This window comes from Rattus norvegicus, chromosome 4 (assembly GCF_036323735.1).
Source record: "Rattus norvegicus strain BN/NHsdMcwi chromosome 4, GRCr8, whole genome shotgun sequence".
Lineage (NCBI taxonomy): Eukaryota > Metazoa > Chordata > Mammalia > Rodentia > Muridae > Rattus > Rattus norvegicus.
In genome coordinates this window covers 36,771,736-36,843,824 of record NC_086022.1, presented here as the reverse complement: position 1 = coordinate 36,843,824, position 72,089 = coordinate 36,771,736, and the positions used below count along the sequence as shown (strand labels likewise).

At 42.1% G+C, this 72,089-nt stretch overlaps 1 long non-coding RNA gene across 1 annotated transcript; it reads right to left on the bottom strand.

The window, feature by feature from the left end:
• Nucleotides 1–17,250: 17,250 nt before the first annotated feature.
• On the bottom strand, nucleotides 17,251–69,070 carry LOC134486668 (uncharacterized). The gene is made up of 3 exons (XR_010066011.1): nucleotides 67,345–69,070; nucleotides 27,430–27,515; nucleotides 17,251–17,741 (listed from the first exon to the last, which is right to left on the bottom strand). It is a non-coding gene; the product is annotated as an uncharacterized LOC134486668 (long non-coding RNA).
• Nucleotides 69,071–72,089: the final 3,019 nt, after the last annotated feature.

Here is a 72,089-nt window from a genome sequence, read left to right as displayed (position 1 = left end):
ATTTTAGTATGTTCACTTTATCCTCCATTCTCCTTTCTCTGTATCCTTATAGACAGGCATGGAGGAAGCAACTTACGAGATGGACCAAAGCATATTCATAGACAAATACTTTACCTTTGTGACCTGTTTGAGAGCAAACTGCTCATGTGATGCCCTTTTGAACCCAGATACTCATATATGTATTTCTGAAAAGCATATTCTCTCACATAACTGCAGGAAAAATATTAGTTAGGAAGCTACCAGATATACTAAATATAAACTCCATTTGCCAATTATTAAAAAATAAAACTCTCTTTTAGCCAAAGATATTTCTAGGGCTGGATGAAATGTAGTTTAGTGGTAGAGTAATTACATTGCTTGTATGTACCCCTGGATTCATTCCCCAGCAACACACAGAAAAAGAGACAGAGAGGCCAGGGGGAAAGAGAGGGAGGGAGAGAGAGAGGAAAGGAGACAGAGAGAGGAAAGGAGGAAGAAAGAGAGGAAGGGGAGAGAAGGAAGAGGGATAGAAGACAGAAAAATAAAGAAATATGCAGATCCCATTGCATTAGACTATCTTTAGTCTCCTTTGGTGGGACTAGTTCTCTCTGTGTTTTGTAGGATTGACAGTTGTGACCACTGACAAATTATTTTGTAAACTGTCAGTTTGTGGATTCAGTTTGTCCAGTGTTTCCTCATGATTACCTTGGAAAGAATAGTGTAGCAATGGACGTGTCTGTCAGTGCCTTATCGTCAGGCATGCGATGTTAGTCCATTCCATTATTGTTTCATTTGTAATGACCGATGCTGAACGATGACTAGATATCAGGTTCAAGTCTCTAACACAGCCTGGAAAGCACAGAAAATGAATACATAATGACGTCAAAAGAAAGAAAACATTCAGAGAGCGCAAGTATACTTCAAGATAGGAGAGACTTTCCAACTGATGGCTTCTGGGATTTAAGAGTTACTAGACATAAAACAATAAAATTTATGCTACCAGAAGACAGAAGATAAGAAATCCTCTTAAAAATTAAAATAGCGGTTGGGGATTTGGCTCAGTGGTAGAGCGCTTACCTAGGAAGCGCAAGGTCCTGGGTTCGGTCCCCAGCCCCGGAGAAAAAAAATTTTTAAATAGCTCTAGGCTCTAGAGCAGGGCATTTACCAGTACTGTTGTTTACTTCAGTGCGCATATTGTCAAACAGCCGTCTATTTACGCTTAGTCCCCTGGATTAGTACTGTTCTAAACTTTGGTTAGAACAGCCTTGTTCTGTAGTGGGCAGCAGTTAAAGCAGGGGCTCATAATTGGTCAAAGTGCTGAGCGTCCAACTCTAGAGAGAACTTCTGTACTGACCCAGTGAGACTAGGTCAGCATTTTGTAACAAGAGGCAGAAAGAACATAAGGGCCGGAAGATGTAGAGTGCTGTGAAATGTGACCTTCTAGATGTCATGTGACTACGGTACTCTCACCGCAGCCGTGGGTGCACAGAACCTGCACCCCATCAGTCCGTATCCCAGCAAATAGCACTAAGAGGACTCAGCAGGTTGGGAGAAAATTCAAAAAGAAGGCATGACAACGGGAAAGAGACTTGGGGCGGTGTGGTGTCAGACGAGGGGAGGGAGAATCTGCAAATAGACATGATCGAGACATGTTGAACACGCACTGAAATTGTCGAAGTAATAAAATCTACTCTGCAGAGGAAAATTGCAACTGTGATGATAAAAGAAAAAGATACAAACGTAAAGATGACCAACAAACTCTCGTAAAACATAGAGTAATAAGAGAAGAGGGTAAGGGATAAAGGACAGGGGATGAGTGTTAGGTCACACTGCATACTGCAGAAGATATTAAATGAGCCAGCACCAAGATTCATACGAGTTCCTCATAGCCATAAAGGAAAAGGAAGTTCCAAGGTAGTTCCCGACTTCAGTTGCCTTGCCGGGAACGCCAGTCCTTCACCTTCCCTGTCTTTCTCTCTATTCACCAAATGGCTTCTATTTATTCAATAGCGGGGTCATTATCCTAGACAGCTGGTAAAACTGCAGCCATTGCTTCTTACCCAGCCCATAAAACAAAGTGAGGCGAGAGGGAGTTCTTCAGAGCTGTGGCCCTTTATTTTTAAGCAGCTTTTGGATGATCTTGCTTCCACACACAGCACTGTCCCTTCGAAGGGGCAGCAGTAGGACTAGATAAAAACATCAGGATGTTTTCACTAAGGAAGGCCGACTTTGTATTCAGTCAGACCTCTGGTAAATACTGCCGCATGGCTTAATAGGCAACATAATTACCAGAGCAGAAAGGAAATACAAACCACTAAATTAAAAATGGCCTAATAAACATCTACCAAGATGCATTTCATATACAATTATAACTCTGAAATTATGACAACTAGGTCTAAAATCCACAGCTCAGTTCCAAACAAATCATCATGTTTAACAAATACACACACACACACACACAAAATGCTTTAAAAAATGAAGACTGTTAGTGTAAACAAAAATGTAATAAATTTCAGGATTAGGTTTCTAAGTGACAGTTTTTCTGTTAACTCTTGTTATAAAAACAGCTTTTGAGGGATGAAATATTGGCAACAATTACCTAAGTATGAATGTATTAGTGTCTACTACAGCTGCAATAAATTATCACAAACAGTAGCTTACAGCATTATCTATGCCTCATATTGTATACGTGTGTTGTAGACACACATGACTGCATACGCGTGTTGGGGTCGGTTTATTTCAGTCCCCACTATTCCTTTAATTGTGAAAGCTATTTCTTGTTCTCGGCATGTTCTGGTTTTGTTTTCTACAGTGTCTTTCTGTGTAGCCACGTCTGGTTTGCACATGGGACACCCTGCCTCAGCTTCCCAACTGCTGGGTTAATTAACCCTGCAGAGAGTGCCAGAGCAGTGACATTAAAATTCTTTACTCTCAGTCTGCAGGAAAGCACCGTGGCCTGCTGGCCTCCAGAGCCAGTGGTTTTCTTCCAGCCCCAGAAAACCCCAGCTCTGGTCTCACTTGTCCCAGCTGCTCCTCTCCTGCTTCCCATTCTTCCTGTTCCTTGGGGTTGCTTTCTGGCAGGAACCACACACAAATATTTGTTCCTCTCCTTTGTCACTGCCCGGATGTCACCCTTGGCTAATATTTACATTTCTGGAAGGTTGCACTTAGCACTGTTTAATACTGGGCTTTGTTTATAAGGTGTGAAGAGTTGTAAACTGAGTTTTCACCTTTCTCTCTGCATCCTGGAAAACCTCTGAATAATTCTATGTCCTTTCACCTTTCCCCATGCATTGAGAAACCTGAGCATTTAAAATAAGTTAAATGACCCAATTCCTAATTTCTAGTTTCTGGCCAATAAGTCAGAAGCTAGTTGGTAGGACTGATTTATTTTTCAACGAACTGTGTGCAGATATATTGGAAGTTACAGACACAACGTGATTCCTAAGAACCCGAAATGGAGGAACTTTCTTTTCCTCCCCCTCTTTCCTTCTCCTCTCCTAGCTCCTCTTCCTCTTCCTCCTCCTCTCCCAGCTCCTCTTCCTCTTCCTCTTCCTCTCCTTCCTCCTCCACCTATTACTCCTCCTCCCCACCCTCCTCCTCCTCTTCCTACTCCTCCTACTCATTACTGGTACCGAATGTTGGGCTTTGGACATAGTAGGAAGCTGTTCCATAACATTCTGAGACTCTCAACCTAAAATGAGTGTGTCAAGTCAGATGCATAAATACCCACAATATACAGGGATCAAAAGTAATAATAAATTAAGGAAACACCGAAAAGACTGGGATTCTTGATTGCTGCTGAAACTATCGGTTTTTTAAATGAGACTCATATGAAAACAAATTTTAACACAAATCCTTGGCAGACTGGGAAGCAGATTAGTGAACTGAATGTAACCCCATTTGGGTTTTCAGAGCTGCAAAGTTAGCTCTTTCAACAAGGAACCTGTAGATTTTCTTGACAGGGGAGAAGTCTTCTTCAGGGACAGAAGTCAGTGCCAAAGAGGTAGGCTCTCAAAGGAAGGGTAAAACTAGTACTTTGTAGCCTAGAATTTATGGTTTGAACGGGGTTGAGAAATTGATCTAGAACTATTAAAAATGACACTGGTTTGGAATGGTGGCATGTCTGTAATTCTAACACTCAAGAGACAGAAGCAGGATTGTGGCCATTTCCAACCAACTTGACTGCATTGGGAGACCCTGTCTCAAAGCTAAAGGGCAAGTTGTGATTGTTATTATCCCAAAGCCATACTGCCACTTGTTCGTAGAAAAGGAGAACTTCATTTCAATTTCAGCTGCTTGGGCTTTGCTTTGTTTATTTTGTTTTGAGACACAGGTAATCCTGTTCTGCTCAGGCTGGGTTGAAACCGGTGGCCCAGCCAGGCATAACAGCAAACACACATTCCCAGCACTTGGAGGCAGAAGGATCAGGAGCTTCTTGTCTATGGGAAATCCTATTTGAAAAAGCAAAACCCAAAACAAATGAACCACTGGCCTTAAGCCATATTCCAAGCAGCCTGAACTACAGGCACACAATACCACCACAAGTTCCATCATCAGTGTATCTATAAATCTTCATGTCGGAGTGGTTACCACACAGTGATGCACATGCACATATGCAAACACACACACACACACACAAACACACACACACATACACACACACACACAAACACATGCACAGATACACACACACAAACACACACACACATACACATGTACAGATACACACACACAAACACACACATACACAGACACACAGACACATACACAGACACACAGACACATACACAGACATACACACAGATACATGCACAAACACACACACACACAAACACACACATACACAGATACACAGACACACAGACACATACACATACAAACACACATACACAGACACACACAGAGATACATGCACAAACACACACACAGACACACACACAAACACACACACAGACACATACACATACAAACACACATACACAGACACACACAGAGATACATGCACAAACACACACACAGACACACACACAAACACACACACAGACACATACACACAGACACATACACAGATACACACAAACACACACACAGACACACACACAAACACACACACAGACACATACACACAGACACACACACAGATGCACACAGACACACACACACACACACATACACACACACATACACACACACACACACACACACACCTGCTGTTTGGTAAGCTTTCCCCTAAGATGCAGTTCACAAGATTCTTCAAGGTGAGCCATAAAATGTCAAACAGGAGATAATACCAAGTCCTCTCAGAAAGACACAGTCTTTCTCCTAAATGTTTCTGGAGATACTCCTACCTTTCATTTCACAAAATAAAGATCTATAACCAACAGGCTACTTTCTCATGCTGTGCCACATAGTAAATTATCCCAGTTAACTTCATGTTTAGTAGAAGGCATGCATATCCACCATGTTTTGCTAGATAAGATATTTATTTGGCAAATTCTACTGTATTCATTGACTTTCATTATCCAATTTTGCCACTTTTACTGCCTAATATATAATAATAAACTTTTGCTATAGCATCCTAGTAAATGCTTTTTAAAGATAACTGGTCTATGAGCATAAAGCTGCTTTTTCCATGCCATGAGAGAATGTCTAACAGAAACAGCCTGAGGGAGGGAGAGTTATTCTGGTTCAGGGCTCAGGGGATACAGCTCGTCACGGTGGAGTGGGATGGCAGTGGAAGTCACTTGCAGCTGTGACAAAGAAGCCTGAGACAGGTGGTTACATAGAGGCAACGGCCAGGAAATAGCTAGGCTAAAGAGAGGCGTGTTAAGGCAAACACTCAAGGCCCACTTCCGTGATCCGTCTCCTGCACTAGGCTCCATCTCCAAAAGATTCCCCAGCTTCATAAAACTGCACCACCAGTGGAGGCCCAGGGTTCAAATATCAGAGTCTGTGCGGAAACATTTCAGATTCAGACTAAAATAATAAGATAATTTTTGATACACTATTAAAATGTCACATTCATTATGAAACAGATTTAAAATAACATTAGCAAAAGTGTCCTGTAGATAAAAACATGGAAAACCTGATGATTTTCGTGCACTTCTACATATTTACTTATTAATTCATCAAGAATTTAGTAGAACCCTGTTCTGTGTTAGAAGTGGGGAAAACGAAGGCTAATGACATACAGCAGCTGACTGCCTAGGGTCTACTCTATTCTAAGGAGGAAATATAGACCCAAAGATACACCATTACAATACTTTATAGGAAGTATGTGATCAGAATATTGTATACACCATTACAATACTTTATAGGAAGTCTGTGATCATAATATTGTGAAGACATGGGAAGAGGCCTCCCTCCCAATCTTGATGACAATATATAGAGGAGCTAAGCTTGGGGCAAGCTCATTCTGGTACAACACACATGGGCTGGCTAGGCAAAGTGTGAGTCTTAGTGTGGTTGGAGGGCAGGCATGATCTTTATACTGCCTGTGAGTTATCTAGGAAGAGCTAGAGACAGGAGTCAAGGGGAGGGGCACAGCATGAAAGTATGAGGTATTGCTTTCCAATGTCCCTAGAGGCTGTGTAGTAAGGACACACCCCTGGGTGACAGACAGACACCCGAGGAGGCAGAGGAAAGTTGGCTTATGAACAACCTCCATTAGCAGAAGCTAGAGACTCTCAAAGGCAGGCAGGAATGTTTAGTCATAGAGCACAGCCAGAGCCCCTATAATCGTTTAAAATTAGCTGAGAGGTGTCCCACAAAATCTGCCTGGGTAGCTCCCCTTAAAGCACTGCAGAATTTGGCTCTTCAGGGCTTGAAGCACTTCGTGGGAACAGAAAGGCTGCCCTTGTGTCACAGGAGACAGGCTTTCCAGCACCACTGGTAAGTGGTGATTTTTGGTTTGGGAAGTCATACGCTTCCTCTCAGGTCTCAGCTCTGCCACTGTGAGAAAGAAAGCATCTTCAGTGCTGGTGCTAAGTACAAAGTCATTTTGGTTGTGAAACTGAGACAAGTTATTTAACTCTCCTGTGAGGAGAGACATTCTAGTAGACTCTTTAAACAATGGGCCCCACATAATGAACATTTGTACAGGAACCCCATGCCGGGAATGGGTATTGATAGCAGGCTAAGCTTCCACAGTGTAGAAACAGTGGTTTTTCAGGAAAACTCCATTTTCTAAGCAGCTTTTGACTCCATTTTGAGAAACAGAAAGATGACAGCAGGCCCTGGAAGGTCCTGAGACTGAACCACTTCACACAGGCTAATAAACAGCTAGTTCCTGGGAATAAAAAGAGAGACACCGTTTAAGGCCAGTGGGGAGACTTGAAAAAAAAAATAGAACTATAAAAGCAAGTTAAAATCATATTAGGGAAAAGATGCTTACTGAACATAGACCAAGAAAACACTTACCCTATGAAGTGTTGGGTACTAGCACTGGGATGGCATGTGATGAACCAACCTCTCTTCATCTTAGTCTTAAATGTCACCTTATAGTAAAGACAAAATAGGCTCATTCGTGTTTATGACTGAATTTCTGTTTCTCCAGGATTGGGCTATGCCCCACCTGTAACTTTAACTACAAATAGTTCTGTACGGCCTGTTCCAGGAAATGACAACCATGCCTTTGTTTCAAACGTTACAGCTGTCATGCAATTTTACCTTTGCTTCAAACAGCTATAACGACTACCTGTTGTTATGACTACCTATGGCCACCTTCAATGATATCTTTGTTTCTGGAGGTCATGAAGACTAGGTTGTTGTGCTTTTGTTGTGTTTCTATAACTGTGCCTGTTTTGCCCACCGAATCCCCCAGTTGGGAACCCCCTACCCCTGAGCTATAGAAACCTTGTCTTCCACATGTCCAATGCTGACCCCCTCAAACCCTGACTAAGGGGGAGGCAGCCTGTGTATATAAATTTAAGAGCTTCCTTTAATTAATTTCTAGCTTTAATTAATTTGACCATGTTGATCTGGCTCGGTGGTCTTTTTCCTCCTACCTTTGGAATTAACATGTGGGATACAAATCAGCCTATCATTACCTAATACCTGGTGTGTATGTAAAGGACCAATGACTCCAGACCATTCTTGGAGCTTTGCCTGGATTAGGTCTACTCAGCTGCTTGCCTGTTCATCCTCCTGTCTGGGTCTGAGCCTGACCAACCACTTCCTGCACAGACTTTCTCTGCCCATCTTTAAAACCTCTTGAACTCTCCTTTTTAACTTGTATCCATCCTGTAATCCACATATAGTTAATATGTACAGTGTGCTATGTGATGTGCGACATGAGAACTAATATTATTTATTTCAACAATAATGAAAATATCTGCATTTGCTGTGACTGGTCTGCTGAGGCAGGTGAGTTATATGATGAATCGCTGTCATTGAAACTACTAGACCTTGTGACTTTGTTAGAAGTCAATAAATTCTGACACCTGGAAAGATCCATGATATTCTCTGTGTTTCTGTAATAGCTCATGCCAGAGAGAAAGGGGTGAAGCCTTAGTGATAGCCAGAGGAGATCTGTTCCCCAGGAGGAATGCTGACAACATACAGGATAGACTGAGAGACAAGAAAATAATATGTCAATATTAGGACAATACTTTGACCTGGACAGCCAATTACAAATACCCTTGGCTCTTTTTAAAAACCCAAATCTATAGCTAAGGAATGATGAATGACTGAGAAACACCTAAAGAAATGTTCAACATCTTTAGTCATAAGGGAAATGCAAATCAAAACAACCCTGAGATTCTACCTCACACCAGTCAGAATGGCTAAGATCAAAAACTCAGGAAACAGCAGATGCTGGCGAGGATGTGGACAAAGAGGAACACTCTTCCATTGTTGGTGGGATTGCAGACTGGTACAACCATTCTGGAAATCAGTCTGGAGGTTCCTCACAAAATTGAATATTCCATTATCTGAGGACCCAACTATACCTCTCTTGGGCATATACCCAAAAGATGCTCCAACATATAACAAAGACACATGCTTCACTATGTTCATAGCAGCCTTATTTATAATAGCCAGAAGCTGGAAAGAACCCAGATGCACTTTAACAGAGGAATGGATGCAGAAATGTGGTAGATCTACACAATGGAATATTACTCAGCTATCAAAAACAATGACTTTATGAAATTCATAGGCAAATGGATGGAACTGGAAAATATCCTGAGTGAGGTAACCCAATCACAGAAAAACACACATGGTATTCACTCATTGATAAGTGGATATTAACCCAAATGCTCAAATTACCCAAGATGCACAGAATACATGAAACTCGAAAAGGATGACAAAAATGTAGTTGCTTCACTCCTCCTTTAAAAGGGGAACAAGAATACCATTGGGAGGGAATAGGGAGGTAAAGTTTAGAACAGAGACTGAAGGAACACCCATTCAGAGCCTACCCCACATGTGGCCCACACATATACAGCCACCAAACTAGATAAGATGGATAAAGCAAAGAGGCACAGGCTGACAGGAACTGGATGTAGATCTCTCCTGAGAGACACAGCCAGAATACAGCAAATACATCGGCGAATGCCAGCAGCAAACCACTGAACTGAGAACGGGACCCCTGTTGAAGGAATCAGAGAAAGGACTGAAAGAGCTGAAGGGTCTTGAGACCCCATATGAACAATAATGCCAACCAACCAGAGCTTCCAAGGAGTAAGCCACTACCCAAAGACTATACATGGACTGACCCTGGGCTCCAACTGCATACATAGCAATGAATAGCCTAGTAAGAGCACCAGTGGAAGGGGAAGCCCTTGGTCCTGCCAAGGCTGGACCCCCAGTGAACATGATTGTTGGGGGGAGGGCGGTAATGGGGGGAGGATGGGAAGGGGAAGCCCATATAGAAGGGGAGGAGGAAGGGTTAGGGAGATGTTGGCCTGGAAACTGGGAAAGGGAATAACGTTTGAAATGTAAATAAGAAATATCCAATTTAATAAAGATAAAAAAAAATCTGAGGCCAGACCCTGAAGATAGATGAAGAGCGGTCACCAGATCGCTATATTTTATCCTCTTCCTAGTGTGTAACACTAGATAAATCTCCTTTCTTTGTGTTCACTAGTACTTGCCCTCTTGATTGATGAATTGAAGACTGATAGCTGAACCTACTTTATCAGGACTTCAGGAGCACAGGTTTTTATCTTCCACATGCCCCAAACAAAGCAAAATCTCTAGTAACAGTGACACTGGCAGTAGAATCAGAAGTGGTAAACTGTAACCTTGAGCATGGGTTTTGTTTTTTCTGATGAGAGAATAATTTAGAATAGGTGAGTGCCAGCCTTATAGTGGAAGATGAGACTCCAAAAGGGGGCTGGTTAGGCCTATTGAACAACTAAATCAAACAATTATTGGGTCTTTGGGAACAAATGCAGTGGACACAAAGAGACCTGAAAGGAGAGGAGGTGATCTGAGAGAGCCAGAGCCAGAGCCAGAGCCAGAGCCAGAGCCAGAGCCAGAGCCAGAGCCAGAGCCAGAGCCAGAGCCAGAGCCAGAGCCAGAGCTAGGATTTCAGAGTTGGGCCAGTTCTAAAGGTTAAGATCTTGGATCCATTCTGTGGATTATCAGGCTGAAGAGAGATTCAGGAATTAGGAAACAATATTGCTCTGGGGCTATCTACATAGCCCTTCAAATGTCTCAGCATTTAGAAGGGAAAGGACCTTACTCACCAATGGCTGTCATCAGCGAGTGACAAGCATTGAAGAGGAATAAAAGGCAGAACAACAGAAATTTGTAAGTATTCTCAAATGGAGACAGGAGCAGGAGGCCCATTCTGGGCCTGCAGATGCCTGTCTGGAAATCACAAGTGATTCAGCCTCTGTAACCAGGGAAACCCATTCATCCACATCTTTGCAGGCAAGGCAGGTCAGGGTCTGTTGCTAGAGATAGGGCAGGGTCAGCTGTTATTGCTAACTTTTCCTTTCGGATGTGTATCATGCTTTCCAGTGACACAGCCCTATCAACAGAATATTCAACCCCTCTCTGCCTTCTCATTGGTTTCTTTTTATCTACTCAAGTTGTAGTTTCAGTTAAAAGTAAATTGCTCTAACCGCTTTCTCTTTCAGTAGTAAGGCACGCACAATGCTTGTCCAAATGTGTCTTCAGAGTAAAACTAGGTGTCTATTTAAAGTGCCAACTCCCTGCAAGAGCCTCTTCTCCCAGCTCTGTCTGGACACCTGTGACTAAAGCCCAGGACCAAGATTATTTGAGTGGAGGACTCAGCAAAGAGGCCATAATAGCCAGCTTAATGAAAGAAAGGAATTGCACTATGTGCAGTTATTTAAATTTATGCTTAGCATCATTTTAAAATATCCTCCATGGTCTCATTCAATATAACCATCCCCCCTATTTTCCCAGACACCAAAGCTTCATATTTGGCACCAAATATGAGCTGACATCTAAAACAACAGGTACAAACAGCACAGATGTTTAGATTAGAGATGTCAGCACCCAAGGCTGTACTAGGCCCTCAGTTCCTAAGCCTTAGAGACAAACTGAAGCAGAAGTACTTCTCAGCAGCTGAACCCAGAAGGGAATAATCCCTGTCAGCTTTAAAGTAGAATATTCAAGAAGGAAACAGTATTTGCTGTCTTCCTTCTGTGTATCCTGGGCATGAGTCTGACCCAAAGGCTGATATTAGTCCTCTCCAGTAGACAGTAATACATATGATATAATAGTATGAATATGAGATATTTCTCAATCAATTTTGGTCATCGAGGGCTTGGCAATGGCTGTTGTCTATAATGTTAGTCCCAGGTTCCACAGCATAGAAGGAAAATGGTCATTTGATCCCATTCACCCCTGCACATCACCTCCTCCAAAAGACTAGATGAGTCTCTGGTCTCATTCTTATACTTTCTTATTTCCCACTCAAATTGACTTGCTCAGGAGCAGCCAAGCCCAAGGGTAAGTTGAGTCTGCAAGAGCAATATATACCCAGAATCAAGACTTGACATTAGTGAAGAAAGATGGAGTCGTTGTACTGCTTGACTGCAGGCTTAAGAAAAGAAATAAGCATCAGTAAGTGAGTAATGAGATTTGATTCCAGGAGATGTGTAGGCAGAGCTGAGACTTGAGGGGAGATTTTACTAATTCACCAGGTAGGATCTCAGAGTCAGTTCCATTAGAGTATTAAATGAGCATGTGGCAAGTGCAGGAGAGATGGTCTGTGGAAGAAAACTCATACATGACCAAAAGAAACAGGGAGGGAATAGTCAGGGATAGAAGTACGGTTCAATGGAAGAACACTTTCCCAGAATACACAGAGTCTAGGTTCAGTCTCTTTCAATCAATCAACAAAAATCCCTAAGCCTGCAACTAGAATTGGTTTTATTCAGTGACTTTGTCCATAAAATTATATTGTATTTTGGCTTATGTTTGTGTATTATCACAACCTCACCACATTTAATAATCTCCTCTGTTTATTCAATACTAGGTTTGAGACAATTAAGCTTCTCCCTACATGTTTTGGGGATCATGAGCATCATGCCATAGCTCACAGCCTCTGAGATGATCCCTACTGATCCCTGTGTCCTCCTCACATTCAGAGTGATTTATCTCTCATGAATAAATTGTGGTGGAAGTGAAGGAAGGTCTCTGCTGAGGGTAGATTATAAAATGCTTGTGCTTCTGTCCCAGGGTTCCCTCTTGCTCTCTTGCTAGCTGGCTCTGCTGGAAGACATCTGTCATGCTGTGACCTGCTCTGTGGACATAGGCTAGATGGTAAGGGATTGGAAGAAGTCCCTGATAACAGTCAAAATGGCTGCCAGCAACCACACTTGGGGCTTGGAAGGAATGATTCCCTTATTTGAATCTTCTGATGAAAACCTATTCCTGGGTGCCTTGATTGTAATCTTACGGGAGTGGCAGTGAAATCATAATCTGAGATGATAAATGTTTACTGTTTTATGCATGCGTGCATGCATACACATGCACATACACATACATGAATATATACACACAAATAAGTAAATGGATTTTGTTTTACATAGAAAAGAGGAATTGTCTAAAAGTGGGTGTGATAGTTATGTGCTATCATCTGCAGGATGGGAAACAGCGGGCAGACCTTGGAGGTATTCTGGTCAGGCATCCTAACCAGTAGGTGATTTCCTGGTTCACTGAGATTTTGTCTCAGACTTTAAGGTGGAGAGTGATAGAAGACGAAACTAACTTTCATCTTTGGCCTCTGCGTGCATACAAAATGTCACAAGGGTTTCCCTGGTTACTTTCAAATGTTCAACAGTATCTGGATGGACAGTAAGAGCTGTTTTGAAACTGTGGGGGGTGCATGAATGAAGTCACAGCGAGGTGTCTTAGCAGGGGCTGCCAGACTATTGGGTGTCTAAACGGGAGATCAAGGAGTGTCTCATACAGTCTGCTGTGTGTCCTCACACTAGGGTTAAGTCTTTATATAAGCTAGCGTGGGATGACTTGATCTTATGAGAAGTTGCTTTATTAAATGTTTTTCAAGCTTTTAGAGATTCTGCCTGCTTCTGTTGGAACTGAGTAAAAATATTAGCTTTGCCAACATTTCTTACCAATTACTTTTTAACCTTTCATTTTATCACATTTCTTCTCTGTTAAGTAATGATCTCTACCCTTTTTAATTCGATAGTCTTTCCCTGTAATAACTTCGCATGCAGACTCCATGTAAATGTGGCCTCTTCCCTTTTTCTTATTTTCCAGCTCCTCCATCCAGAACCTCCGTGTCTACTTCCTCATGCCCCCTTTGCTGGATTACTGCACAGCTTCTCTGCAGGACTTCCTCAGTAGTTGCCAGTGAGGGCTCTGAGCTGTGCTCTAACAGCGCTTATTATAACAGTACTTCATTCAAGAAATTATAGCTGTTATTTTTATAAGCACCCAGCACGACTGAGGAAGACAGATAAAGCATGCCTGACACGACAGATGAAAAGGGAATGAGCTAGGGAGAGGCAAGCAGTTACTAAAAGATAAAAGGATATAGATGCCCAAAACAGTGGAACCAACAAAATGAGCTGGTAGGTCAGTGGCATTTAGAAGCTGATTTAAAGCTTAAGGAGAAGGTGGATTTGGTGAGCAATTATACGGAGGGCAAACAGGTCTAAGGAGCCAGGAGGCTGAATTAGATTTTCAAGCAGAAGACGCCCAGTAACCTGAGCTGCTGGTATACAGCATTTGCATTGGAATAAATAAACTGCAATGGTTACTTCTCCTGGCTTCCAGTCTAGGGGAAATTTAGATAGAATGGGTGTGATGGTTTAAAGATAGAAGGAGAAAGGTTGATTTATTCTTGGGGTATATCATCTGCCTAGTTCATAGCCATCTTGTGTGGAACTTAAAAGGTCAGTCATGGGCAGAATCTCAGCCACAATTAAAGAGAAGTAACCATCACTTTGGATACTCCCACTCCTTTGCAAAATCCCCAGGACTGTCCAGAAAGCAGTGGCTTCAGTTTCTTGCCCCTGCCCTTCTACCCAGTGCCTAGAAACCACCTCGACCATAGCATGCAACCAAAAAGTTCCAACCTCAGAATGCAGCTCCTTCTGGAAAGCTGTTCTGTGTTCTTTTGGCTCCTCTGAATCTAGGAGAGAATCTGTAGGTATCTATGTTACCTTCAGCAGATCTGGTTGCATGTTGCAAAAGAAAGTAGCTGGAGGATGCCCTACTGTGGGGAGAGGGAACTTGTAGAGTCCACCTCCAGCAGAAAAACAGGTCATTAAGTGGAGGGATATGATTGCCATCCCACAGTCAAAAACTCTGACCCAGAATTGTTCCTGTGTGAAAGAACTGCAGGGACAAAAGTGGAGGAAAAGGAGGTCCAGCAACAGGCCCATATTGAGATCCACCTGAAGGGGAGGCCCCAAGACCCTGCACCATTACTGAAGTTATGGTATGCTCACAAAAAGGGGTCTATCATGACTGCCCTCTGAGAGACCCAATAAACATCTGAAAGAGTCACATGCAGATATGTGCACCCAACCAATGGACAGGAGTCGCTGACCTCTGTGGGTAAATTAGGGAAAAGCTGGAAGAAGCAGAGGAGGAGGGCAACCCTACAGGAAGACCAGCAGACTCAACTAACCTGGACCTTGGAGATCTTTCAGACACTGAGCCATCAACCAGGCAACATACACCAGCTGTTATAAGGTCCTCAACACATATACAGCAGAGGACTGCCTGGTCTGGCCTCAGTCAGAGAAGATGAACCTAACCTCCAAAAGACTTGAGGCCCCAGAGATTAGGGAGGTCTGGTGAGATGGGGGTAGAGGGTGGAGACATCCTCATGGAGACAGGGGCTGGGGTAGGTATGGGATGTGCAACAGTCAGATGGTGGATGGGGAGGGGGATAAAGTCTGCACTGAATGAATGAATGAATGAATGAATATATCTTGCTGAGATTTAAAAAAAAAGAATATAGCTCTAAGACCCTCCTACGTTAAAGTCATTTAAGCCCAGAAGAAACCAGGATATTGTGTTTTCCTCAGTATTGCTACACCAGTATCCAAGCTACTTGAGTGTGGGTGGGAGCTATGAAGTAGAAAGAGGACAGGGGAGACTAATATTTCTGTCAGTTCTCCTCCACCTCATTTATAGGGTATCTTTCTTACAGGTAGGTATTATGAAGAAAGAAAAATGTCAATCAAAAAGTCATATGTATGTATGTATGTGTGTATAAAATAATGTTAATAAAACAAGATGAAAATTTGCCCAGACACCCACAGCCAATGAATCAACTGCTGTAATTTTCCATTTTCCTTTCCAACCCTATGTGCAATTTCTGATGAGATTTGTAATCAGAGAACAAATACAATCTGTCATTCCTAGGTTCCAAGGTTTTCAGCGCTAATTCTCCAGCCTAAATAGGTTGAGTCATCATCTTTAACGCTGGAAGAAATGAAGCCTAAGCCCTGGGAATGTCTAAGAGTCTCATAAATTTGGTTCAGTAAGGAATTGCAGGAGAATGTGGTTGTAAGTGGGTAGCAGAGAAGGAAGTGTGCATTTCCCTTCACATCCCTTCCTGGGGCTTTGAAGGCTACCCTGTTCCACGGTGTGGAGTCAACAGGAAGAGAAAGCACCAAGGAGTCATTAATAGCCATCGTCGCTGCTGCCACCCAATGTACAAGGATGACCACTTATGCAGAGGTGTCACTTCGGCCCTTTCTGTCTCCTTTGGTTTGTCCTTAGCCAGGAATCTTTTACTGTATAAACAGACGTCCTGTCTTTATAGACTTCATCCCAAAAGCATTTGAGTTCTGGCCTCTGTGCTCACACAGAGAAGCAGGGAGCTCTCCTTCCTCCTGAAGACAACATTCCCTTCTTCCTGGCCATCCCCCCAGGGATGTCTACTCATCTGCTTCAGCCTCCATCTGAGATGAGGCTCTGGGTGATTATTCCTTTCGACTCACACACTCATAACCGCCCTCATCCTCACAGGACACTTGGGCGAACTCAGTGTGGAAGCAGACACTGTGCAGAGGCAATGGACCAGTCTCTTAGAGTTCCCAGGAGGTTGTCCTGAGAGTGTAGCACTGCATACACAGGAAGGCAAGCACAACCTTTACGTTTTCTTCCTGCAGTTGGCACGCTCAGAAGTATGTATATGGATATACATATATATCTCCAAATACATAAATTCGAACTGCTCAGCCTGTATATGTGTAGCGGGAAATTCTAAAGAATGCACCAACCTACGCTAAGTGTGGCTACTCGCTGGCACCAGCAGTCTCACTGCCGCAATGGCCTCAAAGCACCTATGCTGTCGCCTTGATCTCATCTCTCCCACTAGGTGATTCAAAATCTCTCCACCCAACTCCCTAAGTTCCTATGGTGGGTGGATGCCATGCCGGCCCCACCCATCCAACTTCCATGGCTGGCTGGGTTACCACACCACCATACCTTTCTCTGGAATTCAGTCCAGTCGCTGTGTGAAGGAAAACACCGCACAATCTTAGTTTAGAATCAACAGGTAACACAATTGCTGGACGCAACAAACAGGATTCTAATCTGTAAGCCATCTAAGTTAAATCCTTCAGTGTAAAATCCTGGTGGATCTGCCATTTAAACCTGGAGCCTATTGTTGGCTACATTTTTTCCTCTCTCTGCTCTCCCTCTCTAAAAGCCAGACAGTTTTTTCTCTCTTCTCTCTTCCCTCTCTCCAACCTGGAAGTCCTGCCTACTCCTCCTGCAATGATGTGTTCCTAGAAATCTTTATTCATTAGGGGAAGGTTCACAAGAAGCCACCTGAGTACTGATTCACTCTTCGTCCTAGGTAGCCCCTCTTGGGGAAGCAAAATTGGCATCAAAATACAAACAGCACCAGGACTTCCCAAACATATATGCATTCATTTTTGAGGCTGATTGTAGAGGGCCGCAATAACATTCGCCACCACAAGATGGCGCTGGCTTCCACTGCACCCCACGTGGAAAGCTGGGATAGCTTTCACCATTACAAGATGGCGCTGGCCTCCACCCCGCCAGCCGACTTCCTTTCAGGAAGTTAACTGTGCGCATGTGCAAGAGTGCCTTCGTGCCAGGTCTTTGCCCACTCCGCTAGGGTGTATATAAGCAGTGTCACTCTGGGGCTCGCTCTCTCCTCTTCAAGATGCAATAAACGCTTTGCTGCAGAAGGATCCTGGTGTCCGCGCGTCGTTCTTGCTGGAGAGACGTTGGGCGCGCGATATTTGGTGCCGAAACCCGGGACAAATGCCACACCATCGCCGGCGCCGAGGAGAGCCTTCGCTCGCGGAGAGGGTCCAGAACTGCAGGTCGAGAGGTAAGCTCTGAGAGGCATGTTTGGTCTTGATACAGCATGTCAGAAACAGAGCGGGATGAAAGATTAAAGAGCTCAAAGAGAAAAGGTGCACATAAGAAAAAAGGCCCTTCCAAGGACTTTAGATCCGAGGAAGCGAGAGATAGGGGAAAGGACACCCGGGGAGAGAAACAGGGAAAGGAGGAGAAAGCCCCGAAAAGGAAAAGCCTTTATCCGGTAAAGGAGTTAGAGGCTTTGGGGGCTTGATAGTTCAGAAACAGACAAGCTTAGCCCCTCTGAGGAAGAGGATTTAGAAGATGAGGCAGCTCGCTATGAAGAAGAAAGATATGGGCCTAGGTGGAGAGCCACTGTGAAGAAACTGAAAGTTATGGATCCTTTGTGGACAAGGCTGGTAATTTTGTTTATTTTTTTCTTTGTGTGGGAAGCCGTTACAGCCGTTAGGACAGGTCAGAGCATCCTTGCAGAGCAACAAGAAAGTATGTCGGAGGGAGAAAAGGTCTTGAAAGAAAAAAAGAAAAGAAAAGGAGATAAAAGGAGCACAGTATTTTGCGAGAAAAATTTTGTCTTTGTGCTTGTAGAAGGTGTGATTAGGCCCTGGAAGCTTCGCAGAGTCATACTGATCAGATTTGATAGAGGTAGACCGCCTGAAAAATGTATTCAGGAGAATCAAACAAAAGGACATCTCAACGCCCATGCACAGCTTGATGGAGTTAATGTAATTGGGTTGTGAGTGGAAATATTCAGTACTGTGTTTCATTTCCATAACATTTGTGAATGTCAGTCGTGCTGCTCAGATATCCTGTAATATATCTCAGTATCTTACAGGAATTTGGTTTCAACACGTTGATGGACTAGTCCAGGAATTGAGACAATCCATCATCCATATCAACTCCACTCGAGTGGATGGTCACCGTGGAAGTGGTGGGAAAGGGGAAATCCTACCTCTCTGCTGACTCCTATTGGAATCTGGGTCCCTTTGGTGGGACACCATCTAGTTTTTCCCCTTTGTCTATTGTCTGTCCTTGGTGCACCAAGTTGTCCATGTATGTCAGTTTATGTCTGTGGTTCTTGCTTGTAGTTGTTTAAATGTTTTATGTTTCATGTTCAAAAGAAAAAATGGTAAAAACTTTATCTGCTGGTCGTTCACATCTTGATTTGGTTTTAATTCGTTTCAAAAAGGAACAAATGGATAAAAAGCAGTTTCAATCGGCCATTAGAGGCCTAAACCTGTAGCTAAGAACATAGGTCAGCTGGAGAAGCTGCCCTGGGCCTATGCGTCTGCACGAGCTGATCTTAAAGGCACCAGCAGCTCCTCAGCTTCTTTGGTACAAGAGCTGATAGCTGTTTCTCTTAGAAAAATCCCTGACTTATTATTTGACTCAACAGGTGACAAGGTGCTTCTCTGAAAATCATAGCTAAAAAGGTAAAAATGGTGTTTGGTCTAAATATTAAAGATATGTGTAGCCACTTCAATTTGTTTCTCATTGGTTTTAAATGTGTAAATATGCTCTACTTGCCTTGGTCATAGATTGTTGGCTTTTTAGTTATTGGATATGGTTAAAAAGTTATAACATTGGTAACAGAAAGTTGACATAAAGCTGGTAATTTGGATGGAGTCATTCTAGATAACATGTGGCATGAGCCAATCTAGGGAAACAGGTCTAAATTGAGATAATATTTTTATGGAATTCTTACTCTAGAAACCAGGCTTCTAAAAGAATTTAGGACAATGTCTCTTTGTTGAGGTACAAGAGACTATGCCATCGTGTGTTCATATATAGTAATTGGCAGTCAAACTTGTACTAGATTGTTAGAGGTTGAGTTTTGCTTTCCATAATTGTGGTTTGCCCTGAAGCTATCTGTATTTTGATGCTAATTTCATTGCCCCAAGAACAGTTGCATAGTCAGTACTCAGAACTCAGGTGGCTTTCCAAAATTGTGGCTGTGCTCTGGTGTTACAAAGAGAACTTAAAGATTGTGATGAAGGATTGCCAGTGTTACATTGACTAACTCAAACTTATTTTTAATTAAAAAAAAATCAAACAGGTAGAGATTGTTACAAGATTTACAAAGGATTGATGAGGTTTTGGAACTTGTGAGAACATTACAGCCAGTTTACTTACTCCAACTGCCATTTCAAGATAGATTTAGAGGATTGCTAACAGCCTTGTATTAGGTAATTTTGTTGCTTCTTCAATGTAAAAGGTTAGAACTTAAATCTTTCAGTGTATATGGAAATTTTTACTACAAACCTTTGCTCTCAAAATGAGCTTTAATATTTGGGGAGTAGCTGTTACACTACTCCAGAAAAGAATATTTGAAGCTAATTTTAAGCTTCTAAGGATACGTTAATTGGCTAAGTACCTCACCCTACCAGAGGACTTAGGTCTTTGTTATGCACATTGGAGATAAAGCTTCAGCTGTGTTAATACAGAATTGTAGACTAGAGTCATAGAAGTATTTTAAAAAGAAACCTGGTAAAACATATCTTATTCCAAACAACAGTTAATTGGTTATTACAAAATACTGATATTTGGCCTATTACATATACAAATTTTTCAGGCAAAATTGATAATTTTACTCTTTACATGCTTTTGTACTTCCTGTATATTTGTACATACAACCCATAGGAAATGTGCTTAGTGTATTTATAGGTGGTTCATCTAATGAAAAGGCTACATATATGATTGGATCACTTGTTTATTCTCTTGAGTTTCCCCTGCTTCAACACAGACTATTAAATTCCGTAGTTTAGCCACTGTTTTTAAATCAAGCCTTCGATTCATATACTGATAGCCAATGTGTGGCTTGTGGTTTACAACTGATTTCAATTACTTAATGCTTTATTAGAGACAGGTTTTCTACTTAAAATCAGGGAGTGATTTCAGTGTAAATTGTCTGACAACTCACTGTCCTTTCACTGCTCTGGCTCAGACAACTAAACAAAACCATAGACCCAGCTCTTTGAAAATGGTAATGGAGTTGATATGAAAAGAGGAAGACTCCATTTGCTTGCTTTCTATTCCCAGCCTCACCCTGCCAGTTCAGGGATTTCTAGTACGACTGAATCTGGACAATATTTACAAGATTTGACATTTCTAATTAATGCTTATGTTTAGGTAAATAAAGTTTGTGAGGTGCTGGAGAGATGGCTTAGTGGTTAAGAACACTAATTACTGTTCCTTTATAGGACATTTAATAACTCAAACCGGATTGCCTGGGCTCCTTAACAAGGGAGGACAATGATACCAGACAGATTATAGGCCTTACATAGGAACAATTAGTCAAAAAATCTCATTCTTTATATATCCAAAACAATAATGCTGGAGACAATAATTTGGTATACAAGTCAATTTATAAATACAAGTACTCAGTGTCCTCAATTTAATCCTTGAGGACTTACCTTAATAAATAATATCTTTACTATATCTTAATAAATAAAAAGGGGGAGTTATCCCTGTATGCTAAATAATGCTCCTTTTATTTCAATTTTAAAATTTGGATGCCAAAGTTTATGGCACCCTACAAGTAGGCATACTTCTGCCTAGGTGAAATAGATAGATCCACGTATTGACATGATCCTGTTCAGATATTTTATATGGGGAAGAGGGAATGTTTGTGTTTTTTCTACAGGATGCTACAAGAGTATGCCAGCTGCCAGAGTGGCTGGTGAGACTTGCTGATCCTGGTTGCATAAAGATTCAGCTCTCCTGGTTCGGGTCCCTGAAGTCATTCCTGTGCCCTTAAGAGGAAGATGGAAGATTCCCCCTCATCTTTTGTCATCACAGAGATTTTGCTGTTGCTGCAGTCAGTGTGTCCCGTCCCACTGTGGCCTACTCTCTGACCCTCTGTGCGCTGCTGCTTGCTGGAGAAGACTGGACTCCAGCTGTTACCCCTGCCCCCTTCATTTCCCTGGTGACTCTTGCTGCCTTTACTGGTGTTGTCATTTTACAGACTGTAGCTTCACAGGAATGCCACCTGCGTGAAGCTGCTGTGGACTGGGGAACTCTGTCCTGGTTATACAGATCTCAGACATGGTTCCATTGCCTGCTGGTTGTTCCAGAGAAAAATGACTGATCCTGAACTGTCCTGGGAAAGACCTTGTTACTTTCGCTGCTATTGTAGCAGCCATTTACTGCTATAGCCATTGTGTCTACAGTGTCTGGAGTTACCCTCCCCCAATCTATTGTTGGACAAGCACAGAGGGTGAACTTTCTGGAGTAGTTGCTAACAATTGGGAATTCTAAATTTTATTATAGGAGCGGCTTGACTACGGCTCTTGGTGGTAACAGCTGAGGTGAACCAAATGAGGTGCCCACTACTTATCGGGGGTGGCTCTGTTTGGTGCAGCCCTATGCTGTGGATTAGTGTTCATGCTATGGTTGGTTTGCAAACTCAGATCTCAACAGAAACGTGACAAGGCCGTTATCACTCAAGCACTTGTGGCCATTGAACAAGGGGCCTCCCCTAAAATTTGGTTATCTATCCTCAAAAATTAGTTGGTATCTGAGTTCTCTGCTCTTGCACCCCATGGATCTGTGGATCCATTGCACTGGGATGAGAGAGACTCAATGATTCTTTGATCAGCCCTTCCACATCGCTGAGGTTTCCTCATTGCACGCGATAGGGTGATCATGATTTCCCCACTAACTCATCTTCTGGCTGGCCTCTTTTTAGAGTTCGCCCTAGGTCATTAACAGTTACTGTCACACGGCACTGTGGTATCCAGAGACGGGCAACTTTCCTCATGCACAGTACACGGGGCCCGGTGGCGATAGGGTTACCCTCCGATAAGGCTGTGACATAGAGGAATGACCTAAGACAGGAGCCACAGCAGATGGATGTAACTGCAGGGACCTAGACCAGCCTAGACAATAGTTTATTGTTATTAATTAATAAAATAATAAGGGGGAGATGTAGAGGACCGCAATAACATTTGCCATCACAAGATGGCGCTGGCTTCCGCTGCACCCCACGTGGAAAGCTGGCATAGCTTTCACCATTACAAGATGGCGCTGGCCTCCGCCCCGCCAGCCGACTTCCTTTCAGGAAGTTAACTGTGCACATGTGCAAGAGTGCCTTTGTGCCAGGTCTTTGCCCACTCCGGGGTGTGCCTAATGAGATCATGGGTAAGGGACCAATCAGGCATGGATGCGCCGCGCTAGCGCTAGGGTGTATATAAGCAGCGCCATTCTGGGGCTCGCTCTCTCCTCTTCAAGATGCAATAAACTCTTTGCTGCAGAAGGATCCTGGTGTCCTCGCGTCGTTCTTGCTGGCGAGACGTTGGGCACGCGACAGCTGGTAGCCCTTAGAATAATGTAAAGGTGGCTGACAAGGAGTTCTGTACCTGTGTATCTCATTCCAATGCCTGGCCAGCAGAAGGGCTGGGGATATCATAAATTCTGGGAGCAGAGCTAACAAGTTGTCAAGAACAGGTAGTTTACATCTTCAGAAATTGTAACTGATTATGAATATATCCAGGGGCCTTCACCTACAACTTTAGGGCCAAATCTGGTTTGAATACAGTCTCATTTCACACACACACACACATCCCCACCACACACACATTTCCATATTGCTTAGTGCTATGATGGCAAGCTCTTTGGACAGACAAATGTAGCCAGCAAAAGCTGAAGAATTCACTATCTGGCCCTTTGTGGGAAAGGTTTTGCTGACTCATTGAATTCATTGTTATCAGTTACCAGCCATGGACTTGCAGACACCTATTAAGTTATTTTAAAGGACACCTATGAGTTTGTGAGATTTTTATTTTATTTTTTTTTTTTTTTGGTTTTCGTTTGTTTGCTTTTATTGTTGTTTTGTTTTTCTTTGCTTTGTTTTATATCTTTGTTTTTAACAGTGTGAATATATGTAGTTTCAAAAGTGAATTTTCAAATTTATGTTCTGATAAGTAAAATGATTTCCGACCTTAGAGTAGTTTTACTTTTATGTGTATTTAGTTATTAAAAATAAAAGTTATAGTGTGAATTTCTAGGAGGTTTACTCATTAATAACTGAAAAATATTGATCAGTTTGAGCCAAAAATGCCTTAAGAACCATGAAAGTTTTATTTTATACATATGAGATCGATTACAGTGCATTTGGTAGTTTTCCATCACGTAACGAAATGCCTGAGAAAACCAACTTAAAGAGGGGACTTTATTTTGATTTGTGGTTTCAGGTGGTCACTACTTGTTCCTGTTGTCATCAGTTGTCCCGCTATAGACCTGAGACAGAATATTATGGTGGCAAGAACATGACAGAGCATGACTGTTCTTATCATGGTGACTGGGAAGTGGATTGGGCTAGAAGAAGTGAGATAGAGAGACACAGGAACAGAGACGTCAGGGTCTGAGAGAACAATTCTACCTCGAAGGCTATATACCCAATGACCAGGCTCCTCCTCCTCCTCCTCCTCCTCCTCCTCCTCCTCCTCCTCCTCCTCCTCCTCCTCCTCCTCCTCCTCCTCCTCCTCCTCCTCCTCCTCCTCCTCCAATCTCCAACACTTGTTTCTGTGTGCTCCCGTGGGAGTCCCGCTGGTTTGTGCACCAAGGATTAATGTACGAACATTTCCATTCTTGCCATCAGTCTCTGTTTATGTTGTTTAGTTTTTAATGCCTAGGTTGCAGTGTTAGGAATCCTGTCACAAACATTCATTTATCACACTTTTCTGGACTGTGCATCTCTCTAAGGAGCAGGGAGGGAGGGTGGCTAAGCAATGTCGTCGTGTGTTCAGACGCCAGCTTTGCAGATGATTACCTGCTACTTTTGTATCATCCTAGAGATCTAAAGATTAAAAGTGACAAGCATACCTGGACCATGTCCTTACTGGAGAAAAATCACATGGAAGACTGAACTACAAACCATGTGTGCCTTCATCCCCTTCCGGGTTCTGGGCAGCGCTCAGTGATCCCTGTACTCTGCACCTGGTTAAAGCCCTTTCGGGAGTTCCTTTCCTGGTTTTCCGGACTCTCAAATCACTTGGCACTCGGAAAGCACACATTCAACAGACAATCTACCCTCTTTTATTTTATACAGGAAACAGAAATGCTCAGATAAAATGCAACCTTCCGAGAACACCTTCCATGGCCAGTATTTCCATAGCACTGCTTGTACCATTCCTAGAGATTGCACGCAGGCGGCTTCAACTTTAAAAATAGGCACGCAAATTTTAAATCTTGTGCTTGTTTCAGTCCACTGCCTCCTTTCCTGTGTAAACAATAACAACTGAAATAGCCCATTCCTGTAGTCCTTATTTGCCTTGGGGTTCCTCAACAAATTCAGTCTCTAATACTAGGAACACCGAAAGCCTTTACCTACCTCTCTGCCTTTCTGAAAGTTTTCAGGTCATGGAGGGTGGGGTAGACCCTCCAAGACACGCCCTTTATTTGCAAGAATGCTTTTTGTGGAGTCTAAAGTCCACTCTTACTGAAACGGAATCCCCTGGAGGCTCGGCGATATCCAAACTGCTGAGTCACATACTGAGTCCTTCCAGAAGAACCAAGCTGGGACCCGAGGGCAAGCACATCTAAGTGCTTCCAGGTGACGCTTCTGTTCCAGGGGACATGTGAAAGCTAGGGGACTGTGGAGTCTCAACATTACCAAACACAGAGCAGGTGCCCCGAGACGGTAGCTCTGGGGAGTGCCAAGTGCAACAGTCAAAGCAAATGAGTGAGTCACTTTGCTACCAATTGCAGAAAAGCTCCAGCAGAACGGCAATGCATGTGATCAAAACTTCTATGCTGGTTCTCCGGTTTGCCTTGTCAAGTTCAATCCAGCCACTTTCTGAAGTGGAAATGTGGAGCTGTGTAGGATTTGAAACTTGAAAATCGCTACTTGTTTAAAATTAAGAGGAAGAACCAACACAAGATGCAGGCAGGAATTATGAAGATAATTTACATTTATCTTAAAAGAGATGTGAACAAATATAATATGAAAAGCTTAAAATGAGGCTCTTTCTCTATAACCTAACGTTACCATCCTTCTTGTTACTCTTCCTCCTGTCCAGCCCAGCACTAACTCATCTTCTTTTCCTGCCTCCTCCTCTCTTCCCCAGACTCTATCTAGTCTGATCTAGAATCTATCCTGCAGCATCAGAGTCCATACCTTTTCTCACAAGCGCTTGTAAAAAACTGACGAAATGTCTAGTCTGCATTCAAATTGCCAGACAAGCAGGGTTTAAGGGGGCAGGGACAGCTGAGAGGGAGCTGCAGCTGACTGGAACTGCTGCCTCTGCCTCTCTCGTTCTTTGGGACCTCACTCTGCTTAGGTAATTTGCAGAGCCCCATAAGCTCTGGTCTGTGCCCCCATATCTATGAGCGTGGAGAGGAACATTTGGCTGCAAACTGAAACTAGCCTGGCAGAACAAAACAGGAAATTCCAGTGCCAGGCAAACCCTGTTTATGTCTCATTTCCTATGTTATTTTTTTTCTGAAATAAATATTTTGAAGGGAAATTATATTATGTGGTATATTTAATTTTTTCCATTAAGTTCTAGTGGAAAACATGGTCTGGAGTCCCCAGGTAGACATGTCATATACTAGTGGGTTCCTTTACCATTCAAGAAAAAAGACAGGACAGAGGGGAGTTGAGTGGAGCCAGCTGAGATCATCTCTACCTAGTGGTTGAGACCCAAGACATGGGGAATGGATCTGTGTAAACTCTGATGCTGTTTCCCATAGAGGCACCATCCTCCTTCACAGTCCTTGTCTTTGTGTGCACTCTGTGCTGTTTTCCCATGGAGACACCACACCCATTTCTATTGTCATTGCCTTTGTGTGGTATAGTCCAAGCAGTTAAGCCTGCAGTCTCTGGTTGGGTTCTGGATGGGGAAGCAGCTGGTGAAAGGGGCAGTCTTCCGAGCCCACTCCCCTCCAGTTCTGAAGCTGCCCTCATGGCCATAAGGATATTTTGGTGAAAAGGAAAAGCTCCCTGCCCAGAATCTCATTTGTTCCCTGTCATTTCTGTGTGTTCATTAGTTCTCTGTCAACAAGTATTTTGGAGAGTAAGGAAGCCTCTGTTTTAAATTTCATTTTTATGTCTATTAAAGAATAAAGATTCTGAAATGCCAAGAATGTTGGAGGGAGTCCTTCAGGTCTTAAGTTTGTATTTGATGTCTTTAGCTATGGTGCTTACTCTTGGAATCAGCATTGGTGGGGGATTTAAGATGGGCAAAAGATGCCCTAAGTGAACTCTCAGCTCAAAGTGACCCTTGCCACGGATCTCTTACATGGCAGACTCCTCAGAGGCCATTGGCCCGACAGTAGGACCTAATAGTCGAGAGTTAAAAGTCAGTAAAAAATATTACTAAATTATTAGTCATAAGTGTGAACTGTATGATGTAACTCGGTCTCCTTTCCTGCATCCTGCAATTTTATTCAGAGTTAGAAACAATCTCCCAGTGAAACCATCTGTTTTCCAGCCCACATCACCAGGCAACCATCCCTTTGGGTCAGTGTCTCACTAGGGAGGGTCCATGTAGGAGCCAGTTACCCTGAATACTGTCTATTTACCTAATTGTCCCAACCCTCATAATAGCCCCAGAGATAGTTCTTTTACCACCATGTTAAGTGTGAGGATGTGTTCAGAGAAGGAAGTTACCCATAGGAGGAGCACAGCTTGTAAGAGGTAGGTGTTTCTGATACTTGCAATAGAGGAATAGAAAACAAAGTACTTACTTCGAGGATTTATTGCAGGGCACTGGATTTAGTCAATAAGTCCAAGTTGAGTAAGGAACTGGGTACTGGCGGAAGGGGAAGCTGGACTGTTAAAAAGGAAGCAGTTTTAGTTGAGAGGCATCTATATTGGCTTTTGAGTGAGAAATGTGGGTAATTGAGTTTATCTGGTCATAGATGGGCACTAGACAGAAGAATGGCATGTTCTACTTTGGTTCCTTTGTTACTGCGTTAAAACACTAACCAAAAGCAACTTGTATCCCACATCAGTAATCAAGAAAATGCTTCAGAGGCCAATCCAATGGAGGCAATTCTTCACCTGAAGTTCCCTCTGCCAAGGTGACTCTTTGTGCCAAGTTGATAAAAACTCAGCAGCACAATTGCCTCCTTGTCTACTTGACACACAAGCATGCGTCACAATTGAAACATAACCTCTTATTTCCTGTTTATCCCCAAGATCTCATGTCAATTTCACAGAATAAAATATACTATAACTTTTAAAAGTTTCGACACTTTAAAATTCCAAGTTCTCTTTTAAAATTGAGTATCTGGACTGTGTTCTCCTGCAAAGTCCGAGATAATTTGCATGCTTTCTTATTCCCAGAGGAAAGAACCAGGGCAGTTATAATCTGCTCAAGGCAAGCCCCAAAGTAACAATGTGAAGAGTTCAACTTCCAAAATCTGGGACTCGCTCTTGGCTCCAAAGGGGTTTGACAATCTCACTCTCTAGTTTTGTCATCCACAGTCCATACAGTAAGCTCAAGTAGATTCCCCTCTGTACTTGTTACTGCTCTTGGTGACCAGCTCATGATTCCGGCTCTCCCATATGCTAGAATCACCATAGGAACTGGGGTTGCACCTTCACCAATAGCCTTTCCTAGCCCCTCACAATGGCAAGCCTCGGCTTCTCTCCATGGCCTTCAAAGTAGTACTACCTGGATCATGCTCACACAGCATTTACTAAGTTCTGCCACAAGCTTGATGTGCCACTCAGCCTTGCAATGGCCCATGCTTCTGTATGCTGATCCTGATTTATTCGGAAGATTTCGTCTTAATGATTCTGGTCTCTTTTTAATCACAGCTGATTTTTCAGCCCCAGATGACCAGTACCTATAAACAAATAAAGCCCAAGTTTCATTTTTAAAGATTTTAGTTCACATATCATAGGAATGGCCTGAATAGAGTCTTTGTTTCCTTCTGAAAATTTATAAATCAGGACTCCATTGTTTGAATTTCTCTCAATATCCTTATCTTCCATGTTCTCTCAACAAAAGCTCATTTAGCTCTGAACATTTCCAGCCCAAAGTTCCAAATGCTTCCAAAATCCTCCCCAAAACAATATGCTCAGGTCTGTCACAGAAATACCACATGTTCCTGGGTACCAATTTCTTTTCTAGTTTGCTTCTCTGTTGCTGTGATGAAACACTGACCAAAAGCAATTTGGGAACTTAAGGGAGAAAGGATTTATTTGATGTAGATTCCCATGTCCCAGTTGATCATTGGTGGAAGTTGGGGCAGGAACCTGGAGGCAGGAACTGAAGCAGAGACTGTGGAGGAAGGCTGCTTGGTGGTCTGTTTCCTGATTGCTTGCTAGGATTGCTTTTTAATACAACCAGGACCATCTGCCCAGAAATAGCACCACCCCTGGTGGGCTGGGCCTGCCCACATCAATCATTAATTAAGAAAATGCCTCCTACAGACACGCATACAGGCCAATATAATAGAGGTAATTCCCCAGTGGAGATTCCCTTCTCCCGAATGATTCTAGTTTGCGTCAAGTTGACAAACACTGACTAGCACAAGTTAGCATGTACAACTCCTACATTAAGTTTCCAATGTAAATATTAATTTCAGCTGGAGGCCACTTGGTTGGTTAGATCCCCAGTACACCAGAGGAAAAGGGTAGCTTGGGAAAATGGAGAGGGAAGGGCAAAAGGAGAGAATGAATCATTTAATGTCTTTTTAACAGTTGAGATCCTTAAGACAAGTACGATATGGGCATTTAATGCCCAGTGATTAATAAGGGTCTGTGATCGAGTCTTAAACTGATTTGTTTAATAGTGAAGACAGTGTCATTTCTTCTTTATACATTTGGTCTGGACACATTAGGACGGAGGAATGTGTTCAAGCATGTGGTCCAGGCCAGGAATTCAGGCAGTTTGAATGAGCAAATGGATATTGATCATGCAGTCCTGGTGAAAGCAATATTGCCCACATAGGACTTGCTAGCAATTCTTGGGGTTATAGTGGTTTGCTGCCCTAAAGAGGGCAGAAGAATATAAATATGTACATTGTTTTTCTGTGTTATTAACATTTCATTGGGAAGGGCATAGCAGGGATGAATCCTATTGCATTTTACATGAAATGCCATTCAGATAAATGGTATTTCTCTTTAGAATATTCCAGCCTTGATCCCAGTAGGAAGCATCATTGTCTCCATTCTTTTAGCCACGAATCTGTCCCAATGATCCTGTTGGACAGTCCTGAGCTGGGTGACTGCAGTTAGTGAATTCCAACCATTGACTACACAGGGGGAAATGCACTTGCAAGAAGTTACAAGTCTGTTTCTCTAGGGAGAGTTGACTGAGCCAGAGAATGGGCAGTATTGCAGGAGCAAACCACAGCTGTAAGCGCAGTAAGAACTTTTAATCTCATTTTAACCCTCCAAATCCATGCAGTGGGCTTAATATGCAGCCTCAGCAGCACCTGGAAACTTGTTAGAAATGCAGCCTTTCAGCAGCCACATGGCTTAACACCGGAGAAAGCTGTATGAGACACCTCTGTCTCTCTGTCTCTGTCTCTCTGTCTCTCTGTCTCTGTCTCTCTGTCTCTCTGTCTCTGTCTCTCTGTCACTCTGTCTCTGTCTCTCTGTCTCTCTGTCTCTGTCTCTCTGTCTCTCTGTCTCTCTGTCTCTGTCTCTCTGTCTCTGTTTCTGTCTCTCTGTCTCTGTCTCTCTGTCTCTCTGTCTCTGTCTTTGTCTCTCTGTCTCTGTCTCTCTCTATCTCTCTCTGTGTCTCTCTGTCTCTGTGTCTCTCTGTCTCTGTCTCTCTCTTTCTCTCTGTCTCTGTCTCTCTGTCTCTGTCTTTCTGTCTCTGTCTCTCTCTGTCTCTCTGTCTATGTTTCTGTCTGTCTGTCTCTGTCTTTCTCTGTGTCTCTGTCTCTATCTCTCTCTGTCTCTGTCTCTCTCTGTCACTCTCTGTCTCTCTGTCTCTCTCTGTGTGTGTGTGTGTGCGTCCATTCATTTAAAATGTGAGAAGCACAGCTCTAGGCCTAGGCTCTTCAGCCTTGGATATCTTAGAATCAGTTGGAGAGATTAGAAACTAGATTACAAAGTTCTCTCTTTAAGGAGCATGTGCCCAGCACTCGGTTTGTAGATGTGGAAAAGCCTTGTAGATGTGGATGTAGATGAGTGGCTAGATATCTGGTAAGAATAGATCACTTTGCTGTCATGGAGCCTGCCTTGGGAGAGGGTATGGAAGAAGTAAGGGCTGAAGGAGAAAGCAGAGAGAGGACGGAAACCTCCCACACTCGCCCCACTGGGTAGAATAAACCAGGGCTTCCCTTCCTCCTGTACCTCTGAGCTTTCCTTGGAGATAAGGAAGAGATTCCAACGGCCTCCCATGCTGTCTCCTTTTCTTTGTCTTCATCGGTGCTCTAGAATGCTGTTATGAATATCAGCATTTTAAGGAAATCACTGTGGTAGCAGTATAGTAAATATAAATTCTCTTATAGCCAAGCAGTAATCCATGCCTTTAGTGCCTGTACTTGGTAGGCAGAGGCAGGAGTGGCACAAGTTCAAGGTCAGCCTGGTCTATATAGCCAGTTCCAAGCTATATGAGACAGCAAAACATGGAGGAAATAAAGAGGATATTAAATCACTTCTTTAGATATCACACGTTTCCCCTTTTTGATCAAATATTACCAGTTGTCTTCTGCCATCCTAAACAGCACTGGATTTAATTAGGGAATCAGCCAAAGAGAATTAGGAATGCAGAAGGAGCTTGGTTTGGGCCTGGTTTTGGACACTAAATGGTGATAAACTGGATATGGAAAATGAAGTCCATTGGTAGTATAGCAGCTACGGTTTGGTAAATGAGAGATTACGTGATAGTTTTAGTTTGAACAAAACTTGATTTTCTCTGTGGCTCATGTTATCTGTTCTATTTTAAACTCAGATGATTATTTTTATTTCTTGAAATTATATAATTTTTTATAACTAACTTTTCAGTATCCCAGGACTGCAGGACCTTTGTCATAGCACAACAGTGCCTGTCTCATGGACAAATCTGAATTTAATGTATCATTTTGGTCCTGAATTACCAAAGGATCCCAGATGCTTTCTAATGATTGAAAATCAGTGTTCACAGGTATCTTGGAAAAGCATGGATTCTCAATCATGCTTAGTGCTTTTGACTTTTGAACTAGAGAACTCTATTGTGCTGAGGCTGCTCTATTTTGGAGGCAGTCATAGATGAGGTCAGGTTTGCAGTTGACTTTGGGAAGTAAAGATCACAGGTTCTGTGGTAAAACAGGGACCAGTAGAAAGGGAAGGTCGCCTGCCCACTTCCTCCGGAGCATTTTTTTTAATAAACTAAAGCTTTGGGTTCGTTTCACTGGAGTAAACAGATTACAATTGGCAAGATTACTTATGAGTTACAAAAATTATTCCCTCTCTCTAGTTTTGTAGTTCTTCTTTCTCCAATCAGACTACCTTAATCAGACATGTTTTTTTTCCTTCTGTCAATATTAAATATCATGAAACTTTAACTGCCCAGGTTTATCAAAGTGATGCATCAATACTTCTTTTCTTAACTATGTCAACATCACTAATTATGTTCTAAGACCTTTCTTCTCCGTTGCTATTCTAAAACAATTTTTATAATTAACCCTCTTTTCTCTGAAAGGCCTACACACTACATCAGGATTTGTTCACTGTCCTCATATCATGCCTTGGAGCATTTCACTCCCTCATTACCTAAAAATTAATATGTAGTCTCTGCCATAGGAAATGAATTGGCTCCTTGTTTACTGAAAGTTTTTTCTTTAGTAACTTTCAGGTCTTTACCTTTCCCTGATTCCTTTCCTTCCTACTCAACCTCTTCTGCCCTCTTTGAACACTACATCCTGCCTTTTCTTTTTCTTTCTTTTATTCTGAGTTGGTCATAACATACTATTTCAAGGGATGATATCAATACTCTATTGATTTGTGATTTACAAAGTAGTAATCCCCATATCGTGATGATCCAGTACCATATGTTATGTACATTGCTAAAATATAGGCTTTAAAAATCTTGAATGGATTGAAATCAGCTACAGATGACCAATCCAAACCTTCAAATGAGGATACCAAGTTCCTGTCTGTAAAGCTCAGACTTTTGCTCTCACCAGTTAGTAAGTGGATTAGAACTGAGGACTGCCTGAATTCGAAGCTACTGTCCTAATAATTACAGGTTACTGATGACTACCAACTAGCTTATCTCCTCCTTATCAGACTTGGATTCCCACTGACTCAGCTAAGGGACACACCTGTGTGTTGTGTTCTCCTTTCATTCCCAACTGAATTTGTTGAAAAAGTAACTCACATCAGTCACATCAATCTTACCAATTATTTCACCACCTCAAATCCCACCTGCTATTCACTTCATTCTTATCTCCTGTTTTTCAAAAGTTTCCAAATCTAGAAGTACCACATCTTGTGCTGCCCATGTCTAGCTGTTAATTAACTCTCTCCTCTGGAAGTGGGAATAGACATAACTCTGTATCACTGAGGTTCCTGGCATCCTTTCCCATCTTCCTCTGACCTCCTACCACTCTTCATTTCAAAGCATATTTGGCTCTCTATACTGCTGTAATCTATCATATCTATATCTGTCTATATGCCTTATATATATTCCTGTGAGTTTGCTTTAAAACCATTCTTAGATCCATTTTTGCACACAGAATACATTTTAATATCTGTGATATGCCAACCAAGGCTTTTGAAAATTGCCCCAGCCTGTCTTGCAGTTGGCTATTTTTCACACATATGCAAGTGATTATGTTTTTTAGATGGATATAGATGCTGCTGAGACTCAGGAAATATAAACTTATTTCCAAAGTTGGCAGCAATCACTTTGACTTAAGTCACATACATTTTCAGTCCATGGTCACTATGTCAGTCATACTTTTCCTTGCTGTGACAAATAGCTAAGAAAACAGCTTCAGAGGTAGGATTTATTTTGGCTCATTTGTTTTCAGAGGTCCTAGTTCATGGTTGACTCAGAGCATCATTTCTGGCTGTGGTAAGACAAAGGCACCATGGCAGAAGAGTGTGATGGAGCGAGATAGCCTGTGGAAAGAACCAGTGACAGATACGTCTTTCTAGGACATGTTGTCAGTCAACTACTTATTCAGCTAGACCCACCTCCTACATTCACCCACCATAATGCCATTGTATAACAATCTACCTGTACTGGCTGACTTTATGTGTCAACTTAAGTTAGAGTCACCAGAGAGGAAGAAGCCTCAGTTGAGGACATACCTCTAGGAGATCCAGCTATAAGGGATTTTCTCAATTACTGATCAATGAGGGAGGTCCCAGACCATTGTGTGTAGTGCCATTACTGGGATGGTGGTTATAGGTTTTAGAAGAAAGCAGACAGTATGCTATGTGAAACAAATCAGTAAGCAGCACCTTCCATGGCTTCTGCATCAGTTCCTGCCTTCAGGTTCCTGCCCTGTTTGATTTCCTGTCCTGACTTCCTTTGGTGGTGAATAGAGATGTAGAAGTGTAAGCAGAATAAACCCTATCCTCCTCAACTTGCTTTCAGTCATGGTGTTTCATCACAGTAATAGAAACCATATTTAAGATAGTACCAAAGGAGTACTCAGTCCACTGATAAGGTCAGAGCTCCAAGAGTCTGGTTACATTCCCAAAGCTCATCAATAGACAAAAACCAAGGCCTCTATCTATGACCCTATAGGGAGACATCTCAGACTCAAACGATGACAGCTACTTTAAAAGTATACAATATCATGTGAGGGTTTTAAATTTTTGTTTGAAAGTAAAGACATTCTCATAATACAAATATGATCAAGGTAATTATATTTTCATTAAATATTTCTTCTACATTTCAATGTATAGTGGCTTGAAGTTACTTTCTTAGCCAAAGCTATTAGAGGCTATGGTTTCCAAAGCCAATGGTGTACAAAGGAGAATAAACTTGGTAAAATTCAGTATTCAAGAGAGGAAGGATAGAGCATTGTATAGTAGGAAGGCTATTAGTTCCAACATCTATGTAGAGTAAAAATATATTTTTTCATTATTCTTAGTAACTTAAAGTATTTTTAAAATACATTTCTAGCTTTTATAATAGTCTACAATAAGAGGGTTATGCAAAAGACATGTTATGGAAACTGGATTTTGTTATGACCAGGAAGAGCAAGGAGATGAAATTCTTTTTCTATTTAATGAAGCCCCAACCCAAACCTTCAAGCAACACCATGAGAATAGCCTCATCTGGTTAGTCCAAGGGAAGTAGTGAGTACAGATAGGAAAGTTGGGCTATGGATTCAGACAGATGTGGGCTCAAGCCCTAAGTATAATCTTGTAAGTCCTCTGATCTTGAACAAGTCAAAACTTTGATGCTTGTTCATATATTTACCTTGTTTTCCAAATGGGGATAAAAATGTTATGGTGAAATGTGTTAAAAACCCTGGTAACATACAGGGATTTGTACAAGTCACCTTGCCTTTCTCTAAGGTCATGTTTCTGAATTTCTCCTCTATGTGAAGCACTTTAATCTCTAGGACTAGATACAGCTATAAAACTGATAGACCATATGGTTGATAAATATGGAAACCCAGAGGAATCTCATAGGTTACTTGCAGTTATATTGTCAATCTCAAAGATGCAAGAAGAAAGGCCAGTAACCCAAATCATCAGGGTTAAATTAATTAGAGCAGGCAATTAATTAAAGTAAGCTTTTTAAAAATTCATGTGCATGAGTTGTTTCTCCCTAAATGTAGGGTTCAAAAGATTAGCATTGAACCTGGGGGATTTCCAAATGGGGGATTTGGTGGGTATAGGTGGGGTTACAGAATATAACAAGGTAGTCATAGCAACAGGTGATCATAAGAACCTTTTTCAAAGATGGTTAGGGTTGCAGATGGTCATTACAACTTTTTGAAACAAGCATGGTTGCTATTTCCTGAGACATCCTGTACAGAGCCACTTGTAGTTAAGGTTGTTATGAAAGGATAAAGGGGGCGGGATTATGTTCTATAGAGGTATGAGGAAAGGGGGTGTCTCAGGGGGTCCATGCTGAAACATCCCTTTCCCTTGAGGGACCAGACACAGGATGGTACAGTATAGAATAGAGTTTATTCAGGTATTCAGGGCATGGGGAGGGGAGTTAAGAGGGTAGTGGGGCAGAGAGAGAGAGAGAGAGAGAGAGAGAGAGAGAGAGAGAGACAGAGAGACAGAGAGAGAGAGAGAGAGAGAGAGAGAGAGAGAGAGAGAGAGAGAGAAAGAAATAGAAGAGTAGAGGAGTAGAGGCCAACCAAGAGCACATGGAGAGAAGGGGGGAGGGGAATGAAGAGAGAAGGGACAAAGGAACAAGAGAGGGCAAGAGGAAGCAGGAGCAAGAGCAAGAGAGTGAGGAGGGGGCAAGCAGTCCTTTTATAGTGTGACATACCTGGCTGTTGCCAGGTAACTGTGGGGTGGGGCTTAGACAGAACACTAGCAAAGGTTACATGTGGGGCACAGCTCGACCCTTGAGAAACAAGTTTCAATAATAGATAGGAATAAACCTAAGTTTGTGTTTTTACTACAGGATGGCTTTTAAGCCTACGATGGAGGCAGGCCGGCTCATCAATATTGAAAAGGGTTCTGAGGCCAGAACCTCACTTAAAGCTTTTTCCCTTTCCAGATTTCATTTTATATCACTGAGAAAATCAGACACCAGGCTAGCAATATTGAGTTTTTTTTTTTTTAAAGTGGTTTAGGTGTAATAAATATTCAGATGCCTACATAATGCCAGAGGTGTGTTAAGAACTTCACATGAAGTAAATTCTTTACTTGAAGGGCTTACTACCTGATGGGAGACTCAGAGGAGTATGGGCAGTTTAGACTGAAAAAAAAAACTGGATATTGAGTTCTAAGTACTTTAGACCCAGAGAACTCGTGGAGAGAGAGATGAGAGAGATGCATTCTACTTGGGGATAGACTAGATGAACTTCAGAAGTATGTATTACTGTCTGTTAAGGTCTGTCTGAGCTGGTGGATTTAACACCAATCCATGAAGCAACAGGTCTGTATCAGTATCAGGTGCCCCATCCTCCTGTCTCAGAAATGGGAAAAGACATAATAATAATGTGCAAACACACACACACACACACACACACACACACACACACACACACACACACACACGGGGGGGGGGGGGGGATTCTAGGTAGTCATTTTCTCTAAAGGATATATAAACAAAACCAGAAACAGTATCATTTGTGCTGTAGTGAACGTTGTGGTCCCTGAACAGCTGGGCTGGGTCTCATTGTTCTCTCTAAATCCTCTGTTATTCATTCACATCTCCTTCCTGGCAGCCAGGCACATGCCTCTGGCTTCATTTACACCCTTTCATGCTTCTCTCTCCTTTGTCTCACTTCACCCTGGCCTCATTATCTTCTTCACCCCCGTGTGGCCATGCAGGATCTCAAGGTCTTTGAAGTCCTACTGAGTCCATTAAAATGAAGAAGCTGCCCTGGGCACCAGCTACCAAGACAAGTAGAGTATAGGAGATTGTGGGAAGCTGAGAACAGATTGAGAACCCCTGAGAGGAGGCGCTTACCCCCAATCAGCAACCAAGTATAAGCTGTAACTATTTCCTATTATCTCCCCTCTACAACTTGGAGCTGTTTGGCTCAGACATCAGGTCAAATGGAATGTTCGTTGGAGGTCAGTCCAGCAGTGTTTTATAAAATGACAAGCTTGCTTCTCTGGTGTGTGGGCAAAGCTAAGAAACACAGGAGTGAATTCAATTTTATAGAGTTTTTGTTGAGGAATTAATTTTGTGAGTCACTGTCACTGTTGGTATTGTGTCTAAGCTCCACCCCCACAGCTACCTGGCAACAGCCAGGTATGCTCCGCCCCACCGTTGCCTGGCAACAGCCAGGTATGCCTGACTATAAAAGGGACTACCCCCTTCCCTCCATGTGCTCATGGCTGGCCTTTGTTCCTCCCCTCTTCTACTCTTCTCTCATTAAACCTCTCCACCTGGAACCATGTTGGCTTGGTGTGTTTTATCCGGGAAGTGAGTGGAGAATTAAACCCCAACATTGGTGACCTGTACTCAGTTTTCTATCTCCCCATGACTACCAGTCGCTTGTCATGGGTCGCGCATTTGCATGGTGGGGAGGGATGGAGCCGCAGGTGCCCACCACTCCTACTGCATCCCCTGCCAGCCTCCAGTCTGCGGTTGCACAGCTTGGGCCGTGCCCTCACCGCCACACATCTAACCATTGCATCCGACTCATCTGCTGTACCGTTGAACACCACCACCTGCTGGCTGCTGTGAGACTTAGGACTTCGACCACGTGAGTTGCTGCTGCAGCTGGCGCATATGCAGACTTCTGTGTGAAGTGCTGCCCTCTGTGGTTTACCACATGATGCCAGCTCTTGCCACATGGGTCACTTAGACAGTCCCTCATCAACCACACACCCTCTTCTCCTGCTACCAGACTGCACCTACAATTTCCACACAAACACTGACAGATTGGTAGGTCGTTCCTCCTTAAAAAGGTGAACAAAATACTCATGGGAGGAAATACAGGGACAAATAGTGAAGCAGAAACTGAAGAACAGGTCATCCAGAGACTGCCCCACCTCGAATCCATCCCATATGCAACTACCAAATCCAGTCACTATTGCTGATGCCAAGAAGTGCTTGCTGACAGGGGCCAGATATGGGTGTCTCCAGAGAGGCTGTGCCAGAGCCTTACTGATACAGATGAGGATGCTTGCAGCTAACCATTGGACTGAACAAGGGTACTTGAATGGAGGAGTTAGAGAAGAGACTGAAGGAGCCTAAGGGTTTTGTAATACCATTGGAGAACAACAATATCAACTAACCAGAGCACCAGGGACTAAACCACCAACCAGTGTGTACACATGGAAGGACCCATGACTCTAGCCACATATGTAGCAGAAGATAGCATTGTCCAGCATCAATAGGAGGAAAGGCCCTTGGTCCTGTGAAGGCTGGTGTCCCCAATGTAGGGAATGCCAGGGTGTTGAGGTTTTAGTGGGTGGGTGGGAATAGGAGCATCCTCAGTGAAGCAGGAAGAGGGGAAAGGGGGAGGAGTAACATTTGAATTGTATATATATAAAATATCTAAGAAAAATAAAATTTGAAAAACATCCCCGCTGCAACCAGGTGCTCTTCAAGCAAGTGCGATGGCCTTGTAACCTTACAACTATTCTAGAAGGCTTCCATTTGGTGAGTGGAAGGACTAACAGTGTCACCTAGCTTTTAAAAGATAAATCCACGATTTGAATCTCTTTGGTCCCAGTGTCCAATTTCTCAGCTTGAGTGTTGATTTTCAGACCTGGGCTAGGGACTGAATGCCCATTTAAGATATCAGCATGAACCTAGCCTGGCTTCTCCTAGCATTGATCAATCTCTGTTGCAGGGCATGGCTGGAATACCCTGTCCTCCTCTACTCTGAACTTTTCATCCCAGAGGCTGGGCTTTCTCTTACCAAGAGACTCTTCAGTATATTCTCTTTCTTTCCCTCCCTCCCTCCTTCCCTCTGTACCAATCTCCCCCCCCTCTCTCTGTGTGGTGTGAGTGCTTGTGTGTGTGTGTATGTGTGTGTGTATGTGTGCTTGTGTGTGTGTGTATGTGTGGGTATGTGTGTGTGTAGTGTGTGTGTGTGTGCTTCTCTTTCTCCCTTCCTTGCTCTCCCCTCTCTATGCATGCTCTTTCTCTCCCTTCTTCCCTGAGTTTTCCTCTGCATGGCAACAACTTTCCTGACCTCATTCCCTGGGATAGATGAACTACTTGAGAGATGCCCCCAATAAATCTACCTTTAAATACTTTAATTTGGCTTAAATTGATTCATTTTATTGATGGAGATGACCTATCATTTGTTATTTTTTAATTTTAAAATTTAAAATGTAAAAATGTTGCAAATAGAAAAGTATCACACACTGAAATTAACGAGACGCAAAGATTACACAGCTCAATAAACTTCTATCTGGTTAGATGCCCACTCAAATCAGAAGCTGTGAAGATTCACATTGGATCTTGTACTTTCACTAACAAATACGTTTTCATTCACTTATCTACTACAAACATGAAAACTTTATGACAGAGGACTAGAAAATAACTTTATATTTTCTTTCATAACTATGTTCATTTAGTTACCTATATTCAGTCCTCCCTCATGACCAAACATTTAGTTTCTCTTGTTCTTTTCTACATGTTCCGCATGTACATGTGTTTACATATATACTTATATTATTGGATACATACCACATATGAGGAAGAACATGGTTTTTTTTCTCTTTGAGATGTGACCACACTTAATATTATATTATATATTCTAAGCCTAGTTTCCTACAAATCTTGTGGTTACATTTTTATTTAGAGCTAAATAGTTTTGATATATATGTGTATACACACACACATGCACACACACACATAAATATATGTATTTAAAATGTGTTTATACATATATACAAGATTTTCATTATCCACTCATCTGTTGGTGGATAACTAGGTTGATTTCAATTCCATAGTGAATAAAACAGCAATAAAAATGGAGGTGTGTGTGTAAATATTTCTATGATAGGTGCAGGCAACTGTGGTATCATGAAGTAGGATGGTGAGAGCTGGCCAAATGAACTTAAAGCTACAAAGTTTGGGCACATAGACTTAGGAAGTGAATAACACTGAGTAGACTGGACCAGAGGAAAGGAAGTTGACAAAGTAATTACAGAGATAGGATACAGTGGCATATGACATTAAAATACTTGCATAGGAGACCCCTCTCCCAAAGCAATGTCTATAGGTGAGTCTGATCTATTTTCCAAGGAAGTGTTCTTGTTTGGGGGCCATGTTGGACCTGACTCTTAAGTCAGGCCTTAGCAAAAGCCCTATTCTGTGGAAATGCACGTCTACACTTGTCGAAGAGGAAAAGTGGGATTTTCCCTTTCCTTGGTCCAACAGAAGATTTCTTACAAGTCTTTTTGGCTCTTTTGAGCTTGCTAAATGACCAACCTTTCTTCCTTACAATTTTCCTAGGAAACTTCATCTGCTAGGAAGTTTCCTTAGCCTGGGGTTATAGCAGTAGATCCAGGAAAAATGGAGTCTAATGACATCTTATATTTTTGGTTGTGAGCCTAGCCTTTAACGGCTGAGCCATCTCTCCAGCCCGTCTAATGACATCTTAGGAAATAGGTCAGGGTGAATTCAATAGAATAGGAATAATAGGTAGCATAAGACTTTGTAGATTGTTGTCTTTATGCAGGTGAGGGCTGACACAAGATAAGGCAAGGGCTGTGATTGGGCAGTGAAAAAGTAAGGTGGGGACAGAGTTTTTGTAAGGTGGGAGAGAAGAAAAGAAGGAGAATAACTGAGATGGAGGCAGAGAAGGAGGACCCAGATCCATGTGGCCTTAAATGGCCACAGGTACTTGTGAATATTTCTTAAGGGATGGATTTTTATAGGACAAATTGTCTTATCTAAGTGGGAAGTTTATATCATTATTAGTTGGCTGTGACTTTATTATGTGGAAGTTTTGTGGGTTGAGAATTTAAGAAATAAATCTGATTGATAAATTACAAGCTTATTGAGTTTTGATTTTTAACAGGCTCTGGGAGTTGTAACTATAACCACAGGGTGTGAATGCTGGAAATGTGAGCAGACTCTGCAGCAAAAGAGTTGTGAGAGGGCAGCTGATGCTGGGCTCAAATAGAGCTCGGGATAGAGATTGGGAGCTTAGCAGATGAGAAGCCTTGCTGACTGAGATGAAAATACCCCAAGATGCCATGTGGCCCACAAGTGCTGGCACTAGCGAGGGGTGGTAGAGATTATTCTTTAATATTTACCATTACAAGGCTTGGCTAACTGAGGTCTTAATCGTATTTTTCAGTACATCTTTCTTCTTCTGTATCCCCCTTTACTCTCCAGGCACTGGATGACTCGGTGAGGCTTATACACATGGAGGATTATCTGCTTGGCTTAAAGCCAACCGGTTATCATTGTCAACTACATCTAAGAATTACCTTCACAAATAAAATCTAGTGTTTGGCACTGTATCCCAGACACACTAAACTAAAATGTAAACATCACAAATCCTTTATTTGCCTAGAAGCAGAAGTCAACAGATGCTGCAGGGATGGGATAGATTACAGATAGGGTGTTACCATGTATCTCTATAAGCTGCATTTGGAGTCATGCAGGAATATTGGTGGCATATCTCAGAAGTAAGGAGAATCTAGCGGCTGACGTCTGCTTGACAGTTGTGCCCAGCTTTCTCTAGAGAGGTTGACAGGCTTTCTTCATGGCCAGGGCTGTTATCCTCAGATACCCAAGGTCTCCATCAAGATTGCAAAGGGAGGTGTTCTTTGCTATCTGAGCTTGGCCCTTATTCCTGACAAATCTTCCAAATGAAAGACTTTCTGGTCTAGGCAATTTTATGATAGGATTTCTACTAAGGACTTCTTGAACTCTCTGAACATAGTTAATGGTGGCATCAAAGGCCTAAATCAGTACTGAGGATTAAACTGATCAAGAGATTTTAACCATGTGTATTCTTCTAACCACTGATGAGATTGTCTTTTAATTGCTTAAGGGTAGGATACTGTCATAACTTTTTTTAAAAGTTTTCCCATTTTATTCTAGTTACAGCCAGGGCTGAGGATCACAGGCTATGTTTTTCTAGATGCAGGCCCAGGAAAAACACTTGCCCGTTGTTGATAAAATACAGGATCAATAGGAAAGAGGCTATAGCATGGATAACAGTGTGGAGGAGTCTCAGCCTTGACTGGACTCAAATGGTATTCTGGAGCATAATTAACCCAAACCCACATTTTTCCTACCTTTAAGGAAAGGGGCAGAACACCTCTACTTCAACTTCCATCAGTCATCAGGAGAAATGTAAACTTTGGTCAACCTCCAGGACTCCCCAGTGTCCAAAACCAATGTGAAGAAGCTCAGGTTGAACAGTGATCAGTGAACTCTCAGACCCCGGCAGACTCATGCCCACAGCTGGTGGAAGGCATCCCAGGGGGAGTTTAATGGATCACTAAACATTTTCATACAATATATAAGTGGTTATTATTGCTATTTATAGGTCCATCTTAGTTGGTAGAGCTCTGAGTGAAGTCATTAGGGAAACCCATTACATAAAATATCTGCTTCACGAATATAAAAAACTATCTTTATTGCTAATCACACTTTCCAAATGTCAGATCAGGAACTCTGAAGGGTCTTAGATTCTCCTCCTACTTGTGAACTAACAAGTGAGTTTGACAGTTTTATGGATGTTGGCAGGAGCCATAAGATTCTCAATCAGAGTGAGAGTTTAATTACAGTAATAGTAGTAGCCAGGGTACACGGCAGTGAGTTTGAGACCGTAATTCCAAAGGGGAATTGAAAAGTGCTAGGTGTTCTGCATCCATGCCATAATCAGATGAAGCTACAGAAAATATTCTTAGGTCAGAAGAACCCGTATCTTCCATAATAATCATTAAATAAAGCCTTACGTTGGAACAGGGAAATGCTATCATCTAAGACTATTCCCATAAAATCACCATTGACAGATACTCATCTCAGACAGTGCTTCTGCTCACAAAACACAAATAATAAACAGGGTGCGGGCATCATTGTTTCTTAAAAGCAGGAAGGTGAAACAGCAGGGCTTTCTTTGGTAGCTAAACTTGCTTTGGTGAATAGACACACAGTGGTCAAGGCGGGCCAGACTTTGGAAAGAGACAAGGGATGGTAAATGCTGTGAGACTGCCAGGTCACACTCTGAATTTAGTATTAGAAACACTGACATGGATAAGAAATGGGTGAATTTATCATCTTCCGAAAGCCTCAGGGTTCATCTGTGTTGATGCCCTTTAGGGCTATTCATTTTGAGACAGATGAGTTTTGGCTAATGTCCAGGAACTTCGTAACTACTAACTTCTCAGAGGGGCAGGCACAAAAGGTTCTCATCATTGTTTTGTATGTGAATGTTTGAGACAGTGCCTCATTCTGTTCTCAAGTTGTCTGGAATTCATTTTGTAGCCCAGATTGGCCTTAAATTACTGATGCTGGGGGCTGAGTTTACAGGTTTGTACCATCATATATTAATCCTGCGATACATCAGACAAAGACCAATTCCACATTTTTAAGCCTAGTTTGAAGCAAGATTTAATTAACTACTGACCTGGATGGAGTCTGGTCAGGTCCACTCTGGAATCTCAGTGAGCTGAAATGACTCACATGTTCTCGGGGCTGTCCTAGTAATTGGGGAAGGGGAGGAATCTCAAGACCAGGGGAGAGATCCCACTCTCAGGAATAGACAGGTAGGGAAACTTAAGTTGTACTTATCTGGAGTCCATTTGGAAGGTGGATCCAAGTCTTATGACTTCTTTGACTCCCTGAAGCTTACATAAATTTTTCATTTACAAAAGGAGATAAAAATTCTAAATATATTAGTATTACTCTGTACTGAAATCCACATTGTAAACTAACTGTAGTAGACTCATGCCTTTGAGTTCTAGCAAAATGTATAGCTTTGGATTTAAAGCATGAACATTTTTCCTCTGTCCAGAAAGCCAGATGTATGTTTTTTAAATCAATGAGAAGCACTTTTAAATCTACATTTAGACAATCAAAGGAAACTTAAAATCTTGAGCTTATGACTGAATAGTAAGTAGTCAGAGCTCCACCAGCTTATCAGAATTCCACTGATCAACGATAAAACTCTAAACCTTTGAAATCTTGGTATAAGAAAAGCTTAGAAAATGGAGAAATCTAAAACATTTTCCATCTTTATATATTTGAAATCTTTTTTTATTCCATCAAAACTCAAGTCTTCAGATGTGTATACATCTCAGAATATTTTCCTTCTCTCTAATCATTTGTCAGAGACATGAGTAGTTATTATTGAGACCAGTCATTGCAAGGTACATTTCTTTAGTGAAAAGTTACACCGGAAACCCGTTTATTCTTTCATATGAAGCCTATTAGCAAGGCCAACCTGTCTGCCTTTTCTTAACAAAAGACCTAGTTGCTTTAAATGAACTAACAAGGTGGCTGAAGTCTTGGAGAAAGGACTTGACTGCCTGCTGCTGCCTAGCTGATAAAGCTGCAGTTAGCCTAGCCATAAATGCCATCATAGATCTGAGAAGGACAAATTATAGCAGGAAGTATAATCCAAATGGCCCATGTATCAATTAAAATGACAGAGTCTACTCTATTACCTAGATGGTAATCCTAGCCTCCTGTGGTCTCCATGGCTTTGACTGGGGACAGAGGTACTAGGATACTATTAGTCTTTGGCTGTCAGGCCCAGAGGATGAGAGGCTTTCTTGTGGAGGAATAATATAGGGGGTTGGGGGTAGGCTGACTTTACTTTGTCTAGGCAAAGTGGGGAAATTGATTCTTCAGTGCCCTGTTTGTTGACAGTTGTGGCTGGTCCATGGTAGCAGATGAGGCACTGGGGTAGTCTTGCCCTATTGACTTACCACAATCCAGGTGGAGTCATTTTAATGACCCATCATCTTCTTGGAGACCTTGGAGTGGTGGGGTCACCACTAGAAGCTAGAGTCTCTGTCTGTCATAGTGAGCATAAACATTTTTTTAAAAAGATTTTTTAATGTATTTTATGTATATGAGTGTATCGTCTTAATGCAAGCCATAACAGGGAATCCGATTCTGTTACAGACGTTTACGAGCTATCATGTGGTTGTTGGGTTTCCAGACAAAACTTGGGACCTCTGGAAGAGCAGTCTGTGTTCTTAATCGCTGAGATATCTCTTTAGTCCACAAGCTTAAACATCTTAACTGCCATGTTCAGCTGATCTCTGACAAGCTTAAGGACCTTTATCTGTTAAGTATATCTGAGCTAAACAACCCTTGCTTATTTTTGTTTGTCTTTTGCTTTGTTGTTGTTGCAGTGGTTACTTGCCTCAGGCTCTACCTTGAAAATATATACAGGAGGCTAAAAAAAAGACCCTTTCCCTGTAACTAATTACATTAGTATGTGGGACAAGGGAACCATGTTACCAGACAAAAACTGGGAAGGTTGAGTAGATTCAGAAACCCCGGTATTTCTTGAATCTGAGAACAGTAGGAGTTTCATCTACTTCCATCCAGAGTCCTGTCCTGGAGCGTGTGACCACAACACCCCACATGAGGATAGTCACGTAGGATATTCTCCATGCCAATGAAGCATCTAGAAGGATGTTATGCTAAATGATGTAGAGCAGCTCCTGAAGAACAAAGACTGCACAGTTACACTTACATGAGACATCCAGGGTATCTAAACTCAGAGGAGCAAAGGACAAAATGAGGATTGTTAGGGTTGAAGACAAGGGGCAATGAGAAACGATAAATCAGTAGGTATAAAATCGATGCTCCTGTTGATAACAATACTATATTATAAACTTTAAGCCTGTTAAGAAGGTAGCTCTCATTAAGTGTTTTTGCCACAATGAAATTGTGATGTTATGGCATAAAACATGAGAATATGCACTGTGTGTGTGTGTGTGTGTGTGTGTGTGGTATTTCAGGACAGAGTTTCTCTGTGTAGCCATGACTGTCCTAGAACTTACTCTGTAGACCAGGCTGGCCTTGACCTCCTAAAGATCCATCTGCCTCTGTCTCCCAAGTGCTGGGATAAAAGGCTTGTTCATACATACATATAGTCCTGCATGAGAATATTTTTCAGCTCTATGAATTTTCAGTCCACATGATCATAGCTATGCTTTTATATGTATTCCAATAACTGGAAAATATTTCGATTAAACCAGTATGAATGTAGTAAAGCACTGAAATGAGCTTATGTTTCCTTTATCACAGCAGATGGATAACTATCTGAAAATATTCACTCTTGTGAGAGACATATCTAACTGTAAAGGAAGCTAGACCATTTGTTAAGGGCTTAAGATTTTAATATCAAGAAGACTGAGATTAACTCTGTAGGCAAATGAAGTTAGAAGAGGGTTCACAGCAAGAAGACAGAATTCAATTCACTGGACTTCCTGGAGAATGACTTCAGGTGCAGTGCGGAGAGCTGGGTGGCGCAAGGGGATGTCCAGTAGCAGAAGGAAGCAAGTGATGCTGTTAGGAGGCACAGTGATCCAGAGATACTCTGGCTAGATGTGGAAGAATGCCAGAGACAACATGGCCACAGGCGTCCCCAAGATCGGAAGATGTTTGTAGAGATTGAGACCACAGCAGAATAAGAAATGACAGAGGATGCAGCTTCCTTTTGACTGGTTTATGGAGGAAGGAATAGGAATAGATACTAGTGAGTGGAATTCTCTACATACATATATGTGGGACCGGGAAAGGTAGCTGGTTGAGCTCAGGCTAGAAGCCTCAGAGACCCTGAAGAGACAGTAGGAGATTTGCCTGTTCCCGGTAGGGTGCCAGGCCCCTGCCACTAGCCACAGCCCCCCATAGATTTGTGGCCACCAGTCACATAAGGTCAATGCCCCAAGACCCCACAGGTAGGAAAGGACCTGTGGTCACATAGGCTCAAGACAGATCTCCATTTTAATGAAGTACCTAAAGGCTTGGAGGGCTTAGTCAATAAGATTTCCTTTCCAGACATTCCTCCCTGCAAAGGTATTTAATTTCAGGCCCACCCTGGGAAGTAGGGTGTGGTTTTACACATCCACTTTCCACCATGACACTAACTGCCTTAAAACCACAGACTGTGTCTTTTCAGTGGGTTCTGCTGTGGGGAGCCATGAAGAAGGCCTTGGCTTATATAGCCACAGCTGTGAAATTTCCTGTAGAAGGTCTCTCTGAACTCCCAGACACGACCACTGGTGACCAAGGCAAACTTAAGCTCACTGCCATCAAACTAAGGACTCCCCCTATGAGACCAGCTGGAGTATCCTCCCTCCCACCCTCCGGCCCCCAAGCCCCAGGCCAGATCCAGCCTGTGGGCCCCCACTCTGTTCTCTCACCTCTTTCATGGCTCCCAGCAGTGCCTGCCTGTCTGAGAGTCTGAGAACCAGACAGCCTGGCATCTTCACAGGCCCAGGGACTCCCAATCCAGCTTTGGCTGTCCTGCACCTCAGACTACACTTTCCTACCCTGAAGCAGTGTCCCAGGGCTTCCCTATGGGCCAACACTAGCCCTGGCCTTGGTGTAGGGTAAATGCAGGCAATTCCCGTGTCCTGCCTCCCCATGTGGCCATGCCCTGTGGTGGGCAGATGCAGGGCTCACAATACATTCAAGGTATATATAAACATTAAAGCATGACATACACCCAGACAATATCCTATAAGCTGCTGTGCAAGGCAGTCTAAATCTAAGGCATTAGAGTAAGAATTTCAGTTAGCAGGAGACCACTACCTTAAAGAAAACAGATGGAGACATTTAGTTTGAGTCTCATTGCAGGCATTTCTCCCTGACCTCTGTTGGGAGGAGAACAAATTCATTTCTAGCATCTAGAAGAGTTCATCTAGACACTTGCTGAGAAAGCTGCCATTTCTGGAGATTTGCTATGTTATTATAAACACATTTCATGCAAGCTGATTAAACTTAAATGTCTACAGGGGTTGTGATTTGAATTTTAATGTTTTAGTTTAGACTCTTCCCCAAACAGGGACTGAGACACAGAATCTGAAACAACATATCTGAGATTTTAGGAAACACTGGCATGCACAGGAGAAACCCAACAGGAAAGGCAAAGGACAAACAAGAGGCCATGGTAAGCAAGCAGCCTTAGTGGGAAGTTAGGGCTTCGGCCCTTAGGACCTTCTGAGACAGCTCAGTTCCCAAGAGTCATAGCTCAGGGTCAAACGTTTGCATAGTCAAAGGTCTAAAGGATATGAAAGATTGGAATAAATACTGTCTGTTAACACAAGCTGGAGAACAACACTGGCTGGGCATAGTGGTATATAACTGTGATCCCAGTACTTGGGAGGTAGAGGTAGGAGGATCTCTGTTAGTTAGAGGGCAAGCCTGGCCTACAGAGTGAGTTCCAGAATAGCCAGGAGCACATAGTGAGAACTTGCTTTATAAAATCAACAACAAAAACAATAATAATGAAGAAAAGAGGGGGAAGATGAGGAAGAAGAGGAGGAGGAGGGCGGGGAGACGAGGGGGAAGGGGAGGAGGAGGAAACAGATATGATATGAGCAAGCAGCAGGAAGGACACCCACCCCAGGCCTCTGTGCTTATTGAAATCAGTAAGAAACACAGAAGCAATATAATCTTAATTGTGTAGGAAGGGAAGTGTTACAATAGTGTAGATGATTTGGCTTATGTGTTCAAAGGAAGCAGGAAAGATGCAAAAAGAGTTCTTTTGCAAAATTAATGTGCAAGGTTGCATAAGCCACATTTACACACAAGTATATAATATACTCTGAAAATGCAGCCACCCCGCCCAGACACCTACATCTCTCCCTTACATTCCTGTTAGTCTCCTTGCTCCCCCTAGATAGGCTGTTCTTAAACTGTGGGTCTTAAAGATGTGTGTCTCTGACACATCTCTATTCCAAAAATATTTACATTACATTATGATTCATAATAGTAACAAAATTAAAGTTATGAGTAGCAGTGAAAGTAATTTTATAGTTGGGGTCACAACATAAAGAACTGTATTAAAGGGTTGCAGCATAGGAAGGCAGTGAGCCACTGCCCTAAAATGTTCTTGTTTGTGTTCATGTCTTCAATACATGAATGTTTTTATATATCAGTTCCAGGTACCACAAATCCGAGTGTTCCAATCATACAGTACATCAGTGTGTTAACCACTTCTACATGACTGTAACATACGTTGGAGACAACCAACTTTAAAAGATGAGAGGTGTTTTTGTTTTTGTGTTATTGTTGTTGTTGGGTTTGGTTCTTGTTTTCGGGGGGTGTTGTTGTTTTGGTTCTTTGTTTTGCTTTTTGGCTCGGGGTCTTAGAGATTTCTGGTCACATTGGGTTGGCCTGCTTGCTTCAGATTTCTGATATATGACATTATGTCAGGAACACATGGTATATATACCAAGGTCTTCTACATTATGGCATAGAAAAAAGAATGGGGAGGAAAAGGGAGTGTGAGGCACCAGGGTCCCACGACCACATCCATATTTGATGGAATGCACTCATTTACTTAAAACTACCTACAGCTAACCCAGGCTTGCCTCTGAAATCTTTCTGGAAACTTCGATGACTTCAGAAGTCTTACAACCAGTGTATCATTATGTGGAGAACAAATATATGAAGAGCAAATAACTATGATGTAGATCATGTGATCCCTGCTGTGATAGCTGGTTGTGGTTGTTACCGTGACACACCCGGAAAGAGGGAACCTTAACTGAGGAATTGTCTCCATCAGATTGGCTTCTGAACATGTCTGTGCACCATTTTCTTGATCGGTAACTGATATAGGAGGGCTCAGGTCACTGTGGGCAATGCCACCCCAGGGTCTGGGCTGTATAAGAAAGGTAACGGAACAAGCCAAGCAAACGAGGTAGTAAGGATTTTTCCATGGTGTCTACTTTAAATTCCTTCCTTGGATTCCCTCAAAGATGGACTGTAACCTATGAGCCAAATAACTACCCCAAACTCTTTGGGTATTTTACTACGGTAACAGAGAAACAAACTAGAACACCTGCCATTTTCACACAAAATGGGCACAGCTGTGTTCCAATAAACTTTTATGTGTAGATGCTAAAATTTGACTTCCATACAATGCTTTTGCTACTCTCGACTCTTAAAATGTAAATTCTTAATTTCTGGGTAATTGTGTGATTTGATTTATGGACCATGTCTTGCAGAGCTGTGCTATGGAAATGAAGTAGAAACCAACTATAACTTGCAACCTTTGGTCATTGTTTTAGTTAGGGTTTGAATTGCTGCAACGGAGACACTATGACCAAAGAGCAAGTTGAGAAGGAGAAGGTTTATTCAGTTTGCACATGGTCCGTCATTGGAGGAAGTCAGGACAGGAACTCAGCCAGGCCAGAACCTGGAGGCAGGAACTGATGCAGAGTCCATGGAAGTTCTACTTACTGGTCTGCTACTTATAACTTGCTCAGCCTGCTTTCTTATAAAATCAAGGACCACTAGCACAGGGACAGCATCATCCATAATGGGCTGGGCCCTCCCCCATTGATCACTAATTGAGAAAATGCCTTGCAACTAGATCTCATGGAAGCACTTCTCCAACTGAGGCTCCTTTGTCTCTGATAACTCTTGTGTTGACAGACAAAACCCAGCCAGTTCAGTCGTTGTGTGTCTATGTCATATAGCAACTTGCCAATGTTCAATACAGTATTCCTCACACATTGTGTGCTATTGATTCACAGACATGTTAGTGATGGCATTTTCTTAACTTTAATGGAAAGTCCCCACTCGCATTTCAACAGTGGCTTTATGACCGTTTTGTTAAGTCCTGTGTTCCCTATGTCATACTTCACATATATTTGCTGTTTAAACTGCACAGTGTAATAGGTTTAGCATCTTCCCAAAGCTGTGGAATAATTAACAACTCACTTTAGGACATTTTTCATCACCCCAATAGGGAAGTCCTTTCCTATGCTCTCTACCCAGCTTTCAGCAATCATTAGCCCACTTTCTGTCTCTGTTACATAAATAGACTAACACAACCTGAGCCTCTTGTGTCTGGCTCCTGCTTAATATAATGTTTTCATTGTTAATATATGCTGCAGTATGAATCTGCACTTTGTTCATTTTTGTGGCTGAGTAATACCCCTTTGTATGTATTTTGTTTATGGCCTTCTCAGTGTCCGGACACTGGACACTTTTATTTTTCTGACTACCATTAATAGAATAGTCTCAAGCACCCAGGGACAGGTTTTTGTATAGACATGTGTTTTCAGTTCTCCTGGGTATAAATCTAAGGATGGAGTTGCTGGGTCAGATGGCAACTCTGTTTAAACTGAGCAACTCCCTAATCAACTGCAGTCTTTGCGATCTACTGTACCATGACTGCCACCTGGTGGTCAGTGATTTTATCACACAGTCGCTTGCAAGGCATTCTGACTTGAGGGAAGTAAAATTCCACAGGAAACACATGTCTAATGGTTTTTAAAAGTACAACATAAGAATTTGGTTTTGTGTCATATTTATAATTTATAATTTGGGAAAATGGATTGTCAACCAAACTAAGGAAGATCGAGAGCCCCAGAAGAAAAATCGTCAACAATCTGCCTGAGGAAATAACACCAAACAGCCTGGGGTACATGAACATAGCTGGCTTCCACTCAGGTAAATCCTCCAGTGAAAAGTGGATCATTGTTAGAATGTTGTGGCACCATAACTCTTGGCACAATGACCACAGTTTTCATCTTAGAGGGCTTCCTTCTCTTGAGGATACTTTGAGTGACCAAGGCCAGGGCTACAGATTCAGACCACCCCATATTACTTGTTTCAATATAGAAGCAATTTCTTGAAAAGTTATAGATTTACAGAACAAAGTAAGTCATAAATCAAAGCAAGTTCAAAATACATTTAGGGGTACTTTAGTGAGGCAGTTACAGCAAGTTACAGAAAGGTCATCCTTTCTGTAAGTCATCAGATGCTATTGGATGACATTCTTAGCTTTTGAGTTGGTGCAAGCTAGGGTCCTGTTAAGTTAATAGATTCCAAAGGTTTTCATCCATTAGTCACAGGATGTTAGTTCTGACACAGAGGTTAGTTCTGACAAGGAATGGCTGTTAGGGGATGTGACTAAAACTAGCCTAAGATAAACTAAGAAGCTACTGGACCTGTAACATTCCAATCCCCAAACCCCCAGGACTGAAGTTAGTCAGTCAACCTCTGCAGATAGCTTCTTACCAGTAGTTCCCCCTCAAAGTAGCAAGAGAAGATGACAGAAAGTACAATGGGTTTCCAAAGACAACGTGCGGAAAGGTAAGATAATGGGGAAACCATAGAAAACAAAGATTTACGTTTTATCAACAGTGATAGGACAGACACACAGATTCACACTGCTACCCACATCCATCCGAAGGGTTCCCCTAGACTTTTAGGGGCTTCTACCCAAATCAAATCCTAGAGTCAACAGTGTACGTCATTTTAGGACTCTCTGGAGAAGAGAAGTTGAGCTGGACATTTTATTAAAGGTATTTTAATACAGGACTGAGCCAAATGTGGTATGGACTCCAAGGAACAGTAAGCATTTCATTGTCTTAGCATTGTCTGTGTACAGCATTATGGTGGCTCTCCAGTTACAATGTGAGCCCACCCCTCACTCTCTTTCTCTTTCTGTGAAAGACCTGCAAGCGATGGTTGAGATGGAATTGCAGTCTAATAAAGGGTAAGCCAGAAGCCACCAGAATTACCTGTGGGGTTAGTCTGTGTCTTTTTATGAAAATGCGGATTGGAGTGAACTTTCTAGAAACTTCAGGTTTACAGCTATGAAATGAGAAAGGTCTTAATCACTTTGGAACTGTGCTGGGATTCTTGTTGTTTGGTGGGAGAGACAGGCTTTAATCAGATCCTGAATGCAGGGTCTCTTTTCTTTCTCCAGATTTTCCCAGCCTTTCTGCCCTGCCTCAGTTCACCCTCAGTAGATTACTTGGAATCTTTGGTGATAGCACTTTATCCCTTTCCTGATATTAGAAGTGTGCATGCATATGGGGCACCTGGAGAAGAGAAATTTATAATCTGCTGTGTCCCCTTCAAGCTCAAACTAAACCTCATGCAAAAGTGCCATGTTTAGGTGAGTACAGTGCTCTGCACTCTGAGCATCGCGGCGTTTATGGCAAGAAGAGCCTTGATTAGATACACTTAAGTTAAAGACCTTGAAATGGAGAGAGTATCTCAGGACTGTGGGGTGGGACCTGGGCATTTCTTAGAGTCACTGTTAGCAGAAAGCAGAAGTCTTTGAGGAGTTAGGATGACAGAAGCAGACGCTAAATTAGGAAATGGCTGTAAGCCTGGGATATCCTCTCTAGACGCTGAGGGATATAAAGCAATGGCATTTTCCCTCTGGCCTCCAGAGCAATGGAACCCACTGATTCCTCGATATTAGGAGCTCTGACCTGATAAGTTAGTGTTCTTTCTGCATGTGAGTCACAGTTTGTGCTGTGCTGTCACAGCAACCATAGGAAAGTAGCACAGCTCATCTTTAGAAAACATCTAAAGGCGGCTCATGTCTAAGATCATGTTCAGCTCTTGCCTCAAATTCTCACTGTGGTTTTTTCACCAACCCTGAATCAATTTCATGATTCAGCCCAGCCATAATTACAGTGTAATTCCCTTTCTACTTTAAGGAACCTGCCTTAGATTACACTTGGAATTCTTGGTAAACCCTTACCTTGCTGTCCATTCCACTTCCATTCTCTCTGAAGACCTAAGTTCTGACTGCATGACCCACAGCAAACAATAAGGTTGGTGCTGTTTGCCCACAGACTGTCCTTGCATTGTTTGGGGTATTGGTAAATGGCTTAATTGAGTTCCCTAAGGGCCTATTGTGATCAAAGACTTGGTCCTTGGGTAGTGCTTTGGGTAGTGTTAGTTTGGATTACCATTGCTCCTTTGAGACACCATGATCAAAAGTGAGTTGAAGCATAAAGAAGACAGGACAGGAACTCAAATAGGGCAGGGACCTGGAGGGAGGAGCTGTTGCAGAGGTCATTGAGGGGTGCTGTTTATGGTGTGCTCAATCTGCTTTCTTATACCATCTAGGACCACAAGCCCAGGGAATGGCACCACCCATGATGGGCTCCCCAACCATCACCCAAATCAATCACTAATTAAGAAAATGCCCTACCAGTTTATCTGCTTTGAGCCTGACGTTATGAAGGCACTCTCTCAATTGAACTTCCCTTCTCTCAGATGACTATTACTTATGTCAAGTTAACATAAAATTAGCCAGCACAGGTAGTGCTAGACATAGTTCAATATTTAATAGGCAAGGCCTATTGTGGTGTCCTTAGGGCTAAATCTGAGGAGAGATTGTGGGATATCAGTTTTTCTCCACTCTCTGACTTTTTATTTAACAATGTAAGCTCTTACACACACACACACACACACACACACACACACACACACACACACACACACACACACACACACAAACAGATGCCATAATGAACTACTGTTAGGAAGGCCTTGGCCAGAACTGAGCAACTGTGGGTAACAGTCTCTTGAATCTCCCAAACTGAGAGTTAAATAAACCTTTCTTCTATACAAAGTAGATGCTTCAGGTTTTCAGCTGCAGCAAGGAAAGCCAACAGCACTTGCTAGGTTTCTAAGACACGACTTCTAGAGTTCAATGGCAACTTTAACTAACAATGCGTCTAGGCTCCTGGATAGTGGGTGTGATTGTCAGAGATCACATAAGTGCATCCTGTTGATGGATCCAAACCCCTGCTCTGTGTGGGGGTGAAAGTGTGTGGCTCTCTCTTTTCTTGGGGGTCAGATGTGGATAGATGCATGGGCTCCTTTGGGAGCTTCACTTAGGGTGGAGTTCATTATTAAAAGCAAAGTGTTGATAAGTAACATTTAACAAACCACAGGAATGAGCAGGTATCTGCATGCGAGGGCCCTTCAGCACAGGACAAATGAGATCTGGGAACTTCCTGGCCTAGAACTGTCTGGGGAGAGGGGCTGGAAGTACTTTCCCATTATACAGAAATTCAATTTAGAGAAAAGTTTTCTATGAGTCACTGAGATAAGACCCTAGTATATTTTTTGTTAATGCCTCCAATACTATCACTGACTTTTCTGTCATCGTCTTTTGTCATTACACGAACATACCATCTTATGAGTTCCAATATTCTCTATTGAAGTTAGGCTGATTTCATGACAGGCCTCAAATTGGCAGTTAAGGAGACTAGGCCTAAATCTCTGCTTCCAAGAACTGGGCAATTCCAAGCAAGTCCAGGCTTCAGAAGCTGCCCCACCACCTGTCCTGAAGCAAGGACAATGGGTCAGCAGCAGTTTCCAGACTGCCCTAGCAAGTTTCCAGCCTCCACACCCCATAATAGAATGTTGGCAGAGAAGAACCCAACAGATTAACATAGAGGTCACCTACCCTGATGTGTTTTAAATCAGGCCTGCAAGCTCACTTGGTTGTCTCTCTATTCTGATAATGGGAGACCCCAGCGTGCTGGATTTCTGCAGAATAAAACACTCTTTGCAGGATATAATTCTTCTGTGAATCACGGACCCTAGCACTATTAATATACTTTCCTCATTACTCCATATTTTCTTATTCTGTCAAAACATTGCTTCTTACACCTCCCAGGTACCAAGCCTCAGTTGCAGTGTATGAACAGTTCTTTCATAGACTCTGTTTTCTCATGTTTTGTACTTTCCTTTTGTCCCAATTTCTAACAACAAATCTACACTGAGCAGATGTGTGGTCTTATGCTTCTGGCTGGCAAGGCTTTTCTTTCTTTATTGATTGTACTATCAGGCGTGAATCATTTCAAGCTTCTGTGTGACCTCAGTTTGTCCCCCCTTTGATTTGTCCTAAGTCGGGACCTTCTCCTCGTGTGCACCAGGGCCTTTCATCCCTGTCTCTCCACTGGGACAGTCAAACAAGCAAACCAATAACAAAATAAAAATCAAAACAAACAAAAGACCAATTAGACAAAAAAGGCCAAATGAAACAAACAAACAAAATCCCTGTGTGAAGTTTGTTTTATGTTGTTAATTCTATGCATAGGCCTGCCCTGGGATGTGGTTGATATTCCTGAAGGTTTTCCTTGTCTTGTACCCTTGGAGTCTGAATGGGAAATTACCAGCTTTTACAGAGTTCCTCTTCTCAGCCTCTTTGACCTTAGTGTAAACTATCATTATATATATTTAACTTCCTTGCCCTCAGCCTGTGCAACTCCTTGGTATCTGACATTTTTTCCTGTTCAGGACTTAGTTTGCTAGAGGGGAAGTTATTAGGTTTGTGAAGAGAGTGACAAACAAATGATGTGAAGAGAATGTGCTATTTCCTAACATCATCGAAAATTTCCAGAATTCTGAAGTTCCAGGAGTGATCCAGATAGATTCATGGTCACAAACCACTAGGGGCTGGCTGCTGGCTAAAGAGTTAAGAAAAATGTCAGTGGATTTTGCAGAAAAATAGATCAATAAATTTAGCAATCTCATGGCACTAGGAACCTGAAGTTAGTAAAAATCGGTGTATAATTTAGTAAAATAAAAATCTGTATTTGTTATATACAGTTTATCATTTAGAACATAGAGGGCAATTTTTTTTTGTCTTTACATACAAGATACCTACATACCTTCCTTCCCTCCTTCCCTCCCTCCTTCCTTCCTTCTTTCTTTCTTTATTCATGTGTCATACAACATCCTAAAAAATTAAAAATTTTCCTCCATATAAGATCTGAACAATTTTAAAAGAAGAGGAAATAGTGAACCCTAGAAGCAAAATCTAGTTAAAGGTTGCTTGTCTTTATCCTGTGAAAATGTTGCTTGTTGTTTTAATTTGGTAATACCATTTGTAAAATTAAGAAGGTAGAAAGAAAGCTTTCCAGGCATTCAGGGACATAGCTCACTGAGCAAAAGGTCTTTCCTCTGAAGCTCGAGCACCTTAGTTCAACCACGGTACCCGCACAAAAAGTCAGATCTGTAATCTGTATGCATCTGCAAAAAGTATACATCCATTATTCCTGTGGTGATATTGGAGGCAGAAACAGAAGAAGCACCAGGAAATTCAAGAGCTAGTTAGCCTGGCATACGCTGTCAAAAACAAGATGGACACCCTGACTCAGAAACAAGTTAGAAGGGCAAGGACCAATTTCCAAGTGTTGTCCTCTGATATCTACAGGTGAGGTGTTGCCCACCTTCTGTTTGCCTTTCTAATTTAATCTGTTTTCAACTCTGCTCATTTACTCCCTCTGGACAACTGATTTTACTCCCTAAATATGATGCATGGTGCTGAGAGTCATATCATTTACTCACTCAATTACATTGGTTAAGTACCTGTGTTGCTTTTAGCCCTGGAGAACTGCAAGTTCCTGAATCCCTAGTGCTCATTTTGTAGGGGAGAGAATTGTAAAGTAAAGATGTAAATACATCATGTATATCAGGCATAGATAAGGAAAAGTACAGAAAAATAAAATGGATTCAAAAGACAGATATTGTAGTCACACTAATGGTATTTAGCAAATATCATTACAAACAGGAAGATCAATGCTAATGACTTTACTTGTCTTCATCTAACTCAATCCTTCCAGTTTTATTACATTTAATTAAATATTACAAGTGAAGTTTGCAGAAGACCTGTATTATTCAAAGTCGCCATTAATAAAATTCAGTTCTAACTTGGATTTAACAGAGATTAACAACACAACTGCTTTCTTAATGTACATGTTATAGTGCCAAACACATCCCAGCTCTGTATATATATCTTCTATGGAGATTTTAAAAAGTATAAATGTCTTTATTGTAACTCCATATATATATACATATGGAGTTATATATATGGAGTTATATATATGTATATATATATATGTATATATATATATGTACATACATATATATATGTATATATATACATACATATATATATATATATATATATATATATATATATATATATATCCACCACAGTGGGTGGGTTTAGGGCACATGAATTGGGGAAAATGGCAGATAATGTTGTATGGAAGAGAGAAAAGCCCCTTGGTCCCTCAGTGTGCTGACAGGATCCAGGAACCTAAGTGATACAAGCCCTAACATAGGTAGTGTCATTATTTAAATCCGAAATGTTTGAACCCCAGACCTCTGGCTGCTGATGCTCTTTGAAGAGCATGAAACATTCAAAAAGGGTGTGGTTGCTGGAGGTAGGGACCTTGGTGCCCAGCCCTGGGTCTAGACCTCAGTTTTTTGCAATTGACTAATCTTTAAAAGGAAGTTTTGGTGCCTAGGGAACAGTGAAGAGTATGCTGTTACAAGGAGAAAGGAGATACTACTTCATGGTATTAAGTTCTTGGAATGCAGCTGGGCCCTAGTATACTTACCGAGTAGGGAGGATTAAAACATTTGCTTTGTTGTTGTTTTGTTTTGTTTTTCCTTCTTTCCTTTTTTCTTTCTCTTTCTTTCTTTTGTTCCTTCCTTCCTTCCCCTCTCTCTCTCTCTCTCTCTCTCTCTCTCTCTCTCTCTCTCTTTCTTTTTTTGGTTATTGTTGTTGGTTTGGGTCTTCCTCCTCCTCCTCCTCCTCCTCGTCTTCTTCTTCTTCTTCTTCTTCTTCTTCTTCTTCTTCTTCTTCTTCTTCTTCTTCTTCTTCTTCTTCTTCTTCTTCTTCTTCTTCTTCTTCTTCTTCTTCTTCTTCTTCTTCCAGACACTCATAGAGATCTGCTTCCTCTGCCTGTCTGCCTGTCTGCCTGTCTGCCTGTCTGCCTCTCTGCCCCTCTCTCTGCCTCTCTTTCTGCCTCTCTGCTTCTCTCTCTGACTCTCTCTCTGCCTCTCTGTCTCTGTCTCTCTGCTTCTCTGCCTCTCTGCCTCTCTGTCTCTGTCTCTGTCTCTCTGCCTCTCTGCCTCTCTGCCTCTCTGCCTCTCTGTCTCTCTGCCTCTCTGTCTCTCTGTCTCTCTGTCTCTCTGCCTCTGCCTCTGCCTCTGCCTCTGCCTCTGCCTCTGCCTCTGCCTCTGCCTCTGCCTCTGCCTCTGCCTCTGCCTCTGCCTCTGCTACAAATGCTGGGATTAAAGGTTTGCACCACCACTCAATATTTGCATTTCTAGTAATAGAAACCAGTTACAAAACATTTACCTGAAGGTGAAGAGGATAAAAAGGTCTGTAAAATGTTTTGTCTGTAAAATGGTTTGCACAAGTTCCTTAAAGTGTTTGATAGAAATGGACTAATATTTAATGTCTCTTATGATAATGACCACAAAGGTAACCAACCAGTACAGAAAATACATAAAGTAGTATTGAATTTACAATTATAGTAGAATTTTTGAAGGGAAATAACTTTAAGAATGTGACAAAAAATCATCATGCTTTTGTACATTTTAGACAGAGAGTTTTATATTTTTGAAAGAATGCTGGCAAAGTGGATATCTAGGATACTGACTTCTAGAATTGTCGAAGAGGTATGGGGCAGGGGTGGTAGACATAGAAGCTAATGGGAGATAAACTGTTATTTCAAAGTTTGTCAATTCAGGTCTACAGAAGCCCCATTTACCAATCTCTGGAGATGAAGACTCTTTGTTATTAGAGAATGGCCTTATTTTTAAAATCTATTTCGGAGACAGGATATGATTGTCCTTACATAGTGTATTAATCAGCGATTAAAACCATTGACCTGACTTAAGGATCAAGCTTTGATGTCACCCATGCAGTTACAAACTGGGGATATAGCAGTTCTCTGCAGTTGCTCATTCTAAGGAGTTCCTCAATTTCCAGTCCAAAGATGACATTTTCTTACACCCTACACTGATGATATTAACCATTTGTATGAAATCACTTCGTCGTTTGTTTCTGGCTCACCAACCTCTGAAATCTTTCTTTTCCTTGGTATATTTAGTTGATTGCTATTTTTTCTTTACTCAAAAATATTAGCATTTTGACTCTGGCCTTTAGTTCCTTCTTAATTCTCTCATTCTTTAAGGTTATAACTGTTTGCACTCTTAAATATGTTGAAACATACCACTTTTTGATCAACCATTTAGTGCCTGGGACACTTTGTGCATCTTACTTAATTCTTACAACAATTTTAAAAGGTCATTATTAGGGGTTGGGGATTTAGCTCAGTGGTAGAGCGCTTGCCTAGCAAGCGCAAGGCCCTGGGTTCGGTCCCCAGCTCCGGAAAAAAGAAAAAAAAAGGAAAAAAAAAGGAAAAAAGAAAAAAAAATAAAATAAAAGGTCATTATTAGCATTCACTCCACAAAAGGCTGAAAATTGCATGCTTTCCTCAACTCACAGCTTGGGAGAACTAGGATTTAATTTGAGTTTTGGCTACAAAACTGTCTTAAACTTACTCTCCAATTCAGGTTTATGTCTTAAACATAATATAGTGGCCTCAGGGAACAGTTAAGAAAGATCAATAAAGTCTCTTTTGTAGCATTTACATTCTCGGTAGATCATAGATGTATAAAGAGACTTTTCATTTTGCTGAGAAAAGTATCATGAATGCATGCAAAGGAATGTATTTCAAGGTGCGTGTAGAAGCTGAAGAAAACAGAATTAGTATTCAAGTCTTTAATTTTAAGTAAATTTACCAAATTACAAATGAATTTCACTTACTTTTCTCAAATCAGCAATAAGCAACAATTATTATGTGGGTCTGTTCAGTTTGTCATAGAAAAAGGACGTTTATTCATGGCTATATATCAAGTATATTGTGTTTATGTAAAAATTTTCATTTTAACCCTTGGGAGGGAATAGGAAGGCAAAGTTTAGAACAGAGGGAGAAGGAACGCCCATTCAGAGCCTGCACCACATGTGGCCCATACATATACAGTCACCAAAGTAGATAAGATGGATGAAGCAAAGAAGTGCAGGCCGACAGGAACCGGAAGTAGATCTCTCCTGAGAGACACAGCCAGAATACAACAAATACATAGGTGAATGCCAGCAGCAAACTACTGAACTGAGAACGGGACTCCTGTTGAAGGAATCTTAGAAAAGACTGAAAGAGCTTGAAGGGGCTTGAGACCCCATATGAACAACAACACCAACCAACTAGAGCTTCCAGGACTAAGCCACTATCCAAAGACTATACATGGACTGACCCTGGGCTCCAACTGCATAGGTAGCAATGAATAGCCTAGTAAGAGCACCAGTGGAAGGGGAAGCCCTGGGTCCTGCCAAGACTGAACCCCCAGTGAACGTGATTGTTGGGGGGGGAGGGTGGTAATGGGGGGAGGATGGGGAGGGGAACACCTGTACAGAAGGGGAGGGGGAGGGGTTAGGGGGATGTTGGCCTGGAAACCGGGAAGGGGAATAACAATCGAAATGTAAATAAGAAATACTCAAGTTAATAAAGATGGAAAATTTTTTTTTCATTTTAATATTCTCAGCGAGACCCCTTCTCTGGATGTGAACTTTGAGCTAGACTGTGTTAATTTTATAAAATAAACACTTCAAAGTAAGAGTGCAATGTGCAGGAAGGAAAACGCCATGATTCAGGCAGGCATCATGATCTCGAAAACAACAACATAGTCAATTCTTTCTTAGTAACTCAATCAAAATAGGAAAAAATTGCTTATGGTCCTTTCCTGGCCTCCACAATGAACTTAGATAAATCCTGAAAAAGGAGACTTCTTAATAGAGTATTAAACCTCACTGGCCTTCTCTCCTAACCCCTGGCATTGCTAACATGTGTAGTGATATATAAAGTAAAGTCTTTGTGTTTGACTTTGAGTGAAAGGTTTGACTTTGCTATATTTGGGTCAATCAGTAGAGATTGAGAAATTGTTTTGAGACTGTTTGAACCTTGAAGAAATGCCGTCTCTCTAGAGAATCTGCACTTGGTGCTACCTGAGAGCTTGCAGCTGCACCAACCTTGGTCCTAAGACACTCCTGGCAAACCCAGAGTTCTTACTTTTGGTTATGGCTAGCCATGGTGAAAAGGAACTGAGATTTGTGTCGGTCATTTTCTCTCATGTGCAGAAAGGGCAAGATAACATTGGTAGCTGGAACCTTTTGCAGCCTTAATTAATCTTGTCTAATGTTTGAATAAAGTAACTAGAGTGAGCTAGCTAGGTGTCTGTCTCTCCTGAGAAGGTGAAGGCTTAGCATCTTGGTAAGATTTTCTGTCTACTGGGGCACCTACATCTGACATCAAGAAACATGACACTTATACCAATATTATAAATCTGGGGCATCAAATGTAAGACAGTATATTTTCCTGGGGACTATGATGATAAACTTTTGTTGGGAGCAATCCCCTTGAAACCCTCCATTATTCATGTTAATATTATGGTTAGAGTTAAGTATGACTGGGTTCATGGAAAATCCCCAGCCAGCTGCAGAAGACTAATACAAATCTGGTGGTCAGGATGAATAATAATATGATAAAGTTGTGACCTTGCTGAGAAATACATCTGACGTCAAGATGCCCAATGTGATGACCTGTAACCTTTCTGAAAAACCAACATCCTGTTGACATCAGCTGACCACACGAATACTGTATCCTTGGCCTGTGTAAATGTTTCTTACTTCCCCCCTCTCTCTGTTACCCCTATTATGGTATAAATTCAGCCTTGGAAAAAAATAAAATTGTTGCCTTGATCAGACTCTTGTCTTGGCACCCTTCTTTGCGTCTCTTGTCCCCCATTCTCTTCCAGGCAACCTCAGCACCCTCGTTGACAAATTTTATCAGATGTCATTCCATTCATTTATTACACTCCAGTTCAACATGAAGAAATTCATCAAAGATTCATGCAGTAATAAACTTTCCATTCTAAAAAGTTAAGGCATGTATCGATAATAGGTGAGGGAGAAGTAAAATGGAAAAGAGAGCGATAACAGCTAACAGTGGCATCTCTAAAGGAATTGTCAACAAAATGCAGACGCTCATCATGGTTTGCTTGTTGCTTGATGTGTGATTGGACTGTGATGCTGAGGATAAACCCAGGGCCTCATCCATGCCAAGGAAGTGCTCTGCCTCTGAGGTACATAATAGCAAGCCAGGCGACCTCCAGATAGCCAGAGATGAAGCCATTCCTAGTGAAATTTGAGCCCTAACACTTGCTGTCTTTTGTCTCAGGGTGCCAAGCTCTTTCAGAACGGGCATCAGTCAAATAGAACAGAAGAATGGTGGACCTTGCAGGAGGATGTCAGTAGGAAAGCTGAAGACAGCTCTGGACAGTTGTTACTTGTAGACCCTGCACCCCTCTTCCTGTGTCTTCATACCTCACAGTACTCTGGCAAACAGAAGAACTTGACACCCTGAAAGCTTACATATCCACTGTCCATCAGGGCACAGCAGGAGGCTGGGCTGTGCTTGGTGTGCTCACAGTAGACCTCGATGAAGTGAATCCTTAGGGTGCTTTGGGGATCTTGTTGGGATGCTTTCTTACTCCTGACTCCCAACTTGCCTCCTCCTCCTGCTTGTTTTCAGACTTGACTGGGAATGTAGTTCAGTGGTCCAGCAAATGCTTTGTATTTTTAAGCTCCAGAATTATTCAAATGCCATGTCCTGCATCTGCTTACATACTTATTTCTATATTTATGTTAATGCATTTATAAATAAGCATGCATTGATATAAACATACACGTTAATATATAAGTGAAGTGAATGCACATTTTTTCATCTTATAGTTTGTAGTTTGGTATTTACCATATTCACAGTGTTGCACAACGGATGTGCTTTTGTAAAGAAAGCACTATCAGCACACTGCTGATACCGTGTGAAACTAAAAGCTACCTTTGTAAGAGGTCAAACCAGACTCCAAGAAAGTAAACTTTTTAAAACTAGCAAGTAGTAGCTTCTTATGACTTTTATCATTTCCTTTAAAAAATTTTTTTTAGTGTAGAATAAAGTTTATTCAGGGCATGGGGAGGGTTGTTAAGAGGGTAGTAAGGCAGAGAAAGAGAAAGAAATAGAAGAGTAGAGAAGTAGAGGAGTAGAGGCTGGCCATGAGCACATGGAGAGAAGGGAGGAGGGAAAGGGGACAGAAGGGACAAAGGGGAAGAGGGGAAGAGCAAGAGAGCAAGAGTATCATTTCCATTCTTAGCACATTGAAACAGAAATGTAGGCACATCTGTGTTCTGTACTCAGCTCCTGGTCTGAAAGGGTAAACAAGGATGCCCAAGGTTCCACTAGACATCCCTCCTACAGTATGAGAACTAATCTCAAGGCCAAATGTTGAGGCACATATCAGAGCAGGGAGCATGTCTCGCACCTTTTTGTGTATTCCAGTGTCTCCATTAAGTTGCTAATCCTCTCTTTCCCTCTAAACTTTCCAAGGCATCTGCTAAAGTCATATTTTCGGGTATGCCCATCAGTGCATGGACTGAGAGTCTGAAGGGGACTTGCTCAAGATCACACAGCTTCCACAACTGTCATGCAGTCTGGATTATCTGATCTGTCTGGGGCTGTCCCAAGAGTCTTTTCTCTCCGAACTGCTTATACTGACACCGACTCTGATGTTAAACGTGATTATTTGGTTGCTTGTCTGTTTAATTCTCTAGTTTGGCCATGAACAGCATCTTGTAATTCAATTCAGTTTAATCCTGATTTTTCTTTTTAAACCTAGGGTTAGCATCAGACCCCACAGGGCTTAGTCCCAAAAGACTACATTCTCAATTCAGATTCCAACTTTAAGTGTTACTTCTCTCTGGAGAGAGGGGTCTTCAAGATTCTCTTCTCTGTTGAATAACCTTCTAGACTATCCCACATACCTCAGGAAGACACTTTGGTTAGAATCACCATTTTATTATAAAGGATCTAACTCAGGAAGTACTAAATGGAAAAACCGCAGAGGGCCTGATGTGGGGAAGTGTGGCAATTTCTGGCCTTTGGTTGTGCTGTCCAGCTCCTCTAGCTTCTCAGTATGTTTGTGAGCCTATGAGACTTCTGATAAACCATTCTTTGTTGATGCTAAGAAAGCATCATTATGTAGGCATTGTCGATTAAATTGCTGTCACCCACTGATGAACTAGATCATTAGCTCCTGTTCATCCTGGGGAGAAGAGGGGAGGAGAAGGGGTTCCAGCACCCTATCACAAAGCTGGTTCCGGTGGCAGCCAACACCACCCTGCCAGTCCTTCGTAAGCATGAACTCAGATAAAATCACTAAGGATTTAGGAAGAACAAAGACACTCCCCTCAGCCAGTTCGGAAGTGTGGAGACTTTGAATACTCTGTGACAATTACCAAAAACAAAGACCCAGTTTACGCTTATCATCCTCCCAAAAGACAACACAAGACCTTGTGGACTGAACATCCCGTCACAGCTGAAAGTTCTATCTGAACCCAAGATATCAACGCAGCCAGGCCACAATAGGCAATAAGTGGCAGAGGGTAGAATGCTAGCCAGAAGAGGGAGACTATGCTCAGACCTTAAGTTATGCTTTATGGACCTCTTTTCCCTAGGCAGTGAGATTTATTGGAAGCTGTTGAAATCCTGTGTATCTAAGGTAGAAGCTGGGTATGAGAATTAAGTAGTGGTCTGCTCTAATATACTTACTACTAGTATACTATGTTATATACAATACTAGTATATATTATATATAATTATATTATATATTAATTATTATATAATTAATTATATATTATAAACTATAATATACTAATATACTATACTATGTTGTATGAAAGTAGCTTTCAGGTTGTGTCTTCCTCTGAGTGGCTCCATTTTACAATAGAGGAATGACCTTCAGTTTTAGTGTAAATTTTGAGGTAGACTGCATCTATATCTCTTTTTTTTAAATTATCTTTTCAGGGATCAGAGACACCACAAGAAGACCTACAGAGTGAACTAACCTGGGTCCATAGGGGCTCACAGAGACTGAACTGCCAACCAAAGAGCATGCAGGGACTGGACCTAGGCCCTCTATACATTTGTAGCCGATGCGCATCCTGGTCTTCATGTAGGTCCACTGATAATTGGAGTGGGGCTGTCTCTGACTCTGTTGCCTGCCATTGGATGCCCTTCCCCTACCTGGACTGTCTGGTCTGGCCTCAGCAGGAGAGGATGCACCTAGTCCTGCTTCCACTTGATGTCTCTAGGCAGGGTGATACCCAAGGGGGGCTTCCGCTTCTCTGAGGAGAAGGGGAGTAGGTAATGGGAGAGGGGTTTGTGAGGGTGGGCCTGGGAGGAAAGGGGGGAAAGGGGGCTACAATTGGGATGTAAAGTGAAAAAATAAATCAAAAAATTATCTTTCCACATAATACATTTGGATCATCTTTCCCTTCCTGCAACTCCTTCTAGGTTCTCCCTGCCTCCCTTCAACTTCGTGTTCTTTCTTCCTCTCTCAAAAAGAAAGGCAATAAGATCAAAACTGAAGAAAAAGAAAATTATAACAAACTAAAAAGATCTCTCTCTCTTTCTCTCTCTCTCTCTCTCTCTCTCTCTCTCTCACACACACACACACACACACACACACACACACACACACACACACACACACACAGCCTTTTTGGACACCTACTGGATGTAAGGCTCGTCCTGGAGGATGGTTAATATGCCCAATGTCATTCATTTGAAGAAAACTGATTTTTCCCCTCCCCCAGCAGTTAGCAATTGCAATTAACTTCTTGATTAGAGGTGGAACTTTGTGCCCATTTCCCGTTCTCAGTGCTGAGACTGCCTGGTTTGAATCTGTGCGGGTACCGTGAGTACCGTCAAAGGATCTGGGAGTTCCCATGTGTATCAGTTCTGTGTGTGTGGAAGACGCAATTTCCTTGGAGTCATTTACCACTGACTCTTGCAGTCTTTAGCCTTGAGGGAAAGGGTTTGATAAGGCATCCTATTTAGGTCAGAATGTTCCAAAGTCACTCTCTGCACTTTGTCCAGCAGTGGATCTCTTTGCTAGTTAACATCTACTTCAAGAAGAAGCTTCCATGATAAGGTTTGAGGGATGCTCTGATCTGGGTTTCAGCCTACTATGACCGCTCTGGTTCATGGTAGGAAGTTCTGTGGCTGGCAGATTCAAAGGATGAGAGATACAGCACAACCCAGCCTAGTGCGACAGCTGTGCGTCCCCGGTAGAGAATAAATCTATGTCTTTTTTTTTTTTTTGAGCAAGTAAATATTCACCATCTGTTCAGCATGAATAATGATGTAGACTGAAGTTTCTTATTTAGTAAATACATCGTTTATCAACTTACCAAATTAAGGAGCACTTGAACATGTGGGTGCATCAAACCTTATCAAAGGAGGTAGATCACACACCAGATCAGTGAAAGACAGGGCTCCACTGCCTGACTCACGTATAGCAGGGCTTCTCTCCCTGGAATATGAGGCACCACCAGTCCTGTCGAGAAACCATGTGGTGCATCGTGGGGTCACAGATAATGAGCTGGCATCTGTGTCCCTGGCATTTCAATGTAGACGTCATCCACTCTGCGTGATGTGGTTTATCAGACAGCCCCAGGCCCTGCTATCTCCCCTCTCCTCCTTTCGATGAGCCTAGAAACAGGCTCCCCCAACAGCTCTGTGGGAGGCTTCGTTCGTATCTTGGTTAGCCACCTGCATGGACTCTCTTCATTTCTTAAGGACTCTTTTCATTTAGAAGGTTGTATTATCTTGCCTGTGCCTGGGATCTAATAAGGGCTACCTGCTCAGTATGAAGGATTTCTGGAGAGTGACGATGTCCCTGCCTTACCTGGGAGTTCAGCTTCCAGGCAGGTTTTAGATGCTCGCTCAGCAATGGGTAAGAATAACTTGCTTGGAAAAGTGACGCAAATACCCACAATAAACAATAGCTGATGCTGGTCCACTATTGTTCTGGACAGTCAGAGTGTGGCCTTCACCAGCTGCCAGTATCTTGAAGGCCCTTCTGCTAAGCCAAACAGGCAGTCTCCATAAGTAATAATATTTGCTCTTAGCTTTCTGGGGTATAGATGCAGTAGTGAATGCCATTTCTTTCTCCCCCAGAAACACCCATCACCACTAGGGGGTTTAAAAAATCTTACTTTGAAGTATATGCCAGCTGCTATTATGGTGGCCAAAATTGGGCTAAGAGTGAGATGAATCTTTAATTGGTGCACAGTTGTCCTGGGGTCTGGAATCCAGCAAACCATTGCTCAGTGCTGACTTAGTGCTGACTGAGATGCCACAGAGTGGGTGTCCACAGCTGCTGAGCCTGAGGGATGATTGGTGGGGTGTTCTCTAAGGCTGTCACACTACAGCAATATGCACTCTGCTTAGGTTTTCTAACCCAGAGTGTTGTTTCGTAGCATTTTACCAAATGTTGATATCCAATTAGCTTTTTTATTGGATGATATTTTTCTATGACAGAATGTCAGTATTATGTTATTCCTTCTGCACCATTTTTCTCTGTAGTACTTCCTATGCTTATCTATATGAAACACCTCGTTTCCTGTGTTCTCTTGCTTGATTAAATCTGATATCCGAGCCTACTAGATGCAAAAAACAATTTGGTAGGTCAGTGAAGAAACTAAACTTTAATTTTCTGTCCTGACAACATTAATTATAACTTCCACAAAGAAGAAAAAGGTGTTGGTCTGCTTTCTAGCCACAAGTGAAACTTTTAGCATCTAGTGTCTGAGAACAGCAATAGGTCTGGTATGTTCAGATAGAGTAAACTAGGAGGAGGTGTAAGGTCTGAGGAAGACAAGGGAAGACATTGTCAAGCTTTAGGGCTCACTATATGAGCTGGATTTTCTGGGGACATTTTGTTTCAGGCTACTACCTCCTAGTGAAGTATCGATGAACATCTTGACTGAACAGAGCACAACGAGGAAATGTTTAGGGGACTTTGTTTTGAGAAGGATCTGTTTTACCGTTGTGTTCAAGGACCTGGGCTAAGTAATCTTTCATACCTTTTTTATGTGACGCTGTAACGTTACACATTCATCTCTCATGAAAACATCCATGCCACCTGTCTTTCTTATTGTCATCCTTCCATAGTTTAATGCCATGGTTTGATTCCTCAGCCTCTATTAAGTTCTCACTTCTGTGATTGCTTCCTCCCTTCTTCATATGATATGTTCAACTTCTATTTCTCACGTTAGGCTAATTTACAAGGCAGCCACAAACAACTCCCGAATCTCAAACACTCGCGCTGCATGGTGAGAGGCAAACTGTGGCCTCTTTCCACATCATTGTCACCTGGTGCCTGGGTTAGCTATCTGAAACACTGCCAGAAGAAAGGAAGGAGACAGTGAAGCACACAAGAGCTGCTCATAACGACACCTGTCGTGTCTGGGCAAATGTCATTAGCAATTGCAGATGGAATGTTAACAGGCTAGAAATAGTAAAGTCCTCTACTTGGGAGGGACCTTGAATATTTTTGAGCAAATGTGGACTCCACCAAGTGTGCGCATCTTGCTGAAGCACATTTGCATGTTTGCTCTGGGTCAACTATCTGTCTTCCAAAAGGTTCTACCAAACCCAGATCTAGTCATGTCTGTGGCCTAACTCTAGCTCTTAGCTTCCTGTTAGATAGAACGGTATGTCTTTCCTAATTGCCCCAGGCCCCATGACCTAATCTCCTTCACTAGGTCACCATCTTTTCTTTCTCACACACACTTTGCTATTCCCTTCCTTTCCCCTGACCTCCTCCTCCTTCTCTCCTTTTGTCTTTCCTTCCTTTCCTTCATCCATCCATTTTCATTTCCGGGTCTCATAAAGCTCACCCTGCCCTCAAACTGTGTATGTAGCTGCATAAATCTTAAACCAAGCCTCCTGATTCTGTCTTCCATGTGCTGGTGTCGTGACCACACCTGGCTTGTCTAGTGTTTGAATGCCTTTCTTTGTCTTGTCCCCATTGTCGGCTTCTGAGGTTCAAATTCTTAAAATTCTTAAAAAGCTCTCATTCTTTCCTTTTCTCTTTCTGTTTTCCTATAGTATCTATTGTCGTTATTGGTACAGTAACCAGCTACACAGATTTTTCTCCCTGTGTCTCTTGCTCCTTCCTGCAGACTCACTTACACCACAACACTTCTTCCCTCTTGTGTTAGAAAAAAGTAGCTCTTTTGCCCATTCGCCTTGTAAGCTACAGCCCCCCTCTGCTCTGCTCTTTTAGATGGCTTCTCTGTTAAAGGGGCATCACTTCCTCTTCATTAGCTTTTCCCGTCTGGCCTATGCACTGGCTCCATAGACCGGCTCTGTAGGGACACCCTTTCAGGTTCCCATGCCACTTTCTTCAAAGCCTCTTTCTACTTGGTCAGCCCTGTGAGCTGCTTCTTGGGGGTGGGGTGGGGGGCTCTCTTGTCAACATACAGGAACTGAAACACTTGGCTAGTTACTCAATTCGGTGTGAATCTTTCTTCTATAATCTTCCACTGTGTCTGTAGCTGAGCAAGAGAGAAGAATAATTGCTTGAGGTAACGTAAAAATGATACACAGTAGATAGAGGAGGTTCTCACTAAAAGGCAGGGAGCACCATGCAAATCTCTGCTCACAGGTCACCAGCTCTCTGAGCCTACTCTGCCTTTAACTCCTTAAAGCACCGATTACTCAGATCATTAGTGATTATCCCCTGTACAGTAGTAACCTTTTACATCAACCCCTACCCCAGTTTTCTCAGCACTTTCTTCTTCCTCAATCCCCTCTAACAGACTAAGGCAGTCTGCTTCTTTTATTTTAGACTAAATAAAAAAGTTTGCTTGTAAGAATACAGAGCTACTACTTACACGAAACTAGTGTCCCACAAAACTAACCTATCTATACCGTCTAGGTTAATACTTCAGCTTTTGTTTTATAAAGGCCAGACAACAAATTCTTGAATGACAAAGCATTTCAGCTAGAGTTGTCTTCCTTGAGCACAGAACTCCATGGATTGTCCTCATCATTGTGTAGCTTGCTAACTGGGATAGATGAAACTGGACAAGAAGCAGGAAAGACACACAGGAGGGCCAAAAGTCTCATTTCAAACTGTGTTTCGGTGTCAAAGGAAAGGGCCTATAGATATTAGATAATTGCAGAAGATGCAGGATCAAAAGCTCTACCCTTGTATTCATCGTTAGCCTCCGAGCCCTAGTAGCTTGCTAATGCAGAAGGCAACCAGCGTCTCCTGAGAAACTATTAGTGGTCTGCAGACAGTTGCTGTGAGTTCCAGGAAAGAGGGTCGAGTTTCTGTGATCCAAGGTGACTTTCTGACCTAGAGGTAAGTCCATCTAACTTTGGACTACAACATTTTGAGTGGAGGAGTTGGGCAAACTGATAAACTAACTCACTATAGTTCTGGAGGGTTGGGTGGGGTCGTCTTATGCAATTCTTCACAGATACCAACCTTAGAAATGTAAATGGGTCGAAAGCAAAACAATGTACCTTTGTTTCCAGATATTATTAATCTCAAAGAAGCCCTTTGCAACCGCACAGAGCTTAAAGTTGACAAAGGCTAGCTATCACTATATGATTATATGCTTAATTAAGATAAATTAGAAAGTTAGAAAATGGGTCCACCCTAAAAGAACTATTGAGAAGAACAGATTTAATTTGTATTTAAAGGAACTTAAAAGACTTTTAAAAATTTAATATTCTCAAGGCTCAACAAATGTAATACACTCCTTGTTAAACGACAAGCCCAGAGGCTTTCCAAGGATTGGCTAAAGTTTGACCGTAGTATGTTTAACAGTACAGTTTCATTATTCCTCAATGTTGTAAAATAGTGTGTGTGTGTGTGTGTGTGTGTGTGTGTGTGTTTAATCATGGTGCATTTTTCCTATCAAAGGGAATGCTAATATCATACTACTAATCTTTTAGTCAAGCTGAGCACTTTTTTGAGGTGATGAAAAGGAATCTTTGTATATAGGTGTGCGCACACACACACACACACACACACACACACACACACACGCTTGCTTGCGTGCGTTCCCACATTCCCACGTCTCCTCAAACTCCGTACTTAAGAGGATGACCTTGAACTCCTGATCTTCCTGCTTCC